The sequence below is a fragment of the Astyanax mexicanus genome, chromosome 8, assembly GCF_023375975.1.
Source record: "Astyanax mexicanus isolate ESR-SI-001 chromosome 8, AstMex3_surface, whole genome shotgun sequence".
NCBI classification, from domain to species: domain Eukaryota; kingdom Metazoa; phylum Chordata; class Actinopteri; order Characiformes; family Acestrorhamphidae; genus Astyanax; species Astyanax mexicanus.
Genome location: NC_064415.1, coordinates 44093371 through 44164356, shown reverse-complemented (window position 1 = coordinate 44164356; position 70986 = coordinate 44093371). Strand labels below are relative to the sequence as shown.

At 38.8% G+C, this 70986-nt stretch overlaps 4 protein-coding genes across 9 annotated transcripts in view; 3 read left to right on the top strand and 1 right to left on the bottom strand.

Moving 5' to 3' along the window:
* The window catches only part of LOC103041688 (NACHT, LRR and PYD domains-containing protein 3-like), a 17035-nt gene extending 23 nt beyond the window's left edge, over positions 1-17012 (bottom strand). The window contains exons 1-10 of one of the 3 annotated variants that reach the window (XM_049482506.1): positions 16962-17012; positions 14270-14359; positions 9421-10965; positions 6574-8523; positions 3214-3387; positions 2673-2846; positions 2290-2463; positions 1480-1650; positions 1143-1189; positions 1-1065 (exon numbers count right to left, since the gene is read on the bottom strand). The exon at positions 1-1065 is cut by the window's left edge and continues 23 nt beyond it. In XM_049482506.1, coding sequence (XP_049338463.1) covers positions 533-1065; positions 1143-1189; positions 1480-1650; positions 2290-2463; positions 2673-2846; positions 3214-3387; positions 6574-8523; positions 9421-10965; positions 14270-14310 — 4809 coding nt within the window. In that variant the 5' untranslated portion in view covers positions 14311-14359; positions 16962-17012 and the 3' untranslated portion in view covers positions 1-532. The remainder of the gene's footprint in view (positions 1066-1142; positions 1190-1479; positions 1651-2289; positions 2464-2672; positions 2847-3213; positions 3388-6573; positions 8524-9420; positions 10966-14269; positions 14360-16961) is intronic. The other 2 variants (XM_049482508.1, XM_049482507.1) reach the window with 2 other exon arrangements.
* Positions 17013-20933: 3921 nt separating this feature from the next.
* ing5b (inhibitor of growth family, member 5b) lies at positions 20934-31103 on the top strand. Of its 2 annotated transcripts, none has more exons than XM_049483031.1 (8): positions 20934-21039; positions 26116-26187; positions 27007-27173; positions 27583-27694; positions 28207-28300; positions 28420-28543; positions 30732-30793; positions 30887-31103. In XM_049483031.1, exons 1-8 carry the CDS (start codon positions 20967-20969, stop codon positions 30924-30926), a joined length of 744 nt encoding a protein of 247 aa, XP_049338988.1. In that variant the 5' UTR covers positions 20934-20966; the 3' UTR covers positions 30927-31103. The 2 variants fall into 2 exon arrangements, with proteins under 2 accessions (XP_049338988.1, XP_007234440.1); XM_007234378.4 differs by lacking the exon at positions 20934-21039 and adding an exon at positions 21048-21173.
* Positions 31104-32610: 1507 nt separating this feature from the next.
* Positions 32611-55804, top strand: pak2a (p21 protein (Cdc42/Rac)-activated kinase 2a). 3 transcript variants are annotated; one of them, XM_049482735.1, is made up of 14 exons: positions 32611-32981; positions 45096-45322; positions 45909-46015; positions 46178-46322; positions 46456-46583; positions 46742-46880; positions 46972-47035; positions 47282-47330; positions 50232-50344; positions 51308-51425; positions 51610-51709; positions 51936-52132; positions 52217-52354; positions 54635-55804. In XM_049482735.1, the coding sequence occupies exons 2-14, from the start codon at positions 45145-45147 to the stop codon at positions 54719-54721; spliced, it is 1563 nt and encodes a 520-aa protein (XP_049338692.1). In that variant the 5' UTR covers positions 32611-32981; positions 45096-45144; the 3' UTR covers positions 54722-55804. The 3 variants fall into 3 exon arrangements, with proteins under 3 accessions (XP_049338692.1, XP_022541380.2, XP_049338693.1); XM_022685659.2 differs by lacking the exon at positions 32611-32981 and adding an exon at positions 34506-34603; XM_049482736.1 differs by lacking the exon at positions 32611-32981 and adding an exon at positions 40178-40298.
* Positions 55805-58946: 3142 nt separating this feature from the next.
* On the top strand, positions 58947-67558 carry klhl6 (kelch-like family member 6). Its single transcript, XM_007234381.4, has 7 exons — positions 58947-59441; positions 59935-60100; positions 62599-63048; positions 65272-65509; positions 66058-66260; positions 66740-66953; positions 67104-67558. The coding sequence occupies exons 1-7, from the start codon at positions 59176-59178 to the stop codon at positions 67409-67411; spliced, it is 1845 nt and encodes a 614-aa protein (XP_007234443.2). The 5' UTR covers positions 58947-59175; the 3' UTR covers positions 67412-67558.
* The last annotated feature ends 3428 nt before the right edge of the window (positions 67559-70986 follow it).

Here is a 70986-nt window from a genome sequence, read left to right as displayed (position 1 = left end):
TTCATTGTTCTGTTTCAATACATTTAATATAGTGCTGATGCATCATGAAAAGATAACATGCAAGATTAACAGAGCTGGGAAGAGGGTCAGTGGTTAACAATAGTAAAGAAGATAATAACTATATTGATCAGATTCAGTACAGTGTTGTAACAGAGACTGTTAGCTACAGACATTTTAAATTAATATAATAAGTACTGATGAGGTTTATCCTAAATGTTTTATTTACTGTAGTGTATTATAAAATAATATATAAAATAATTCTGCTATAAATGTGTTCTTAATACTGTTAGAATTACATGTAACTACGACTGTATACAGACACTTAAATTCAGGGTTCGGAATACAGATTCTTATTACTTGTACTCAGTTACTCCCCAACCCTCAACACAAAGGCCACTACATACAGACTGTTTTATTCTGTTTACTCTTCTGATAAAGAAAAACTGGCTGCGCTTTTGTAGCACCACTGCTGATCAGTATCTCCTCACCCTCTCTGAGGAGTTATCTCCAGTCCAAAGCTCAGTGTAATACGTTATTCTATCTCACCCACTCTTACAGAGGATTTATCATCAAGCCAGAACCCAGCATAGAGGGGCTCAGTGAAAGTGGTGTGGAGGGTGTAGAAGTGAGTTAATGTGTGTGTGTTGGGTGAGATGTTGTAGAAGGACAGAGTGCCGGCTGGCCAGTCCAGATACACTCCTACTCTGCTTGAGGGACGAGCAGGTATCTCAGTGTTATTCATACCGTGTCTGATATAGGATTCATTGTTATGGACCACCAGACTCCAAGACTGATTAGTAAATCCAAACATGCAGAACTCTCGGGGACCGCTTCGTTCGTTCCCACTGTATGACACAGCTACTTGAACATCTCCACTTTGCTCAGCCTCCCAGTAACAGCGTCCAGTCAGAGGCTGTTTACACAGAACCTGTGGACAGTTCTCAAACCTGTCCGGGTGATCTGGATGCCGCTGAGGTTTCTTCACACTAGTCACTTTTCTGTTCTCCTCAGAGAGAGACAGAAAGCTGTTCACTGTGTTTGGGTCCAGAGTGAGATTACAGGTGTCTAAACAAAAAACAAATACACAGATTAAAGGAGATTACAGTGTGTGTGTGTGTTTACACACATTATACTGTACTTACATTTCTTAAGTCCTGGTTTCATCCTGATCTTGTCTCCATGCTCCACCCTAAAAAAGAACAAACACTACTACTAAGCAGAAAGAACAAAGCAACAAAACTTGGCAAAATACGGCACAAGGCTAACATTAAAAAATTAGTAGGTTTGTGTGGGATGTGTAGAAGTTTCAAATAAGCTACATTTATACAACTAAAATGTATACCATTTCACCATTTTATTTATTTTTTTCTCAATTACTTTAGAGTCTTGACCAAGTACCCACATCAAAATATGTTTTTAATGTTTGTGGACAGATCTGACAGTAGCTAAAGTGTTAACAAAAAGATTGGCACAACTTACTGCAGTTTTTCTAGGTTGCTGTTTGGATTCTCTACCAAATGAGAGAGAATCTCCACTATGGATTCTTCTAGCGCATTATACGTCAGATCCAGTTCTCTCAGGTGGGAAGGGTTTGATTTCAGAGCTGAAGCCAGAGAGCAGCTTTCACCAACAACCATACAACCAGACAACCTAAAGAAAAACAAAAGAGTAGTACAGAAAAAGTCCATTTCCATTTTTAAGGGACAAGAACCTCCAGGATGTTTCTATTATATCATATAAAGCCTGACAACCAAAAGTTGTCAAACTTTTTGCACTATACAATTTATCATCTGCTGACAACGCTCTCTGTCATTTTATGTTGAACAAGTTGCTTTTATTTTCAGTCACTTTCACTTTGTTATAATACCACTGACGGAGGCGTGACTGTTGAACTTTTAGTAGTGAGGAAACTTGTTGACTGGACTTGTTACTAACTAAACTCTTTATGAGGCACAGGCAACCACAGCTGAGAGTTAGCATGGTCTCTGTCCCAAACCTCTGTGCTCATGTCTTGCTTGAAGTATGCACTTCAAATTGTGTGTGATAATCTGGCTATTTAAGCGTTTAAGGATTTGAGAAGGAAATTTCGATCACACAATTCAATTCAAGAGTCCCTGCAATAACTTCATATTTTTCCTCAGATCCTGCACCACTGCTCTGCACACTTTTTTCCTGCTCCGAGCTCAGCTGATCATCTAATGAGCTCATTAAAAAACAAGTCATGTAGCAGGGGAGAATTAAAGCAGAGAAAGTCTGGAAAATGTGCAAAGCAGTTGACAGAAGCTTTACCTGAGTATCTCCAGTTTACAGAGTGAACTCTCCAGTCCAGCAGAGAGCAGCCTCACTCCTGAATCATACAGGTCATTGTTACTGAGATCCAGCTCTTTCAAACTGTTTTTTTCTGACTGTAGGACTGATCCCAGAATTTCACAGGTTTTCCCCCCTAGACTACAGAAAGCTAGTCTGCAAAGAGAAAGAAAGTATGGTAACAGAGCTTATATTTTTGGAAAAGACGAATTTCACAAAACAATTAAAGGTATACTACACATTGTTATAAAAAACTGCACGGATAGAAATACAAGATACAGTAGTAGTTTAAACAAGAAAATGTAAGTATTGTTAGTATCTCTAGTTTATAGATCACTTCTTCTTTATACTATAAGGAAATTTACCTCAGTATCTCCAGTTTACAATGCGAACTCTCCAGTCCAGCAGAGAGCAGCATTACTCCTGAATCCTGCAGCTCATTGTTACTGAGGTCCAGCTCCTTCAGACAGGAGTTTACTGACTGTAGAGCTGAGGACAGGTTCTTACATGAGTCTTCGGTGAGATTACAGCAGGCTAAACTGTGAATGCAGAATTGATCAATTAATCAATTAATTAAAAGGTATTATATTGAGAGTGGCTCTCATATACAATGTAGATGAGTATTAAACAGAGCACCGTTTAATTAGAGGAACTGGTTTAGTAAAAGATGATATTTTCCATCTGCTATTGCATCTACAAATTAGTACCTTTGCAGCCTGTCACAATTAATTGCCAACTAAAACCACACAGAGTTTATTAGTACTGGCCAATTTTTTGATACTGATGTGCACAAAGAGTCATGACAGAAGTAAGAGGTAGCATACCCATGAAATAAACATTAAAGTAACACCAAACTGTACTCTTTTCATTAGTTTACATTGAGAAATACATTTAGAGAAAGCTCACCTGAGCATCTCCAGGTTACACTGTGAACTCTTCAGTCCCAGAGAAAGGAGCTCCACTCCTGAATCCTGCAGGTCATTGTAACTGATGTCCAGCTGTTTCAGACATGAGTCTGACGATTGGAGGACTGATGATAGTTTCTCGCAGGAGTCTTTAGTGAGATTACAGCCAGAGAGTCTGTTTAAGGATATGAAAACAGGTGTTTTAAAAAGTACCCAAACAACTGAACCAGTTTTATTAACTTGGAACACAACTAGATCAGCTTTCTGATTTCACCACTTTAAACGGTTTGACTTGACTTATATGAATCACCTTAAATTAAAACCAAAGTACTAGTATTGATCTAATATCAATGTCAATACTTAAGTTCTTAATAACATCCAGATTTAACATTCCTCTCACACAGATTTCTAAAACGCATATCTAACAGTGGGTCATGACCCATCATGGTTTAGAAAGACCACATTACTATAAGAGAATTTACATATCACATAGTATAGCACCAATCTGACCGTCTCATTCTGAACAACTTGGTGGGGCTAATGAGAAAAATAGTTTACAGAAATGGCGTTTTTCCATTTTTACATCCCTAACATTACAAATGTGAAAGTACCAGTGACCTAAACAGAACAAAACTGAGACATGTTTAGAATACCCTACCCAGCCAGACCTGGTTATAACAGACTGCAATGACTCTAGAAAAAAACCTACTAATAATTAAATGATTATATTACACTGCACATGGTCCCTCCATTAGTGGGACAGTGGCTTGCAAAAGTATTCATACCCCTTGAACATTTCACATTTTGTCACCATACATGTACTAACTTAAATGTATTTTATTGAGATTTTAAGTGATAAACCAATACAAAGTAGTACGTAATTGTAACATGTAATGAAAATGATACATGGTTTTCAAAATCTGAATAAAATCTGAAAAGTATGACATGCAAAAGTATTCAGCCTCCCATATCAAAATTTTTCGCACTGTAAGGCGCACCAGATTATTAGGTTCATTATGCATCACTAGTAAGGAACAGGGATGTCACCATTGTTTTCCTTCTAATTCAGCAGACTGTAAAATTAACCTAAGTTAAGTAAACAAAACTGTAATTCTTAAAACTAAATTTCTTTTAAACTTAAATGAGCGCTGGATGTTATTCTACACATTTCTCTCCTAAAAAGTGTTTATTTTGGTGAGTAAAGCACTTCTGTTTATTTAAAGTAAGCTTAGATTTTCATATGTCCACTGGGTGCAGCAGCATTAGCATTTGCAGCTAACAGCTAGCGCTACTCTGAGGAACCCTGAGTGTTTTGGTAAGCCAGGGCAATATTAGCTAGCGGTGCATCCCATGTAGCTTGTTTTAATACGATAAACAAGCAGGCTACAATCCGATATACTCAGCCAATGCTAATACTGCACCAGCAGTGCTAGCTGGGGTTAGCAGTAGGCTACAGGCTGATAATACTCACCTCTGAACAGCAAAAGAGCAAGGTCTTAGCAGCTTCTGCGATGAAGAAACTTGTATAAAGTTGAAACTCCTGCATAAGGCTGCACTTTAGCGGAATGGCTTTACTGCTCCGTACAACCTGACTGATAAACTTCATACATAAGGTGCACTGAAAATTAGGAGAAAATTAAAGGATTTTAAGTGTCTTTTAGAACGAAAATAATTCACTGCAACTACAATTGCAAGTCTTTCGGAGTCAACATAGTTTCTTCCAGGATTGCCTTGTATTTGACTCCATCCATCCTCCCATCAACAATGACAAGCTTCCCTGTCCCTGCTGAAGTAAAGCATTCCAACAGCATGATGCTGCCACCACATGGTGTGTTCAGGTTGGTGAGCAGCATTACTTTTCTGGCACACAAAACACTTTGCATTTAAGCCAAAAGGTTTTGGTTTTATTTGACCACAGCACCTTCTTTTACACGTTTGCTGTGTCTCCTACATGGATTGTGGCAAACTGCAAATGGCACTTCTTATGTTTTTCTTTCAACAATGGTTTTCTTCTTGCCACTCTTACATAAAGGCCACATTTGTGGAGTGCACGACTAGTTAGTATAGTTTTCCTGCAGATAGACTCTTCCACCTAAGCTGTGGATTTCTGTTTAGGATATGTCTATATAATCTATCCCTGCTTTAAACTTCTCCACAACTTTAGCTCTTCATGATGCTGTTTGTTCACTAGTGTCATCTAACAAACCACTGAGGTCGATACAGAACAGCTGTATTTATACTGAGACTAAATTACACACAGCTACACATATTAACTTATTCAGTGACTTCTGAAGGCAATCAATTGGATTTCATTTAGGGTTGAGAGTAAAGGGGGCTGAATACGTTTGCACATCACATTTTTCAGATTTTTATTTTATAAAAAAAAAAAAATAAAGTATCATTTTCATTTCACTTCACAATTATGTGCTACTTTGCGTTAGTTTATCACTTAATATCTCTATTCTCTAAAATACATTTAGGTTTGTGGTTGTAAGGTGACAAAATGTAAAAAAAAAAAATCAAGGGGTATCAATACATTTCACTGTATATAAAAAGCTTTGTAGTCCAAAACTAGGGTTAAACCCTGTCCAGAAAAGTGCCCCATAGTGACTGCCTTTTCAACAGCAAGGTGACGCAAAAAGACAGAACCTTGCTGTAAGCATAACTAGTGTGGGAGGAGACTGTATGGAACTCCTGAGAACGAGGTTGGAGTTCAGGTAGCATCTGCTTTATTTACAATGTCAGACCCTTCTCTGCTAGGGAAAGCTAGGACTGAGGGATATGACAGAGCTAAAGAGTGAAGACAAATTGATGTTGAGGTAACTTCCTCATTAACATAGAAGGCCGAGATAGAGATTCCATTATATAGGACATTATACTGGGAGAAGAAAGGGCTTCATGCATGTTCCTCCTCCCAAAATTCAGTTGTTTTATAATACTTGAAGGACAGTAAATGTACAACTCTTAGTAATCAAAAATTTCATTTTGCTGTTCTGAAGTGTTTAGTCCAATCCAATCCAATCCACCTTTATTTATATAGCACTTTAACACTTTTGAAGAAAGAACAAAGTGCTGTACATAAAAATAAAAGAATATTCAGAATAGAAATAGGTACATACAACAATCAATACAATAAACACTCTAGGTATCAAAGGCTAAGGAGAAGAGGTAGGTTTTAAGAAGCGATTTAAAACTGGATAGTGTGGAGGCCTGTCTAATGTGCAGGGGCAAGCTATTCCATAACCTAGGTGCCACTACAGCGAAGGCACGGTCCCCTCTAAATTTGTATTTGGTTTTTGGGACACTAGTGGTTCATATTGACATATTAACACATGTTGTAAGGTGCAGCTTTAACACTCACATAGCCTTTCTGCAGGAAGACACAGCCAAGATAAACCTCCTATAACCCTCCGCAGATGTGTAGTATTTCTTTGGGTGCAACTCATCCACAACCTCTTCTGACATCAGAAGCATGTATGCCAGTGCTGAACACTGTCCAGGAGAGAGCTTTCTATATGGATAGTCCTGAGATTTTAGATAATCCTGAAGCTCTATGGAGAGAGACTGATCATTCATTTCAGACAGACAGAACAAAAGACTGCTGGATCTCTCTGTACAAAGAGATCGGTCCATTATGATATAAGATCGATCATTTTCATCTCCTTTGATTAGTTTCTTGATGTACTCTGTGGTTCTCTGTGTGCTTCTCTGTCTGTGGGTTAGTAGACCCTGTAGAAGTCTCTGATTGGTCTCCAGTGAGATACCCAACAGGAAACGGAGGAAAAGATCCAGACGTCCATTTTCACACTTTAAGGCTTTGGTCACCGCTCCCTTCAGCAGCTGATCCAGGGAAATAGTGTCAGACCACTTTCTAGACTCAGGATTTAAAAGCTGCAACACCTCCATGTTCTTGCTCTCATAGCAGTAAATTACATAGACAGCAGCCAGGAACTCCTGAAAGCTCAGATGAACAAAGCAGTATACCTTCTTCTGGCCAAGTACACATTCCTCCCTAAAGATCTCAGTTACAACCCCAGAATACACCGAGGCATTGGTTATGTCAATGTCGCACTGTTGAAGGTCTTCTTCATAGAACATCAAATTGCCATCTATTAGCTGCTTAAAGGCCAGTTCAGCCAGTTTCAGAAGCATGGGTCTGTTGGACTCCAGCAGTTCCTTTGGGTCTCTCTCATGTTCCTCCTCATACTTGACATTCTTCATGCTGATCTGAGTGAGCAGGAAGTGTAGGTACATTTCGGTCAGAGTTTTAGGAATTTCTGTGTTACACTGTCTGATCATTTGCTGAAGCACTGTGGCTGAGATCCAGCAGAAGACGGGAATGTGGCACATGATGTGGAGGCTCCTTACTGTCTTAATGTGTGAGATGATTTTCTTGGCTTCTTCTTGGTCACTGATTCTCTTTCTAAAATACTCCTCCTTCTGGGGGTCGTTGAATCCCTGGATTTCTGTCACACGACTAATGTACTGAGGAGGTATTTTACTGGCTGCTGCTGGTCTGGAGGTAATCCAGGTTTGAGCAGAAGGAAGTAGGACTCCTTGGATGAGATTTGTCATCAACACAGCCACGGATGATGTCATGGTTATGTCAGACACTTTCTCACAGTCTGAGAAGTTCAGTGAAATTCTGCTTTCATCCAGGCCATCGAATATGAACACAGCTTTGCACGCCTCATAGATCTTTGGGTCCAGATCTTTAAGTTCAGGATGGAACGCACAGAGAAGCCCATGAAGGCTGTACTGATCATCTTTAATCAAGTTCAGCTCCCGAAACGGCAGCATAAACATCAAATCTACATCCTGATTGGCTCTTCCCTCAGCCCAGTCCAGAATGAACTTCTGTACAGAGACAGTTTTTCCAATGCCAGCAATGCCTTTAGTCAGCACACTTCTGATCTTCAGAATGTTTGATCCTCCCTCTACTGGTCTTTCTTGTTGGGCTTCATGTGTGAGACTTTTAGCACCAGTAATTTGTTCTTCTGTTTCTCTTTTTGGACCTTGCAGAGGTTTAAATATATCCAAGTAATGAATTGGGGTGTCTTGTAGGTGTTTTCTTGGTGATTTCTCCATCTCCAAAACCTCATGTTCTTCATTTACTTGTTCACTCTCTCCCTCTATGATGTAGAGCTGTGTGTAAATCTTGTGTAGGAGAGTCTTATTTTCTTGGTTTTTAAGTCCCTCAAACAGGTTCTCGTACTTGTTCTTCATGCTTTTTTTGTGTCTTTCTGAGAATCTGTTTAGAACATTACCCACTGGTTGGTAGTAATCCTGCTGCTCATCTTCAACCTTCTGCCTATTGTAGTTCAAACACAACAAAACAAACATTATTAAGCCAATTGACCAGAATAAACTGTTAAAACAGTAACTAGTTAAAAATGTTTCATACATGACTATTAACTGGAAATATGAAGGACTCGAACTATAGGATTTGTGTCTTAATTTCAAACACTGTGCCTTTATAGACACAATTTGAACTGACACTGAACAAAGGTTTGTGTTTCTGTTAGATTGTACCATTTAATCTGTTAGTTTAGGGGCTTCACACTGCAGTTTAGTGAGCAGTTAAAAAAACATTGGTACCTCCTGTTTTCATCATCTATGTGAGCTGCATCTCTATAAATTCTTGACACTAATTGGTTTGTAAAATGTTCTCATTGAGTTGCGTTTCCAGTTATTGTGACGAAATCCTACTCTCTTTTGAGTGCACGCATGTCATGTAGCAATTTGAGTGTAACAGATTTCACCCAAATTCATTTTATTTTTTTTTATAAAAAGTGTTAACCTGCATAAGCAGTGTTACAAGCATAAACATTTGTGCTCATACAATTGCAAGACTTGGATTTTAGCACAAAACTGCTTCTTTTTCTTCTTCTGTTGTTAAATGGGTGAAGATGCCTGCCTCCACATCCTTTACTAGGTCCAAAAGTCTGGACCATCTAGAAAAGTGTTTTCACGCGGCAGAACCGGACCATGACCTAGATAATTTGGACTAATACAACCTGTTTTGGTCTAATCAAATTTTGGTCCTTTACCATAAATAAATGGGTCATTATTGCCAAGACTGTCTTAATTGGGACGAGTCTGTAGTGTCTTACCACTTCATGATAAATGAAGCTGTTTTTAATATGATTAATATTATTATTTGGGGTTTTATTTTAAAAATTACCTGTTGTTGGCTTCTTTTACTTACCCTGGTTCAGAAGAAACAGCTTCCCTGCTAAAATTTGGAGGGTTCCCAATGGACCGGTCACTCTTCATAGACACACAGCTGGGTTCTCCTCTCTCTCCACTGAAATTTGGAGGGTTCCCAATGGACCGGTCACTCTTCATGGACACACAGCTGGGTTCTCCTCTCTTTCCACTGAAGTTTGGAGGGTTCCCAATGGACCGGTCACTCTTCATGGACACACAGCTGGGTTCTCCTCTCTCTCCACTGAAGTTTGGAGGGTTTCCAATGGACCGGTCACTCTTCATAGACACACAGCTGGGTTCTCCTCTCTCTCCACTGAAATTTGGAGGGTTTCCAATGGACCGGTCACTCTTCATAGACACACAGCTGGGTTCTCCTCTCTCTCCACTGAAATTTGGAGAGTTCCCAATGGACCGGTCACTCTTCATAGACACACAGCTGGGTTCTCCTCTCTCTCCACTGAAATTTGGAGGGTTTCCAATGGACCGGTCACTCTTCATAGACACACAGCTGGGTTCTCCTCTCTCTCCACTGAAATTTGGAGGGTTCCCAATGGACCGGTCACTCTTCATAGACACACAGCTGGGTTCTCCTCTCTCTCCACTGAAATTTGGAGGGTTCCCAATGGACCGGTCACTCTTCATAGACACACAGCTGGGTTCTCCTCTCTCTCCACTGAAGTTTGGAGGGTTCCCAATGGACCGGTCACTCTTCATAGACACACAGCTGGGTTCTCCTCTCTCTCCACTGAAGTTTGGAGGGTTCCCAATGGACCGGTCACTCTTCATAGACACACAGCTGGGTTCTCCTCTCTTTCCACTGAAATTTGGAGGGTTCCCAATGGACCGGTCACTCTTCATAGACACACAGCTGGGTTCTCCTCTCTTTCCACTGAAGTTTGGAGGGTTCCCAATGGACCGGTCACTCTTCATAGACACACAGCTGGGTTCTCCTCTCTCTCCACTGAAATTTGGAGGGTTCCCAATGGACCGGTCACTCTTCATAGACACACAGCTGGGTTCTCCTCTCTCTCCACTGAAGTTTGGAGGGTTTCCAATGGACCGGTCACTCTTCATAGACACACAGCTGGGTTCTCCTCTCTCTCCACTGAAATTTGGAGGGTTTCCAATGGACCGGTCACTCTTCATAGACACACAGCTGGGTTCTCCTCTCTCTCCACTGAAATTTGGAGGGTTCCCAATGGACCGGTCACTCTTCATAGACACACAGCTGGGTTCTCCTCTCTCTCCACTGAAATTTGGAGGGTTCCCAATGGACCGGTCACTATTCATAGACACACAGCTGGGTTCTCCTCTCTCTCCACTGAAGTTTGGAGGGTTTCCAATGGACTGGTCACTCTTCATAGACACACAGCTGGGTTCTCCTCTCTCTCCACTGAAGTTTGGAGGGTTTCCAATGGACCGGTCACTCTTCATAGACACACAGCTGGGTTCTCCTCTCTCTCCACTGAAATTGGGAGGGTTTCCAATGGATCGGTCACTCTTCATAGACACACAGCTGAACATATCACTGTCAGTCTGCATCCTGGAAAAAAAACAGACAAACTCGAGACCTCTCTTAGTATTTTCAGGTAATGCTAGATGTTTTAATTTATAATGTACAGTTGCAAGAAAAAGTATGATACATAAATTGGTCATTAAATGTGTTTGGATCTTTATCTAAGTCACAACAATAGACAAACAGTCTTTTTAACTAATACCAAACAAAAAAAACATGTTTACATTGTTTTATTGAACACAACATGTTAACATTCACAGTGCAGGGTGGAAAATGTATGTAAACCATTGGATTTAATAACTGTTGACCCTCCTTTGGCAGTAATAACCTCAACCAAACATTTCCTGTAGTTGCAGATCAGACCTGCACAAGAGTCAGAAGGCATTTTGCACCATTCCTCTTCACAACATTGTTTCAGTTAAGCAATATTCTTGGGATATCTGGTGTGAATCACTTTCTTGAGGTTATGACACAGCTTAGAGCAGGGGTCCTCAAACTACGGCCCGCGGGCCGCACACAGCCCCCTGCGCTCATTTGACCAGCCCCTTTAGCTACAACAGCAGTACCTGCTCCCTGGCCCCTCGCGCAAGCAGCATTAGCTATACGGGGGGAAAAACAGTAAAAAAATGACAATTGGCCATCGAGAGCCTCCGTAGACGGATGAAAAAAAAACAGAAGGCTATTTCCCACGGTAATCAGACAACATACTACCACTCGCTCTGTGCTGTTCATATGAGCTCTGAGACTCACATCTGACGGAATGTCGAGGAAAAGAAAAATCGACTCTGAGTGCAGGGTATTTAATCAACAGTGGACCTCTGACTACCTTTTTGTGCAATGTAAAGAAAAAGCTGTTTGTCTCATATGCCACGAGTCAGTCGCCGTGTTTAAGGAATACAACCTGCGCCGCCATTATGAATCGCGCAAGTTCGGCTGTCTGACGGGGCTGGTGAGGACAGACAAAATAGCAAAACTGAAACATGTGTTGGAGACTCAGCAAAATTATTTTATAAAACAAAAACACCTAAATAGATCATCAGTTCGAGCTAGCTTTCAAGTAGCCAAGCTAATAGCTAGCAGTGGAAAGCCATTCACCGACGGAGAGTTTGTAAAACAGTGCCTGACGGCGGTTGTCAAGGAGATGTGCCCAGAGAAGGTGGACTTGTTCAGCACGGTGAGTCTATCCGCACCCACAGTTACACGGAGAGTAGAAGAAATGGGCGACAATTTGCACCTTCAACTGCAAACTCAGACAAAAAGTCTTTGCTCCTTTTCACTGGCTCTTGACGAAAGCAACAATGTGCGTGACACGGCGCAACTGTTGATTTTCATTCGCGGAACTAATGATAAGTTCGAAGTCACAGAGGAGCTTGCTGGACTACAAAGCATCAAGGGAACGACAACAGGAGAGGACATCTACAGGAAAGTTCACCAAACAGTGGCGGATTTAGATCTGGACTGGGCTAAATTAGTGAGTGTGACCACGGATGGTGCGCTGAGCATGGTGGGTTCTATGAAAGGAGTGATAGCGCGTATCAACAGAGAAATGAGTGAACACGTCCACCCTCGTCCGATCGCCATACACTGCCTGATCCATCAACAAGCACTCTGTTGCAAAGCAGTTAAGTGGAATTCTGTCATGAAAATTGTGGTGTCCTGTGTTAATTTCATCAGAGCTCATGCTCTTAACCACAGGCAGTTTCAGGAGCTAAATGCTGATTACGAAGATGTGCTGTACCACACTGAGGTCCGCTGGTTGAGTCGAGGGCGAGTTTTGAAACGTTTCAACGACCTGCTCCTCGAGATCAACGTGTTTATGCTGTGCCAGAACTCACAGATGAAGAATGGAAATGGCACCTTGCTTTCTTAACAGATGTAACCGACCTACTCAACAGTCTTAATGTGCAGCTCCAAGGCAAAGGAAGACTCATCAGTGACATGCAATCATATGTAAAGGCGTTTGAAGTAAAACTGGGTCTCCTCCTTAAACATGTGAAGGAGAAAAATTTCTGCCATTTTCCCACTACACAGAAACGGGCAGCTGAGGAACCTTCACTTGGATTCCCGACTGAAAAATGTGCGGAGGCCTTGGAAATTTTGCGACACGAATTTCAGGTGAGATTTCAAGAGCTTTATGCCCACGCCAAAGACATTGACTGCATCGATCCAATTAACCAGCTGGAACTGGCTGGATTACAAAATTTTGACAACCTTAAAGACGCATTCAAGTCCAGCACTTTGGTTGATTTCTATGCCTCTCTTCCCGGTGAGACGTACCCAAATCTAAAAAAACATGCACTCAAAATGACAAAAAATTTTCGAAGCACCTACATCTGTGAGCAGACTTTTTCCAGGATGAAACAGCTCAAGTGTCCAACGAGATCTAGACTCTCTGATGAACATTTGCATCACTTGTTACGACTGACAGTAACAAACATGGAACCTGACATTGACAGCCTTGTCAGCCAGAAGCAGGCTCACAGTTCACATTAAATTTATGGAAAAGCACTGTGGTAGGATAATGGAAATCATTACTTAATAAATCATTAAAATGTCTGCATTATGAATTACCCATATAGAAAATATTATGCAACCAGTATCACATGATAAATAGTTTTTAATATTTTTTTTTTTAGTCCAGCCCCCCAGAAGACTGAAGAACAGTGAGCTGGCCCTTTAGTTTAAAAGTTTGAGGACCCCTGACTTAGAGTCAAGACTATACAGAAGGCGTATTTTCTTCTGTTGAAGCCATTCAGTTGTTGATTTACTTCTGATGGTCTTAGGTTCTACTGCAAAATGTCTTGGTTAACTTGGGAATTCATTTTTCATGTATGATGGCAATCCGCCCAGGCCCTGAGGCAGCAAAGCAGCCCCAAACACTGATGCCCCTCCACCATGTTTCACAGTTGGGATGATTCACATCAAGCAATGCTTCTTAAGAACAGCAAACTCAAAACTGGTGTGTGTTTTTTATAGGGCAGGGCAGCTTTAACCAACACATCCAATCTCATCACATCCTGCCTCCAATTAGCTCTTAGAAAAGTCATTAGTCTAGGGGTTCACATACTTTTCCCCCTCACTGTGAATATTAACATGTTGTGTTTAATAAAACCCTGCAAACATATAATTTTTTGTGTGGTATTAGTTTAAGCAGACTGTATTTGGCTATTGTTGCGATTTACATAAAGATCAGAACACATATAATGGTCAATTTACGCAGAAATCCAAGTACTATTTTTTTTGCAACTGTATTTGTGTTGGCTGACATCTATCAAAATTAATTCTGTGTAACAAGTTCTAAAGCACTGACTGACAGATATTGTCTACTCACTCCGATTCAAAAGATCCACCTTCACTGTTGTTAAGCTCCATTCTGGAGACTTCTGGACAAACTTTAAGCTGCTCTCTGTAAACTATTCATCTGTAAAGAACAAATATAAATAAATGTACAACAAACTTGTAAAATTAAAAAAGACAATGAGAAGCATCACACTTGCGTGTTTGGGAACTAAGGACACTAATTGTTGAAACGTTGTAGGAGGAATTCTTTCCCATCCTTGCTGGATGTTCAACTTCAGTTACTCAACAGTTCGGTGTCTTGTGTCATATTTTATGCTTCATAATGCGCCACACGAGGTTTTGCAAATCATCATATTTTTTGTTTTACACAATATCCCAACTTCATTGAAATTGAGGTTGTAAATAAAACAATTTCAGTGTTTAATTTACTTTTTTCCTTAAACTGAACCAAAGATATTAAATTTTTATTTAATTTGATAATATACTTCCATTACAAAGAGTTTGTGTCAGGCCCGCCCAGCCAATCCAAGCACTCGATGCCCAAATAAGGACATCCCCTAATCAGGGCACGCACACGCAGCCACCCAGCCCTGATTAGAGATCAACTTCACCTGGGCAGAGTGGTTTATAAGCACGCAGCTCCTCTCTGCTGTCGCTGAGTATTGGTCGCGCCCATGGTCTGTGTTTCCAGCCGGTTTGCTACTTTACAAAGTGTTCTTATTCCCAAGTCTGTCCTCCCTAGATCCTGGTGTTTCCCTGGACTCCTCCCTGCCTAAGTATCCCTGTTTGATTTTTTTTTGTTTGTTTGTTTACCCAGTTTAATTTCTTAGTCTAACTGTTTTTTCATAAGCTCTGCTTAGCAGTTTTCTGTTTGCTTTTTTTAGTCTAGTGTTCCCTTTGTTTTTACCCATTCCCAGTGCTACTTCCCGGTTATTTTGTTTTGGCTACTTCCTGGTCCTATTGTTTTGGCAGTTTCTCTAATTTCAGGTTTTCTTGGTCCCTGTTTCTGTTGGCCCAGTCCAGTTTATTTAGCCAGTTTTTATATTTGTTTCACCCATAGTGTGTTGCATAATTACCTTGATTATTGTTTATTTTGTAGCTTTTGTGGTTTTATTTTAATAAAGTTTACTAAATTCTTTTATAAAATTATTTCGTTCATATACCCCATGCAGCAAATCCACACGAGCCTTGCCTGTGGAAAAAATAGGCAATTGACTAATACATTACAAATATAAATCCTGTCTGGGAGGATGTATATAATAATTAATATAATTTTAGAATTTGGTATATAACAGATTTATAACGTGGTGAAGGGAAACATGCAATAGTGTAGTTTAGAACTGTAGTTTCTCCACTGTGCCTTATCAAGATACATTCTGAGTGTATTATATATTAATTTAAAATAGATTGCGGTGTAATATATTATTTTAATACATTCAATTATCCAGACAGCAAAGTATGCTGCCATTTCGTTTTATCAGTTGTTTATTTCAACCTCAAATGTCACGTTAATGCACTGGAACAGTTTAAAAAGCTGTAAAAAAAAAAAAAAAAAAAAAAAAAAAAGGCCCCTCGTCCACTAAATACACAAAGCACTTTCAGGTTTTGGCCACCAGATGCCGCTAAATGTCCACTGTGTTATGAAGCCCCGAGTAATGAACCTTTTTTCGATACAGTTAGGAGTGCTTCAGAAAGCCTCGGTTTGCCATCACTAACTGAAAGTAACGGCAATGAGTTTTTAGCATAAAATTAGCAAAATCATGAAAAAAAGCTAAATGGCAGCTATGGTAATAGCACAAGGACATTGAGCCTATTTTATTTTTCCCCAAATGTGTATTTTAAAAATAAACAAATGAGATCCAAGAATTAATTTATGTAAAATAAATGAATGTTGACATTGACCTCCTCAGTCATCGTCATAAGAAAAACAAATGAGGGAACTTAATTGTGGTCTTCCCATGGTCTTCAGAAGAACCAACTGGTGTCATTTCCTGTTGTAGATGTGACTTGTAGAACTTGTACATTGTTCCAAATGTTTCAGATGGAGTAAATGTTTACGGTAACAGGAATGAGTGAAGCCCCAGGGATACAACTAAATTGTGTATTTTAACCTAAATATTATGGTTTTATTCTGAAAATATATTTAACGCATATATGGGATTTGGAGTCACACAACAATGCAACAAAATTAAATTTCTGAAGAATTTAATAATTATATTTTATGGTAAAGTTTATAGTTAGGAAGTGGGGGCGGGTAACAAATGCTATTTTCTTTTATTTATTTTAAGTAGTTTTTATTAACTTTTTGAATTACACAACTTACTTTAGCTATTAGGTCAATTTAGAAGACACTATGCCTAATAATAAAATGTATTTTACAGTTTTTTTCTGTGTACATTTATACATGCAATTTCCTGGGGACAGAAATATACCATGAGTTTTTTTACAGACTGTCCGTTTATAAACTCTCTATATACAGTGTAGATATCACACACTGCCTCAGGGCGGACTCTGTTTACTTCTCTTCACTTTCCGTTAGTCCGTGAGTTTTATCGAGTCAGCCATGTTCAGTATACCGGTCCAGAACATTAATCTAGACCAGGTTATCAAAATGCTGCTTAATTAAACCAGAAAACCGTTCCAAAGCTCTACATACAAACGCTCATTTCTCTCTCTCTAAGCTCCACAGCAGCAGAACCCTGTTCTGTAAGAACTGAACTCACCGTGCTAACGGCCTCTCCGTTAGGTCGCCGGCTGCGCGCGCACACAGGTCGCGTCCCAAACTGCGCCCTAGAGGCAACACTTATACTCAACACTCCCTTAAAAGCCTGCAGGGGCTATTGCTACTAATAGAGGAAGTTCAGTCTAACTTCTAATGAATAACACTTTATTTTACATTCTATCGTTTTTTTTAATACTGAGCTGTGAAAATAGTTTAGTATAAAGACAATTCTCTGACTTTTTTTTGTAAAATTCATTTACAAAAACTAAACATAGCACAAAAAGTAGTGAGATTTGTGTAACAGTATATACTATATATACTAGCCTGTTAATTTATCTTTTGAATTTTGCCACACATTTGAAAGGAACATGCATTTGTTGGATGAGCTGCAGAAATGTAGGGCTCACTGCAAATACAGTAATGCAGCAAACTGGTTTTGATGAACAGCAGCTTGAGGTTGCCCGGTAGCACAGACCCTATCCAGATCACTTAAACGTGGCATGCTGATTCTTGGAGCAGACACACTCACCACTGTAGCAGAGCCCATGCTCACAGGTGCTGCCAATCAGGTGCCAATCAGGCAGCCCCTGAGGTATGGAGAGCAACAGCAAAATAAGCTTTTTGAAAATGGAAGGAAGATTTTGGCTATTCTTTTATTGCCACAGAGTAATATGACTGGTGGGATGACTTTTTGAGCTTATTTCAAATTACTTAAAGTGAGATTGAGAATGTTCAGTTGCACCGAGCATGCTGAAAAATTCCTCCCTTAAAAGCCTACAGTGGACATTGCTAGTGACAGGGGGAGTTCAGCCTAACTATACATAACACTTTATTTTACATTCGGTTGTATTTTAAAGCTCTGCGCTGTGAAAAATAATTTAGTATAAAGACAGAAAAATACAGTTTAGGACCAGATTTAGCTGGTAGCTGGTTAGGAAAAAAACATTTACAAAAAAAAGTTAATTTATGTAATCTAAGGCCTGCAGGCACGTAACAGTTTTAGACATTATCCTGAGGTACAATGTTTGTCATCTGACGTCATGATCAACATTCAACCTAAAATTATTGACGTTGGCCAGCTGGTAGTCTTCTAAAATCTCAAAATCCTTGAAGTAAGACTTGAATCAAGTAAAAAATCCTGATTTAGTATATATCTAAAGTTTGGACACAAAAATTTAGAATAACTTCACTAGTGGCTTTTCAGGTATGATAGCAGAAGCACACTGATACTATTTATTATAACATTTTACCCTGTCTCCACTTAGGAACACTCCTAGTAGTAAAGGTAAAAAATGTGATAACTAATTATAACTGCATAAAACAGAAGGTTTAGAGATACAGCTCTTCATTTCAGCTGCCATGAGCAGAATGGATGGACTGTAGTATTGTTGGTTCTGAACTGTGGATCTGCTGATGATAGATCACTCTATCCTGCACATTCTGACCTAATAATTAACCCAGATGTCACACCCAGTGTTGAGCATGTTACTTTGAAAAAGTAATTAGTTATAGTTACTAGTTACTTCTCCAAAAAACTAACTGAGTTACTGACTGAGTTACTCCACTACAAAAGTAACTAGTTACCAGTAAAAGTAACTTTTTAAATAAAAAAAAATAAGGGAAATTTTCCGCAGCCTGCTTTGAGTCGTCCCACCAGCCCAACTGAGGTTCAGTATCCCTTACATTTTAAGACAGGTTGACAAGAAATCTAAAATAACCACCTGTGAATCACTAACAAACTACAATTAGATGTTTAGAATGATGTGTCGAATACACTGCTGGATTTACATAATGATTGAGTTATGGTCCACAGTGGGCTAAGGGATTTTAACAGGTAAACTCAATAAAAGATTATTTATTAGCTGGTGTTGTAGAAAAGAAAATGAAAGGTGGGTCAACACCCACCTCTCGACCGGGGTACAACTCCCCTGCGTGTTCGTTTGATAGAGAGAGTCAGACAGTGGAGTGAAGTTGAAAGCAAACCAAGTATTTATTACAAACTGAATATTCAGGAGAACCAATACATATAAGACAGTGTTACAGCCGTCTCAGTAAGAGTTCTGACCCCCCCTCTGATCTGACTCCATGTTTATACCCAAAATGACGTGAAACCTGCTGATGAGGCGTTGCTAAAATCATCTCATGTTAGCATGCGTAATTTCACGTGTTAGTAATCCATTTCACGTGTCTGACCGGACCACTAGTGTTTGGCCTTGACTGTGTTCTTCCAGAATGAAACATCGTGGCACTATCTGTGTGTGTGTGCGTCACCCCCCGCTTTGAGGCAGCTGCAGGTTTCAGGGAGGCACCCACACAGAGAAGGTCGCTTTGTCTAAGAGCCTCCTCTGTATCAATTTAGTTCATACAGTGTATCAGTCGAGTTCATACAGAGTGTACCAGTCAATGATTGATGGCCATTAATTAGGGTCATGCAGTGAACGAATGCTTCAAGAATAAATTTCATATGTTATATGTTAATGTGTTAATACGTGTGGTTAGTCCGCCATATACTAAATCCTATGTGTTAGTAAATGCCTTATGTATCATGTGGGTTAATTTGTCATAATAGATGTGTTAGTCACATGCCTGATCAAACAATGTTTATCTATATGTGTAAATAATATGTATTGTGAGTATTGGTTAATCTTCTATATAAATGTGTATAAAATACACTGTGAGTAATACAAATGATCAAATACAATGTGAGTATTGGTTATATAGAATACAAGGTTTCACACAATGATTATGTAAATACAGATACTAAGATAAGTAATCATAATTGAAAGATATTTGTCAATACACTTAAGGTAAAATAAACAGTTACTCTTCACTGGTCAGTTGGATCCGGTGGAAAACGCACAATTTAGAGGCAGTGAGCAGAGTTCCGAAACTGCTTTAAACTACAAACATAAAGTACTGTATTGAATTCTGGCTATCCTCAACATCCAGCTTCTAGCAAATTAGTTAGCTAAATGGATTTTGTTTATTATAGCTCACAGTAAGTCCTGCAATCCCCACACTGACCCTCCTCTGTGCTCCGCAAAACCAGCAAGCTGATTGGCTGTTTCTTCTGAAAGGCGGGACTTTCTCCTTAAACTGGCATCATAATTGGCGGTAAGAGATTTTATAATCTCTCATTAATACGTTTTTTTTTTAATACGGGAAATTTATGGGAAAATACAAATACGGGAGGATAGAGGGGTAAAATACGGTAGTTTCCGGGCCATACGGCGTTATAGTGACAGTCATAGTAATTAGTTAGATTACTGAAAAAGTAACGACGTTAATAACGCCGTTTATTTCAATGACGTTAATCCCCTAACTGGTCACACCAACGTTGTTTTATAGAGATATTGTAGAAAAAACATGATCACTTTCCTATACATTTTGTATTTATAATAAAGTCAAAGAAGTATATACAAAAAGAAATTGCACAATATGTAATAATGATCTCACTAAATTTACACATATAGATTAGAATTGTTAATTTTGCAATCTTTTTGGAAAAATCTAGTTAAACATTTTTTATCAATAAAACAAATTACAGGGTAGGTATAAAATGTAAAGATATTATTTTTTTTACTGTTTTAACTGTAAGGTCTAGAGTCTAGACTGTCAACGTCACTTTGGGAAATATTATCTACACAAATTAAAATCTGGTAAAGGTCATCCCTTTTTAAATGTACGTCTTGTTGAATTTTATTTATTTATGGAGTGTCTTAGCATTTATGGAGTGTCTTAGCAGCAAAAAAGCTGTGTCCACAATAAAGTAAATGAAGGAGTTAAGTTTGTCTGAAGAATGGAATGTGTTGTCAGAGTCAATGTTTTCATTAGTTTAAGATATTATTGTTGTTTGGTTTAATTTATCTGTGAATTTGATTATATCATGTTATTTTTGGAAATGAAAAATACTAAAATATACATGTGCTGATCAGTTTAAGTTAGCTAACGGTAAGGTTAATCTCTCCAGGACGGCAGGGGGAGTCAGTGAGCGCTGCTGTGAGCGATGTTCCCGGATGTACACGCGCATGATCAGATATGTAGACAGTGCGGATTGAGTCAGACCAGAGCTTGTGAAGGTAGGAGTCGGTCAATGTGATATGTGTATCAGGTAAACATCACTGAGCTCGCCTGTATGAACTCAGAGCGGGTAAAGTTAACGCGGGCAGAGCAGAAATGGCCACAGCCATGTATTTGGAGCATTATCTAGACAGTAAGTGTCTATAAATACTCTACAGGGTGGGGATGAACTGCTGAACTACTGAACAGAGTGTTTATTACAGCGGGCTGTTTAGTTTAGGGGCGTGTTTAGTTAGTTGGGCGCTTGTATGAAACTAAATACAGAATCAGGCGTGTTTCGCTTGATTACACACATTTCAGCAGTGTTCATATAACTTACAGTAGTTTAGTAATGTAGCGTTACAGTAGTTTAATAATGTAACCTACAGTAGTTTAACGTACAGTAGTTTAGTAGGTTAGAAATGTAACCTATGATAGATTAGTAATGTACAGTAGGTTAGTAATATACAGTAGTTTATTACTGTAACCTACAGTAGGTAAGTAATGTAAACTACAGTAGTTTAGTAATATACAGTAGTTTATTACTGTAACCTACAGTAGGTAAGTAATGTAAACTACAGTAGTTTAGTAATGTACAGTAGTTTAGTAATGTAACCTAAAGTAGTTTAGTAGGTTAGAAATGTAACCTACGATAGATTAGTAACCTACAGTAGTTTAGTAATGGACAACAGGTTAGTAATGCACTGTAGTTTAGTAATGGACTGCAGGTTAGTAATGTACAGTAGTTTAGTAATGTAACCTAAAGTAGTTTAGTAGGTTAGAAATGTAACCTACGATAGATTAGTAACCTACAGTAGTTTAGTAATGGACTGCAGGTTAGTAATGTACAGTAGTTTAGTAATGTAACCTAAAGTAGTTTAGTAGGTTAGAAATGTAACCTACGGTAGTTTAGCAATGGATAGTAGTTTAGTAATGCACTGTAGTTTAGTAATGTAACTGACAGTAGTTTAGTAATAGACAGTAGTTTAGTAATAGACAAACAGTAAGTTAGTAAAAGACCGAGTTTAGTATTGCACCCTACAGTAGGTTAGTAATTGACCGTAGTTTAGTAATGTAACCTACAGTAGTTTAGTAGGTTAGTAATGTAACCTACAGTAGTTTAGTAATGGACAGTGGGTTAGTAATTGATAGTAGTTTAGTAATGTACAGTAGTTTAGTAAAAGACAGTAGTTTAGTTATGTACAGTAGCTTAGTAATGTAACCTACAGTAGTTTAGTAAAGGACCGTAGTTTAGTAAAGGACAGTAGTTTAGTAATGTAACCTACAGTAGTTTAGTAAAGGACAGTAGCTTAGTAATGTAACCTACAGTAGTTTAGTAAAGGACAGTAGTTTAGTAATGTAACCTACAGTAGTTTAGTAAAGGACAGTAGTTTAGTAAAGGACAGTAGTTTAGTAATGTAACCTACAGTAGTTTAGTAAAGGACCGTAGTTTAGTAAAGGACAGTAGTATTGAACAGTGAGTTAGTAATGTACAGTAATAAAGGTTATCTGAGTTAATGTTATTTTGTTACTCTATTTAAGTTACTAGCTAGTTTTTAGTATACTATCAATATTTCATGGAAATAATTAGCATTAATAATATTTCGCTTGATTACACACATTTCAGCAGTGTTCATATAACTTACAGTAGTTTAGTAATGTAGCGTTACAGTAGTTTAATAATGTAACCTACAGTAGTTTAACATACAGTAGTTTAGTAGGTTAGAAATGTAACCTATGATAGATTAGTAATGTACAGTAGGTTAGTAATATACAGTAGTTTATTACTGTAACCTACAGTAGGTAAGTAATGTAAACTACAGTAGTTTAGTAATGGACTGCAGGTTAGTAATGTACAGTAGTTTAGTAATGTAACCTAAAGTAGTTTAGTAGGTTAGAAATGTAACCTACGGTAGTTTAGCAATGGATAGTAGTTTAGTAATGCACTGTAGTTTAGTAATGTAACTGACAATAGTTTAGTAATAGACAGTAGTTTAGTAATAGACAAACAGTAAGTTAGTAAAAGACCGAGTTTAGTATTGCACCCTACAGTAGGTTAGTAATTGACAGTAGTTTAGTAATGTAACCTACAGTAGTTTAGTAGGTTAGTAATGTAACCTACAGTAGTTTAGTAATGGACAGTGGGTTAGTAATTGATAGTAGTTTAGTAATGTACAGTAGTTTAGTAAAAGACAGTAGTTTAGTTATGTACAGTAGCTTAGTAATGTAACCTACAGTAGTTTAGTAAAGGACAGTAGTTTAGTAAAGGACAGTAGTTTAGTAATGTAACCTACAGTAGTTTAGTAAAGGACAGTAGTTTAGTAATGTAACCTACAGTAGTTTAGTAAAGGACAGTAGTTTAGTAAAGGACAGTAGTTTAGTAAAGGACCGTAGTTTAGTAAAGGACAGTAGTTTAGTAATGTAACCTACAGTAGTTTAGTAAAGGACAGTAGTTTAGTAAAGGACAGTAGTTTAGTAAAGGACCGTAGTTTAGTAAAGGACAGTAGTTTAGTAATGTAACCTACAGTAGTTTAGTAAAGGACCGTAGTTTAGTAAAGGACAGTAGTTTAGTAATGTAACCTACAGTAGTTTAGTAAAGGACCGTAGTTTAGTAAAGGACAGTAGTTTAGTAATGTAACCTACAGTAGTTTAGTAAAGGACAGTAGTTTAGTAAAGGACAGTAGTTTAGTAATGTAACCTACAGTAGTTTAGTAATGGATAGTAGGTTAGTAAAGGACAGTAGTATTGAACAGTGAGTTAGTAATGTACAGTAATAAAGGTTATCTGAGTTAATGTTATTTTGTTACTCTATTTAAGTTACTAGCTAGTTTTTAGTATACTATCAATATATCTTGGAAATAATTAGCATTAATAATATAAATGTCTTTTTAGGACTATTTAATGTAGGGATGGTAATCTCTAAGCACCTTATGATTCGATTACGATTCAGGTCTGCGATGTGATAAAACGATTATCGATACATCTCGATGCATCTTTTTCTTATATACGGGATTTATGTTTCCTTATTGCATGACTACTTGGTACTTTTAAAGTAAACTATCTGTAATGATCCATAATGAATTCCTCTGTTTATCAGGGTGTTTGACACTATTTCTATTTACTCGGAAAATGCGTTAGTTATTTAATTAAATTATTAATACAAAAATGTAGGATTAATGATGTTAGGGTAATATTAAAACCAGACACAGAAAGGCAGAAACCAGAAGGGGATTATAATGTTATGACTGGCCAGTTTAAATGTATATACTGAGCTGCTTTTACAGTTTTTCACAATTGTTTACACACATATACTGGTACTTGAGACACAATGACCACAACATGTAATTTAGGCACCAACCCCCTGAACCAATTCTGCTCAACTACAAGCACAATTCCTGCTTTACACTCAAATTGCAGTTCTAAAACACACTTTGTGTTTGATCTGGGTAAGAATAAATTCTTATGCTTTTTGTTTATCTTAGGGTAGTTTTAATGCTTTTTAAATGAGAATATTGTAATGCGCTGAGATTCTGAGTGTAACTGAGAACTTTAACAGAGGAAATAAACAAAATAGTTAGTTATGTCCAGTCCAGAGTTGCATAAATGGCCAATTAATGTATAAAAATTATGACTCATGCTCTCTTTCACAATTCAAGCCTAATGAATCCCCACATTGTCATCTTGGAATATGCCCGTGCCATCAGGGAAGAAAAAAAAATGATGGAATAACCTGGTCATTTAATAAAATCAGGTAGTCAGCTGACCCAAGATGATAGCACTGTCCCTACAAAGTACATAATTTCAGCCACTTCTCTTCTTACCCTGATGCTCCATCACTCTGGAAAAAGAGTATATTCTTCAATCAATATGCTCCCTAGCAAATTGAAGCTGATTTTCCAGTTAGCCTCACTGATAAGTGATAAGTAGTTAAGGCTACACAGCTGTTTAGTCCCAGTCCCTTGAGTTCACTTGTCATTGTTCCTGTGGAAATGCTCTATGCTGCTATTGCACTATTAAACATGTCCCTGTGTTTCTAGTATTGTTTGTATATGATCACATTACTTGCAATAGTGCATTTAAAGGCAAAGGATTTTGTATGTTTAGTGGAGTGGAGATCCACTCCACTTTTTCCCTTTTTTTCCAGCTTTTTCCCTCAGGCGACCAGGCTGTGGAACAGCCAGTAGAACAGTGTTCCTCCCAACCCACCCCACTGACAATCAAACAAACTCTGCACCCTGCACTTTACTTTACACTGCATCTATCAGACTTTCCCATATTATACAGCATTCTTCCCCTTATACTTTTCACTCAACTCATTCCTTACCTGCACTTACTCATAGTTATTCTGTCACCTACTGTACTATTTACTTCCACACACACACACACACACACACACACTCTAGATATCTGGTAATCTACATAGCATCATATATTTCTTATTCAGTCTTACTTAACATATTTCTGTGCAATATTTGTCTATAGTTTAAGTTATTACATGTTGTTATTGAGTGTATTGTGTATAGTGTTATACTGTAAAGGTATCAGTATGTCTTATTTTATATTATACTTTATTTTATTATTCTTCTTGTAAATATTATTCTCTTCACATTGGTGGGAATCTGCACCCAAGTTTTTCACTCGCATGTACACCTGTACTCTGTGACGTGACAATAAAAATCTTAAATCTTGAATCTAAAGGGAAGACTTTTAATATTTTACTATGCGTCTCTCTACTTTAACTCAAGTACATGGTTTGGGTACTTTGTGCACCACTGGTTGACTGAAAGTTACAACTGTGATATAAAATGGAAAAAAAAAATTGTCCGGATGTGCCAGAGTGTAACTACTTGCAGCACAATTTATGGTGGAACAAAAAATATAATTAAGACACTGTAACATCAAGCTTCTTTATGTGTATTCTGCATTTTTTCATCCTATAAGAGCATATAAATTAGATGTTTAGATATATTAAACAAGCAAAACTAAATATTTATAGGTTTTCCATTTGCAAATATTGTTTTAATATATGGAGGACTATAAGTTTACATACTGTTATTGCAGCGTATTTTACTGTTTTTTATATTCTAATCCTTTAGGTATCGAGGGTCTTCCCTTTGAGCTGCAGAGAAACTTCTCACTGATGACCGATCTGGACAACAGGACTGAATGTATGCCTAGAATTTCTGTTTGTATTAAAGAAGATTACCTCCTTATACTAAAATTCCCTGCATAACACTTTAAATCTGAGTTCACATTCAACGTTCATGATAAGATTGATAAGGATTACTTTACAGTGATGTTGAATAGAACCAGTTGTTGGTGGCCTTGACTACAACACACATTTACCCATTTTATTCACTATCCAAACCCACCAGTGATCTTGCGCATGTCTTCTGAGGTGTAAATGGCTTGTTGATGAAGGTAAAATAATAACAAATGGTGGGGAACTTTTTTAAGGAACTTCTTTTTGGCCCACAAAACTCTGTTTATTCTTCCACCATTTTAATAATCTGTGATGTTAAAAATAGTTTCTAGGTGCTAAATCTTCTCAAAACTAACAGTTAACCACAACTTTGAAGGGGTGGTACAATATACCTAGCTTATTGCATCATATCGAATCGATATGTAGCATCAAATATTGATAGATTTTTTTTTTTTAAATAGGCACTCTCTTACTCATTCCCTAATTTGATTGCTAAAGTTACTGCTTTATTACTTAACAAAGTGGCACTAATCAAATTAACAGGGTAATCCTCTTCAGTAACACATATGCTGTGAAGTACTGTATAGAATTGTCTTTCGATACATCACAGAATCACAGTATCTTGGGCAACATATCGTGACATAATGTGACAATATCATGTTGTATATATTAATAATAATTCTATTAATAATCAGAAAGTTAATGTATGTATACCTGTATCAAAGTGCAGAAGTGCTGCATGAAGAGTGTGTTTTAATATCTGTCTTTTCTTTGTTCTCTCTAGTGAAGAAGGTGGAGATTGATAACCTAGCTGCTGAATACACTGCAAAAGTGAAGAACCTGTCCTCTGAGGAGCGAATGGAACACCTGAAGAGAATTGAGAACGCCTACGATCAGTGCAGAGAGTTTAGCGATGATAAAGTGCTGCTCGCAATGCAGATTTATGAGATGGTAAGAAAGAGAATGTACTGTTTAGTCTGTGTGTGTGCTTTTGTTTGGATTGAATACTTTCTAAAAAATAATTGCAATATTATTATATAATATTATATAAGATGACTGATATAATAAAATCTAACACAAAACCATATTAATAATACAGTCACACTCTTGCAGAATGCAATTAACGGATAATTAGACATAAGAAATGGAAATCCTGAAGCAATAAAAACACTAAATGAAACAATTAAAACTAAATCAATTAAACACTCAACATGCCAGCTCATTTGTGTTAATAGGTAAGTAAACATCATTAACAATATTAGGGTCATATTCATTTATTGTACGATAAACTGATAATGTAATTATTGTGACAGGCCTAGTGTTTGTTTTTGTTGGGTGACTGTAATTCATGTACACACAGGTAGACAAACACATCCGCCGGCTAGATGCCGATCTTGCACGTTTTGAGAGTGAGCTGAAGGATAAACTGGACTCCAGTGGTCTGGAGAGCTCAGATGAAAAGAAAAGCAGAAGTAAGAGAACTCACTCATTTAAGAAAATTAACATTCAGCAGGAGAACAATTTGAGTATTGTAATTTTTTAAGAGATACTGATGTGTGGTGATGTCATAGTATGTACCAAATACTAAAATCCAAAATACGTTGTGTCTCATACGAATAAAAATCACAGGCTGAAATGGTCACATGGCTACATTATGGGATATTGGAAATCCTTCAGAAAAATATGTAACTATACTATAACTGTTACTGACATGCAAAATAGAATAAGAGACTAAACTAATCAGTGACTTTAATGTTGAATGTTTGTGCTGAAATCATGAAAAGAAGCATGTCTTAATGAACTAGTAATCAAATTTTAATTTAACAAACAATAAATGTAAAATAATTCTCTAATTCATACTGACCCTGAAAGATTGTCCCTGTTTGTGACCTTAATCTATAGTGGTTAAATAACTCTGACAGTAGGGGGTGCTGCAGCCCAGTACTGTAAATACTTTGTGTGTAATGTGTGTTTTGTTTTTCAGAGGATAAAAATGTCAGGGAGAAGAAGAGATGCAGTGGGCGAGGTCAGAAAACATCTAATAACAACTCTCCTAAACACACGGCACAGAAGACCAGGTACAGTCTGTGTGAAAGAGAGAGAGAGAGGGAGGGAGTGAGTGTCTGTTTGTCTGTCTGTCGCTGGTAGTATTGTCAATAATGTAGAGTGTGTTTGTCCTTCTGTTGCTTTCTCCTAGCCCTGCCCTGCTAGCTGTGCAGCCTTCAGATGTTCTGGACATGCCAGTGGATCCAAACGAGCCGACATACTGCCTGTGCAGCCAGGTGTCATATGGAGAGATGATTGGCTGTGATAACGCTGATGTAAGTGAACACCTTACTTTAACATTAAGCTTGGTTTACCTTCAGTCATTAGATTTTTTCACAGGACTGTAATTAATTACATTTAGATTTAACTAATATTTGATGGGTCTGAGTCTGACCTGTGTTAGTTTATATTGAAAAAAACAAACAGAAAATAATTAAAAGAATTCAGAAACATTTTAAGTAATCTTGTTTGCAATATAGTATTATACAACAGTTAGTTCCGACCTCACAACCTGATTGGACAAGAAGTATTCTAACCATGCTGATATTTGTGATAACAGCACGGCCTTCTCACACTAAATCTGTATCACTCCACGGACCCGTTGCTGCGTTAGGGCATATACACACAGGACCGTTTTGAATCGCCTCCACCAGCAGCAGCAGCAGCATTAGCTTAGCACAAGCTAGCACCCACCCAAGGCACACTTGCCCGCAGCCTGCAGCGCTGGCTCATCTTTTGTGGAAAAAAGAGAAAGAAAATTCATCAGTCACCTTCTCCGCAGTCTTAGCACTGCTTGGCAGCCAGAACGGTAACCAGCCAAGCTAGGCTAGGCTAAACTAATGCTAAGCTAAAGCAAGCTACACTAACCTAACCATAGTCCAGCTGGCTAGCTAACCAACACCATCAAGCAAACAGACATAAATTCTCTTAAATGCGCAGATTTCACATGAAGAAGACTCTGGAGAGCAGGAGAGGAGAGTTTTAGCATTATTTCACGATCCAAATGTTTGCTAACCCCCGTACTCCCCAATTTTGATTTGTAAACCATTGATGTGTAAACCATCAGCTGTTTTGTATTTACAGTTCTGTTACAGTTTACTTGTTGTGGAACTACTTTTTGGCGGAAGGTACAATCCGTATTAAAGCATATTCATTATACATTCATTCATTATACATTTTATTATCATTTTATTATCTTTATTCATTATGTGAAAAAAACTGTTGTATAAAAGCATTAGAACCCTCGAGGTTGTGTGTTATTGCAAATAACATCACAGCCATGATGTTATTTGAGATAACACACTCCCTCTCGTGTTCTATTGCTTAAGTATAGTGCTTTAAGAATGTAGCTGTTTCAGGAAGAACTGATTAAGAATATCCATAATCTGGCTAAGATTATTCATTATTTAGAGTAAAGTGGTGTCAGCACAAGAATCTACTGGTTTCAGAACTATAATTAAAGTGGGTTTAAGGTAGAGGTCTGCTCCTGCCTGCTACCGCTTGTTTTAGTCCCGTTACTGCCTGCTCCCGCCCGCCCACCACATACGCATTTCTGTCGCTCCCTCCTGCAGTCCTAATATGAATTGAATTAATTAAATGTAGAGCTTAAAATGTTTTATTATTTATTAAAACAACAATATAGTGCTGGATAGTGCTGTCCCATTCTTTCCTACAGTCCAAACACATGCTGTGCAGTGAAATTTATCGGTAATATCTATTTTTGTTTTCTAGCATTGGCTATTAACTTGAAACTGCTTTATTTTTTCCTTGCAGCTTTCCTTAAGTGCCAGTCGTGCATCTGTTATACTCATGAAGTTCATTTCAAGTTCATTTATTCTCAGTGCTGAATGCATTGATCAAGATCTAAACATTCATTAGTTGTTTTCCTTCTGTTCGTTATGCATGGAAGTCATTGCGTGATTATTATAATTTGTTAGACTATTTATTAATTTGCGGGATTTTACTACATATACAGTGGCTTGCAAAAGTATTCATACCCCTTGAACCTTTCCACATTTTGTCATCTTACAACCACAAACTTAAATGTATATATTTTTTTATTTTAAGTGATAAACAAAGTATTGCATAAGTGTAAAGTGGAACATAAATGATGCATGGTTTTAAATTTTTTTACTAGACTGTGTTAACTGGTTAAGTGACTTCTGAAGGCAGTTGATTGCACTGGATTTTATTTAGGGGTTCATACATTTAAGTTTGTGGTTGAAAGGTGACAAAATGTAAAAAAGTTCAAGGGGTATGAATACTTTTCCCCCATCACCTGGAATGATTAAACACCCACTCCTGCCAAAAACAATTATATTTTGTCCTGAGCCACGAAAGAGTCCCGCGGGAGACCTCTGAAGCTGTTTTTAAAACAAACTGTTTGGTGTAGACTGTCTCAGTGTGTTACGAAAAAGAAAAATGGGATTATGAGAAATAATTTTCTTCACTTTTCCTTTTCAGTGTCCGATTGAATGGTTCCACTTTGCCTGTGTGGATCTGACAACTAAACCAAAGGGAGAATGGTGAGAATATTCCGACTCCTCTTTAATGTTTGCAGATGTTTACAGGTGTTTGCTGGTGTTTAACTATGTGAGTGTTCTGTTGCTGTTCCTCAGGTTCTGTCCGCGGTGCGTTCTGGACATGAGGAAGAAGTAAAGCTGCTCCAGTTTGAGCTGACACAGCTATGAGTTCACACTGTAATGTGTGATGTCACCAAAGACGTATTTATACTGAATCAGACTGTACTAAAGAACAGCCTCCAGCACTGCTGCCGCCATATGGAGAAGCTGTTTCTCTAATGCTTATTTTATTAATAAAGTTTTGATTAAATGATTTATCTTCAGTTGTTTGATGTTCTCGTCCCAGTGCTGTATCAAATTCATCATTGTTCTGTTGTGGTAGTACTTGCACTTCATTACATTTAAAAAATAAAATAAACATAAACGCTCTACATTGAAAAAAAATATATATATGATGCCTCATTAATTATTTTACATCCCTGGTCCCTTCAGAAATCCTCACAGAAGCTCCAACTTGCTTTTCAGCAAAAGTATAATGTGTATTAGCTCCCTCTAGCTCTTCAGGTAGGGTTGACTTAGCTCTTCAGGTAGGGTTGACTTCTTACCGTAGAGCTTCTCTTGTCCAGATAGCTTGAATGGTGGACCAGTTCTCACCCTGACAGCCCAGCAACAGTCATACTAGCACCACCCACACACTATCATGTTAGTGACACTGCAGTGCCGAGAATCCACCATCAATCCACAAAGAGCTGGACAACACGTTATCGGAGCACAAGCTAGTTGTTTCTAATAAAGTGGCCAGTAGACGCACGAGGTAGGTGTTTCCAATAAAGTGGCCAGTCGATGCAAAAGGTAGGTGTTTCCAATAAAGTGGCCAGTAAATGCATAAGGTAAGGATTTTTTTTTAAAATAAAGTGGCCAGAAGATGCTCAAGGTATGTTTCCGATAAAGTGGCTGGTAGCTGCATGAGGTAGGGGTTTCTAATAAAGTGGCCAGTAGATGCATAAAGTAGGGGGTTTCTAAAAAAGGGGTCATAAGGTAGGGGGTTTCCAGTAAACTGTCCAGAAGATGCACAAGGTTTTTTTTTTTGTTTTTTTTTAAATAAAGTGGCCAGTACATGCAATAGGTAGGTGTTTCCAGTAAACTGTCCAGTAGATGCACATGTTAGGTGTTTCCAATAAAGTGTGAAGTGGCTGCAAAAGGTAGATGTTTCCAATAAAGTGGCCAGTACATGCACATGGTAAGCGTTTCCAATAAAGTGGCCAGTAGATGCACATGTTAGATGTTTCCAATAAAGTGGCCAGTAAATGCACATGGTAGGTGTTTCCAATAAACTAGCCAGTAAATACACATGGTAGGTGTTTCCAATAAACTGGCCAGTAAATGCACAAGGTAGATGTTTCTAGTAAAATGGCCGGTAAATGCACAAGGTAGATGTCTCCAATAAAGTGGCCAGTAGAGGCACAAGATATGTGTTTCCAATAAACTGGCCAGTGGATGCATAATTTAGCTGTTTCCCATAAAGTGGCCAGTAGATGCACAAGGTAGGTGTTTCCAATAATCTGGTCATTTAAATGCACAAGATAGATGTTTCCAACAAAGTGGCCAATAGATGCATAAGGGAGGTGTTTCAAATGAAGTGTGAGTGTGCAATCTGGTGTTTCCGTTTTTCTGTCCACCCAGTGTGGCAGTGAATGGAAAGTCCAGCCCTCTGCTTTCCTTTCGGTAAGTTTTAGCGGGTGTTGTTGGGAGTTGTAGTTCTTTTTCTGCACCTCACCACGGCTTCCGCGATCTTCCCGCACTACAATTCCCATCATGCTCGAGGACTCGGCGGAGCGTATGGCCGGAGCCCGTTAGCAGAGTTTAGGTAGTTAGTTGGAAGTTTTGTTGGTGGGTGAGTGTGAGTGCAGCAGTGAGTGTGAGGGAGTGTGAGGGAGTGTGTGGGCTGTGATTGTCAGTGCGGGGGGTTAAGAAGCTGCTGTGAGGCGGGTTGTAGCTGTAGCTCACTGGGCGGGTCGCTAGTTCCGCTCCGCCATCGCAGCGCAGTCCGAGCCGCAGAACTTCACCAGAAAACAAACTTCACACCTCTACAACCAGCTTCAGCTGGAAACACCGACCCCCTGACCCCTGCCCCGACAGCCCCCGAGACCCCCAGACGCAGAAGCTGAAGACCCCTGCCGAGGATCTGCTGGTGAGTTCAGAAATGCTAATGCTAGTTACTGCTAATGCTAAACTTTAGCAAAAACTAATCAGATTCACACTGAGACTGGATCAGATTCAAATCTGATCATACTTGGTACTGGATCAGACTCAGGACTGGAAAAGTCAGGATAAGATTTACACTGACCAAATCTGAATTAGACTTCATGTCAGAGACCAGATTCATACTGAGACTGGATAAGATTTAGGACTGGGAAAGCCTGGATCAGATTTATACTGACCAAAACTGAATTAGACTTAAGATCAGAGATTAGATTCAGATTTATTTCGATTTATACACATTTAGGACTGGAAACAAATGACTGGAAAAGACAAGAACAGGTTACACTGACAAAACTGAATCAGACTTCAGACTGGATCAGATTTAGGATTGAATACAAACTCAGACTAGAATGACCGGGTCAGATTTACACGGAACAAATCTGAATCAGACCTCAGATAAGAGATCTGATTCAGATTGTATCACATTTAGAGTGGATCAGGTTTGGACAGTATAGGATTTAGACTTAGAATTTTATTTATGCTGAGAATTCTGCACAGAATCAGAATTAGGACGAGACTAGATCAGATTCAGATTCTACAGGGTCTAGTGTGATCAGACTTAAGACTGGATACAAAGTGAATCTGAATTTGAATCAGACTGAATCTAAATGAACTGGATCAGGTTTCCTGCACTTTGCAGTGTAAACACTGCTTAAATTATGTGTTTCCCAGTTTGTCAATGTTGTTAGGATCATGAACAGTTTCTGATTGTCATGTTTACTGACTTCCATCTTCACACCTGTTCATTTGTTTTGATACATTTTTACCTTAAAAACACAGAAACAGGGTTTGAGTAAAGTCAGATTTGCATGATGAGCTCTTATTAGCATGGGGGTGTGTCTTAACTTACAGGGACAGGTCAACAAATTAATCAGTAGGTAAATAGATAAAGAGGTGGATGGGTAATTGAACAGGCAGGTAGATGGAGTGGTACACATGTAGACAGACAGAAAGCTGGATGAACTGATGAATTGATCAGTCAGAGCAGTGCATAATATACACACAAAATAGATCTATTTACACATTATACATCTGTATATGTTTAGTTAAACAATATTTGATACTCATGTGACAGTGTTGGACGTTTTGTGATGGTTTTAATTGTGTTTTTGGGACAGTGTTTTATTGTAGAGTGTTTACCACTCTTATGAGCCAGTTTTGATGATTTGAGATGGTAATTGACGGGATGTGAAGTTGTTAAATAAAGTGCTCTGTTTAGTATTCAAATCACTTTCTCTCCAGGCCTCCTGTGTTTTGCTTTCTGTCTAAGATTTGCTGCTGTGAATGGCGCTCCCCGGTGGTGGAGGAGGGAATAGACGGCTGTTCTCTCTTCAGGAAGTCTTGTAGAGAATTTCCTTTTATAGAGGCTGAAACACAAAAGCGAGTTGCTCTCTCTTCCTGTAAACAGTTCCTCACATCTGCTAGAGAAAGAGGCGTAAGCTCTGCGCTGCTCGGCTTGATCGGTCAGGCCGAGTCGAAGCGGTCAGAAGAGCTCTCTCAGGAACAGGAAATGCTTCTGTTATCCAACTGCCAATCAGATGTGGACAGGAAGTGAGTGATGGGAAATGGAGGCTCAGTTTTTCAGCTCTGTGTGTGTGTAAGAGAGAGAGAGAGTGAGTGAGAGTATTGTATGTGTGGATTAGAAGAATCTAACCTCTGACAGACTGTCTACAGTGAGTTGAGAGGTGAGAGAGCCACAGTGCATAGTGTTAAAACACTTCCATATCAAAAACATATAAATAATATCATAATCTACAGTATAGATAATCAGAACCATACAACCTCTGTAAACAACAGCAATGTTATTAGTATTTATGTGTATTGTATTTGAGATGTTTAACGTTTAAAAGTAATGCTGTTGTTAGTACTTTTTTGTTCTATTTTGTGTTTAGTAGCTGTATTAGCAATATTACACACGTCATTGTGTATGTGTTTGTTTGTGTGTGTGTGTGTGTGCGTGTGTTGGAGAGAAAACGCATCTCTAAGTTGCGGATTGTAACTAAACAAGTTCAGACTTGATGTCACTCACTGGAATATGCTGAGCTGGCTATGTGTGTGTGTGTGTATGTATGTATGTTCATATTCTGTATGCATGAACATCCTGATTCTTCACTTCTCTAAAAGGTTCAGAAACGTTACTGTCACAATTCCCCATTAAACTTAAAGTTAAAGTTAATTTCATTAGGTGGGGCTTATTGACACACCCACTCTCAGAATCATCTCTGAGAATTGCACCGGAGACTGGGGCATGGAGGTGGGAATGGGTAAGGGGAGTGTAGATTTGGAGACTGGGGTTTTTGGTCAGGTTCATTGCTAGGTTTTTTAAATACTGTATTAGTAGCAGGTCTGTGAGGAGTCAGGAATAGAGGGTGGTTGTCGGTGGCAAATTAGTAATAGGAAGTAGTCCACCGATATTAGATGGAGGTGGATCAGACATAGACAGTGGAGGATTAAACGTAGATAGTGGTCGTGGTAAATGTAGATAGTTGTGGATCAGTGGTGCATCTGGGGTGGATCAGTAGTAGATGGTTGTAAATCAGATGTAGATAGAAGTGGACCAGACATAGATAGAAGTGGATCAGACTTAGATAGTAGTGGATCAGTGGTAGATAGTAGTGGATCAGATGTAGATAGTAGTGGATCAGATGTAGATAGTAGTGGATCAGATGTAGATAGTAGTGGATCAGATGTAGATAGTAGTGGATCAGATGTAGATAGTAGTGGATCAGATGTAGATAGTAGTGGATCACGTGTAGATAGTAGTGGATCAGATGTAGATAGTAGTGGATCAGATGTAGATAGTAGTGGATCAGATGTAGATAGTAGTGGATCACGTGTAGATAGTAGTGGATCACGTGTAGATAGTAGTGGATCAGATATAGATAGTAGTGAATTACATGTAGATAGTGGATTAAATGATCAAATGTAGATAGTAGTGGATCAGACGTAGATAGTAGTGGATCAGACGTAGATAGTAGTGGATCAGACGTAGATAGTAGTGGATCAGACGTAGATAGTAGTGGATCAGATGTAGATAGTAGTGAATCAGTGGTAGATAGTAGTGGATCAGATGTAGATAGTAGTGGATCAGATGTAGATAGTAGTGAATCAGTGGTAGATAGTAGTGAATCAGTGGTAGATAGTAGTGGATCAGATGTAGATAGTAGTGGATCAGATGTAGATAGTAGTGGATCAGATGTAGATAGTAGTGGATCAGATATAGATAGTAGTGAATTACATGTAGATAGTGGATTAAATGATCAAATGTAGATAGTAGTGGATCAGACGTAGATAGTAGTGGATCAGACGTAGATAGTAGTGGATCAGACGTAGATAGTAGTGGATCAGACGTAGATAGTAGTGGATCAGACGTAGATAGTAGTGGATCAGACGTAGATAGTAGTGGATCAGACGTAGATAGTAGTGGATCAGACGTAGATAGTAGTGGTTCAGACATAGATAGTAGTGGATCAAATGTAGATAGTTTTGACTAGGCCACTTCAAAGTCTTCATTTTGTTTTTCTTCAGCCATTCAGGGGTGCACTTGCTGGTATGTTTTGGATTATTGTCCTGCTGCAGAACCCAAGTTCGTTTCAGCTTGAGGTCACAAACAGATCAGGGCTCCAGACTGCGACTAAAATGGTCGCAAATGCGACCAAAAATATTTTTTTGCGATTTATAAAATTAATTAAGTCGCCAGTGGCGACAGGTGGCAAAGTAGGGTTTTTTGCGTTTATTTATTATTATTTTTATTTTTTTTTTCCTTTTTTTTGGTTGTGTTTATCGTCGTAACTATACTACGGCGCCCAATCATATGGACGTTTTTGCCTACCTAAAAAAAAAAAGCCTTGCTTTACCTAAAACGTAACTACCACAGCAGCGTAGCTAAGCTGAGCTTTTATCCATTGGCGCGCAGTTTGCACTGGAAAATGCAGACGAAGATGAACATCCAAGAAAAGTACAACCACAGACATTTCAAAACTTCTTGGCTGCAGGAGTTTGCGTGGCTCAGGTATGACAACGTAAAGCAGACAATGTACTGCGAATTCAGTTCAAAAGTAAGCGAAGATATCGCTGGAAACACGGATTTTTAACCAGGAACGCATCGTTTAAAAAAAAAGAAAAAACACGGAGAGAGTCGAAAGCATAAAAATGCACGCGACGTTTTTTAGTGTGCTCCGACAAAACCTCCCTTAGCTCGCACATGTGATAAAACTGAAAAATTAAATTTAATAGAGCCTACATGCACGTGAGAAACTACCCCGTCTTGTTAATAAGAAAAAAATGGACTGGATGTGTCGAAAACATATGATAATGACTCAGCTTGTGCCGAGTTTGTAGGATGTAACGTTATAGCAGACAACGTCAAAGCGCAGATCGTGACAGAAGCCCAGAAAGCTAAGTATATCTCTGTAATCACTGACTGTGGGACTGATGTGCCCGGCAGTTTTACGTAATCGCTTATTGAAGACACGTTTCTGGTGGTCTACCGGTGTACCGGTGTTTTGTCAAGTTATGCTACCCATCAATACATGCTTCCTAAAGGCACTGCGCAAGTGCAAACCTACACGTTTTGATAATTTCTCGTGTTTTTTTTTATAACAAATCTATTTTTTGTGCATAAAACAACCTGGACTCACTGTCATTGCACAAGAGTGTAAATACAAATTAATAATAATAATAATAATAATAAATACAATAATTTCTTAATTATAATTTAAATACAAAAAAGCAAAAGCAGTTTGTAACGAACTCTCATTGCCTTAAATTTACCGTGATACAGTGATATATGTTATAAAAATATACTAACACTACATCTACTGGGGACTTCTACTGCAAACATGCTCTAACATTGAGCTTCTTTTGAGTTTTTATCGTTAAATATACACTAGGGTAGCACGGTTTGACAAGGTAGCACAACTCGACAGAACAAGGGGCACTCTTTAGAAGTGAGATAGGAAAACATATTCTCTCATTTCATTGTTTGCCTCAAAGACTGGAACTGGCAATCCTGAACACTCAAAAATCCCTTCCAATTAGCCCCAAAAGCAAGCCTAAGCTGAAAGCAATTGGTGTGGAGTTGGAGTGTACCATAAGCACACCTTCTGCAGTAAAGACTCAGCATTATTGTTTGGCACTTGGAAAAAAAATATTGGCGCCCAAATTATTTATTTTAGGAGCCACTGGCTCCTTAAACATTTTTTTTTGTCTGGAGCCCTGCAGATGGTCAGACATTCTCCTTCAGGATCTTTTGGTTGACAGCAGAATTCATAGTTCCATTTATTACAGCAAGTCTTCCAGGCCCTGATGCAGCAAATCAGCCCCAGACCATCACACTACCACCACCATGTTTTACTGTTGGTATAGTGTTCTTTTTCTGGAATGCAGTGTTTCTTTTACGCCAGATGTACTGGGATACACACCTTCCAAAGAGTTCAACTTTTGTCTCATCGGTCCACAGAATGTTTTCCCAAAAGTCTGGGGATCATCAAGATGTGTTCTGGAAAAATTGAGACGAGCTTTAATGTTCAGCTCAGCAGTGGTTTTCGTATAGGAACTCTTCCATGTAGGCCATTTTTGCCCAGTCTTTTTCTGATGGTGGAGGCATGAACACTCCCTTATCTGAGGCAAGTGAGGCCTGCAGTTCTTTGGATGTTGTTGTGGGGTCTTTTGTGACCTCTTGGATAAGTCGTCGCTGCGCTCTTGCGGTAATTTTGGGCGGCCGGTCACTCCTGGGAAGGTTTACCACTGTTCCATGTCTTCACCATTTGTGGACAATGGCTTTCACTGTGGTTCACTGGATTCCCAAGGCTTTGGAAATGGCTTTAGGATCCTTTACAGACTGATAGATCTCAATTACCTTCTTTCTCAATTGTTCCTGAATTTCTTTGGATCTCGGCATGATGTGTAGCTTTTAAGGATATTTTGTTGGACTTCACTTTGTCAGGCAGGTCCTATTTAAGTGATGTCTTGATTGAGAACAGGTGTGGTATATATCAGGCCTGGGTGTGGCTAGAGACAGTGTACTCAGGTGTCTGAAACCGCAGTGATGGTATGTTTTAACAAGGGGGCAATCACTTTTTCACACAGGGCCACACACCTTCATTTAAAAATAGCATTTTGTGTTTACCTGTGTTGTCTTTGACTAATATTTAAATTGGTTTGATGTTCCAAAACATTTAAGTGTGAAAAACATGAAAGAAATCAGCAAGGGGGCAAACACTTTTTCACACCACTGTAGATAGTAGTAGTGGATTACATGTAGATAGTAGTGGGTCGGAGGTGGATCAGCAGTAGATTGTGGCGGAACAATGGTAGGTTGGTGTGGATCAGTGGTAGATAGTAGTGGATCAGTGATGGGTCTCAGGTGGACCAGTAGTAAATCCGCTAGATCAGTAGTTATTGGTAACGCATCAGTGGTAGATTAGCGCTAGTTTATTGGTAGATAGTAGTGGATAAATGATAGATTGAGGGGTAATAGATGATAATGGTGTAGCAGTAGTAAATAGAGACAGATCAGGGATGGATCAGTGGTGGAGGTGGTAGGATACTAGTAGATTGTAGTGCATCAATGGTAGGTTGGTGGTGGATCAATGGTAAATCAGTGATGGTTCATTGTTAGATAGTAGTGGATCAACAGTGGTTTGAGGGTGGATCAGTAGTAGATAATGGTGTATCAGAAGTAAATGCTAATGGATGAAGGATGGATCAGTGGTGGATTTTGGTGGATCATTGGTAGATGGAGATGTCGGTGGTTGAAGGTGTGATGTAGTGTGGTCACTCTTTTGTAACTGAAGGTTTAGTCCAGATTCAGAACTGTGGAACTGTGTTTTCTGTGAAGTCACGTCTCTGTTAAGGTGCTGTAGCAGTGAGTTTGAACAGGCTACAGGCTGATTTTTACCTGGTCGAATACGACAGTATGGGCGTGTGTGAGCATAACATCAAGCCCAGTTAAGTTTCTTTAGCCTCAGGGCGCTGGGCGGGGTGTGTGTTATCACAGCAATGTGGACATGACTGCACTCGCTGTGTGAGTGTGTGGAATGAAGCTGCCTGTGCAAACTCGTGTGTGTGTGTGTGTGTGTGTGTGTGTGTGTGTGTGTGTGTGTGTGTGTGTGTGTGTTTGAGCAAACTCTTCAGTGGGTTTTACTTAGAGTTGAACATACTGTGAGTGGACCACACTCCGTGCCCACCCCGACGCCAGCCTGGACCAGTGGGCACCTCACCGCACCTGGCACGGGTTCAAGGGGTGAGCTGTCTTCATGGAGCTGGACCTTTACTCTTTTGGTGTAATAATCTTTATTTGTGGATTTATGCTGCAGTTTTAACAGTGAGTGTTGTGTTGTAGGTTGTGTTGGTGTAGTTTTTTTAATACTGTGGATAAAAAACACAATTCTTTAGATACAGCTCTTAGTCAAGGTGATTTTGAGTGTTTGAGTGTTAAGTTAAGGTGTTTATTCACAGATGTTTAAAGTCGCAGTGTTTTTATAGTCACAGTAATTTTTTTATTCATGGATTTGTATAGGTTAGTTTAGGGATAATGTTGAAGAACAGTGTTAAGTTAAGGTGTTTAGTCATAGTATTGTTCAGTCACATTGTTTTGCTCAGTGTTTAGCCGAGGTGTTGTTCAGTCACGTTATTCAGGCACGCTGTTTAGTCATGTTGAAGTGCTGGTTTTAGTTAGTTAAGGTGTTGTTTAGCTATTGGGTCAGTTTTACAGACAGAATTTAAGCATAGTCTGGGAGTACACAACGTTTTTTATGCAGATTTTCCTTTGAAAGGAATGGTTAGTCAAAGTGTTTTGTTAAGGTGCTTATTTTTTTTTTACTCACAACTTAAAAAAAATTTAAGACGCAGTGAAGTTTAGTCACATTGTTTAGGCGTGTTGTCTTAGTCAAGGTAATGTTGAAGTAATGTTAAGTCAAGGTGTTATTTCATCTAGGTATTGTGTAGTAATAGCATTTGGTCACAGTTTAGGTAAAGTATTTAAAAACTGTTCCACACTAGTCTAGGTGTAGCTTAGTCACAGTATTTAGGCACTGTTTTGTGAATGTGTGGTTTAGTCAAAGTATTTATGCACTGTTAGATTATGTGTTTTTTAGTCACAGTATTTAGGCACTACTAATTTAGGTTTTGTTTAGTCGCAATATTTATGCACCGCTAGTTTAGGTGTTGTTTAGGCACAGTATTTAGGCACAGCTAGTTTAGGTGTTGTTTAGGCACAGTATTTATGCACCGCTAGTTTAGGTGTTTAGGCACAGTATTTATGCACCGCTAGTTTAGGTGTTTAGGCACAGTATTTAGGCACTGCTAGTTTAGGTGTTGTTTAGTCGCAATATTTAGGCACTGCTAGTTTCTGTTCTTTAGTCACAGTATTTAGGCACTATTTAGTCAAGGTGATATTTAGTCACTGTATTTATGCACCGCTAGTTTAGGTGTTGTTTAGGCACAGTATTTAGGCACTGCTAGTTTAGGTGTTGCTTAGGCACAGTATCTAGGCACTGCTAGTTTAGGTGTTGTTTAGGCACAGTATTTAGGCACTGCTAGTTTAGGTGTTGCTTAGGCACAGTATCTAGGCACTGCTAGTTTAGGTGTTGTTTAGGCACAGTATTTAGGCACTGCTAGTTTAGGTGTTGCTTAGGCACAGTATTTAGACATTGCTAGTTTAGGTGTTGTTTAGGCACTGCTAGTTTAGGTGTTGTTTAGTCGCAATATTTAGGCACTGCTAGTTTAGGTGTTGTTTAGGCACAGTATTTAGGCACTGATAGTTTCTGTTCTTTAGTCACAGTATTTAGGCACTATTTAGTCAAGGTGATATCCTTCACGCACCATGTGGCCTCAGTTGCTCGGTCCTGCCGCTTTGCGCTCTATAACATCCGAAAAATTAGACCGTTCCTGACGCAACAGGCCACCCAACTCCTGGTGCAAGCGGTCGTCATCTCACGCCTCGACTACTGCAATGCCCTGCTAACTGGCCTCCCGGCCTGTGTAGTAAAACCACTCCAGATGATCCAGAACGCAGCAGCACGTCTGGTCTTCAACCAGCCAAAACGGGCACATGTCACCCCGCTGCTCATTGATCTCCATTGGCTACCAGTTGATGCTCGCATCAAATTCAAAACTCTTACAATCGCCTACAAGGTGATGACAGAACAGGCTCCTTCCTACCTGCACTCGCTCCTGAAGGCTTACGCTACCTCCCGGCCGCTGCGCTCCTCCAATGAACGTCGCCTCGCTTTGCCAAACATTCACACAAAGCAATCCAGACTGTTCTCATACAGAGTTCCCCAATGGTGGAACAAACTACCTTCCACTACCAGATCAGGAGAATCTCTCGCTATCTTTAATAAACTCCTGAAGACAGATCTCTTCAAAGAGCACTTACTCTCTTAACACCTCTAACACACTAACTACTTCTAACCTCATTTCCTTCTTCCTCTCCTTCACTCCTCTATCCTATTATTCCCCTTTGTCCTCCTTTTATCCCTATCCAAAGATGTTTTTCCTTTAAACTTATTTTACATTGTACTTGACTATTGTAAGTCGCTTTGGACAAAAGCGTCTGCCAAATGTAATGTAATGTAATGTAATATTTAGTCACTGTATTTGTGCACCGCTAGTTTAGGTGTTGTTTAGGCACAGTATTTAGGCACTGCTAGTTTAGGTGTTGTTTAGGCACAGTATTTAGGCACTGCTAGTTTAGGTGTTGCTTAAGCACAGTATTTAGGCACTACTAATTTAGGTGTTGCTTAAGCACAGTATTTAGGCACTGCTAGTTTAGGTGTTGTTTAGGCACAGTATTTATGCACCGCTAGTTTAGGTGTTTAGGCACAGTATTTAGGCACTGCTAGTTTAGGTGTTGTTTAGTCGCAATATTTAGGCACTGCTAGTTTAGGTGTTGTTTAGGCACAGTATTTAGGAACTGATAGTTTCTGTTCTTTAGTCAAAGTATTTAGCCACTATTTAGTCAAGGTGATATTTAGTCACTGTATTTATGCACCGCTAGTTTAGGTGTTTAGGCACAGTATTTATGCACCGCTAGTTTAGGTGTTTAGGCACAGTATTTAGGCACTGCTAGTTTAGGTGTTGTTTAGGCACAGTATTTAGGCACTGCTAGTTTAGGTGTTGTTTAGGCACAGTATTTAGGCACTGCTAGTTTAGGTGTTGTTTAGGCACAGTATTTATGCACCGCTAGTTTAGGTGTTCTTTAGGCACAGTATTTATGCACTGCTAGTTTAGGTGTTGTTTAATCACAGTATTTAGGCACTGCTAGTTTAGGTGTTGTTTAGGCACAGTATTTATGCACTGCTAGTTTAGGTGTTGTTTAATCACAGTATTTAGGTAGTTAGTTATGATTTTGTTTATAGACAGTATTTAGGCACTGTGTAGTCTGTGATATTTAGTCAAGGTATTGTTTAGTTGTTTAGTGTTTAGGCACTGTTTAGTTCAGGTGTTGTTTAGTCACAGTATTTAGGCACTGTTAGTTATGTTGTTGTTTATGGACTGTATTTAGTGAAGGTGATGTTTTGTCATGACATTATCTAGTCACATTGTTTAAGCCCACTGGTTAATTAAGGAGATGATGAAGTGCACTGTTTTGTCAAGGTGTTGTTTATTCAGATTTTAGACAAGGTTATATTTTTCATGCTGAGTTTAGAGGTCGTATTAAAGCAAGGTGTTTAATTGTGGTGTTTAGACTGGCATGTTTCTCTGTTTATCAGATTTCTTAAACTCAGTGTTTTTCTTATTGATTGTGCTATGTGTGTATGTAAAACGATGAGTTTTATCAGTGAAACAGGAAGTAGTTGTGGTAGTGTTGAGGTCACAGCGTGTCTCAGTTCAGTTGAGCTCTGAGGTGAAACAGGATTTAACCTTATTTGGTTAAAAAGCTGCTTTCAGGGAGAACCGTAAGAACCGGCTCATCTTCTGGCTCTTTAAAGCCGCGGTGATCAGAGTGGTCAATGGCCATGTCTGATCAGAGTGATGATTGTGCAGTCAGTGAGGGTTGCTTCTCCTTCTGCTTCAGTGTTCTTTTTATCGCCTCTTCATTACAGACCAGTGTTGTTTGTGGCAGTTATGAGATTTAGTTTTAATATTAACTAAATACAGTTTTGTCTGTTGTGCACAGCTCTGTTTATGTTATGTTTTTCTGCAGCCCTACAGTTTAGACCCACCTCGCTCTGATTGGCTGCATGATGATGTCTAGTGTTGTTTGTTGATGTTTTTACTAGGGGTGTAAAGGAATGTGTATTCTTTACATACTGTAGCGGGAGGGGTTCACATTTGTTACGTGCAAACGCATGCAGAATACCCGGTACAGGCAGTCTATTGGAGACTTGTGAAACCAGTGAATGTAACCCGGAAAGTGTAGCTCTAGCACTGTTGCTATTAGCCACTTGCTACTGACAGCCCATAGCATGCACTGATACATTTAGCTCTGACTGAAAACAGTGCACCAGAGAGTGGAGCACAGGAGCAGAGAGTGCACGCAGAAACACAGATCATTCACGCATACTGTCTCCCTCTCTCTCTCTCTCTCTCTCTCTCTCTCTCTCTCTCTCTCTCTCTCTCAGTCACTCACACCGTCTGTCTCTCTCTCGCCTGCTCTTTCTCTCTCCTTAACTCATGCCGTCTGTCTCTCTCTCTTTCACGCCATGTGTCTCTCTCTCTCAAACTGTGGGGTTTATACCTAGGTGTGAACCGAACTGTGAATTTTAAAGTCACACTCCTAGTTTTTACTAATCCAAGATCATTGGATTCACATCATCACAGCAATGGTGTCAATTTGATGTGGTATAAATTGGTCTTTTTAGTCTCTGCATTAACACTTGGTCCTCCCCTGTTGGACAATGCGTTTAATAAACGTTCTCTATGTCTCCCCCTGCAGGACGATGGGTTAATAAATGGTCTCTCTGTCTCCCCCTGCAGGATGGCGAGATAAATTAACACACTCTGTCTCCCCCTGCAGGACGATGGATGAAACACTCTCTGTTCTTCCCCTCTAGAACAGTGTGATGATAAACGCTATCTCTGTCTCCCCCTGCAGGTCGGTGCGTGAAGCGCGGTAGCTCCGTGGGTGTGTGTGTTTATCTGTCATGTCCGATAACGGTGAGCTGGAGGACAAACCCCCCGCCCCCCCAGTCAGGATGAGCAGCACAGGCAGTAAAGATGGAGCTCCAACCAATCACAGCTCCAAACCCCTTCCCTCCGTCCCCGAGGAGAAGAAGCCCTCTCGCAACAAAATCATCTCCATCATCTTTCCTGCAGAGAAAGGTCAGAGCTTACACTCATCCACCATACCCCAAATCCTTCCTGATATTACGATGTTTTTCTCCTTTCCTTAATTTTCTAAACCTGAAATGGCCAGCTTTACTTCAGCATCCATTCTGTAATGATTTCCTAATGCATTTATCAAACAATTTTTAGGTTGAAACTAAAGCCATATTGAGTAAAGAAAAAAAACACACCCACACAAGGCTCATGAGTAGATCACACATGACTTGTACATAGAAATTTACATAGAGATAGGCAGCCAGACTTATGGTAAACAAGATAATGTGAGAGCTAATTTACCTCAGGTAATGTTACTACTCTAGCCCTGTACATCTCATTTCTTTCAGGTGGAAAACAGGCAGTTTATGTAGAGGTAGTAAACTGATACCAAGCCAATAACCTACCAGTATTCTAATAAGTATCTGATGCTGAAAAAAACCCATTGTGGTCTTTGTGCTGTTTTTTAGAGTAGTTTAGGTGTGCAAACCTCTTTTAAAACTGCCTGAAATTACAAACGAATCTAAAATGCTTCTATTTAAATTGACACTGCTTATATCGACCCCTTCCCTTTCTCTCTCTTTTTTAGGAGGAAGAAAGAAAGATAAAGATAAGGAGAGGCCTGAGATTTCTCCTCCCTCTGACTTTGAACACACTATTCATGTGGGTTTTGATGCCGTTACAGGAGAATTCACAGTAAGTCAGATGCATGTGCTGTTTAATTTGTCTTCATTTAATTGTGAGCTTATTTAAGTGTTTTTGGTTCTACACAACTACTGTTACTCCACCTTTAAAAAATAACACAACGTAACCTTTTGATGTAGTGTCTTGTGTTTCTTGTGTGTTTGTGATGTGCAGGGCATGCCAGAGCAGTGGGCTCGACTCTTGCAGACCTCCAACATCACCAAATCTGAGCAGAAAAAGAATCCTCAGGCAGTGCTGGACGTCCTCAAATTTTACGATTCAACGGGCAACGGCAAACAGAAATACCTCAGCTTTACAGGTAAATAGTTTAAAGTATTACAGGTTTTCTGAATATGGTATATTTGTCTAGAAATCAGAAGAACTCAATGTGTAAACAGTTGAAATCTGTACAGGGTGGTCACACCAGTATAATTTCTCTAACACTTGTGCAGATAAAGATGCTCCACCAGCAATGAAGGGTTCAGAGCCGTCGCCCGGAGGTGCCAAGGAGTTTGATGATCAAGATGATGACGATGCACCCCCACCTATAGTTGCACCCCGCCCTGAACACACCAAATCTGTGAGTGACACTTTATCTTCAAATAAAACATTATTTTCCATTAACATTAAATACCAAATACATAATACTACAAAATACCAGATCTTTAATGATGAAGGTGGTGAAAATGTTTGTATTCTTGTGATTACCATAATAAAGTTTATTCTGAACCGTTCCAGGTTCTGACCCGACCCTCTATGATCGACCCACTACCCCTGCCTGCAGCCAGTGCTGACTCCGACGCCTCCAGAGCTGCAGACCGGCAGAAGAAGAACCCCAAAGGAAAGATGACTGATGAGGAGATCATGGAAAAACTGAGTAAGAATATGTTACTACAGAACCAGTAAAGAACTTGTTCTGCTCTAATTACAGTTTTGATCATCTGTCTATATATTTGGTTTGTTTTTAGGAACAATAGTGAGCATTGGAGACCCCAAGAAGAAGTACACTCGATATGAGAAGATTGGACAGGGGTGAGTGAGTGAGTGTGTGTGTGTCAGTAGCGTGGCTGTGTGTTCAGCTGAATGTGTTAGAGGTGTTCTGGGAATGAATACACGAGAGAAAAGTGGGGAAAAAATAGATCAGATCAGATGATAAGAAAAGTGTGTGACTGATTTGTTTAGAAGATATTTAACATTAGCATTGGAGTTAAAGCAGTAGATGTTGTGAGAGTGTGTGTGGTCAGTGTGTAACTGTGTTTGTGTGTATGGTCTTTGCAGGGCGTCAGGAACTGTTTTTACTGCAATAGATGTTGCAACAGGACAAGAGGTGAGCAGAACAAACTCTACACCGAGGGTCACTAATAGGCGGACTGCGGTCCGGGTCCGGAACCAGACGTTGTCCGATCCGGACCCAAACCGATAAACTACTGAGAAGGATTTAATTCAGACAGGGTTCATTTAAAGCGGCGGAACGTTTATTGTCTTTATGGTTTACGTGCTTTACAGCGCAGTAAACTTCCAGATCAATCACGTGTGTTGTAGGATCACCAAACGCTCTCCTCGGCCAATCAGATCTGTGCAGACGCGAGAGCGTGGAGCCACACAGGGGGTGAGAAGTCAGAGAATAAAGCGAGAAAAGCTAATACAGATGGTGCGCACCAGAAAAAAAAGAGAAGCAACCGAGACAAGAGTGCAACTCCCTCAAACTCCCTCGCTCGCAGGCGCGCTCTCTCTACTCCCAAAACAACCCTACCTCGAAACTACGGCAACCCCCAGGGGACAAAAAGCACTGCCAACTTCCCCCATCAGTTTTACCCACAACATAATAAAGTCTGATACAGTAATAATATTAAATAAAATAAAACGACTGTTTAAAAAAAAAGCTGATATTTTGGCCAAGCAAACATTTCTCCATATATTGTACGATTTATCATTCATGTAGTTATTATTATGACAGGCAGGCCTAAATCTAATATAAATAAAATCAAATAGAATAAAAATAGCATTTTGAAACAAAGTGAACATACTGATTCACATTATTAGACTCGATATGTTAAATTATTGAGGGTGTTTCCATTTATTTTATGATAGGTTGATAATGTAATTATTGTGACAGGTCTATTTAAAACAATACATATTGTTGAAATATACTAGTGTGTGTAATTTGTTTTGTCTTTCAGTTGTTGATAAAACACTGACAGAACTACTATAGGCTTCTTCAGTAAACAGAATTAAACACCCCTGCTCTACACTGTCACTAATCACAGCACTTTTTACACCAGTAAGGACACACTGCTAATAATCACAGCAATGATAATAATCACAGTAACATTAATCTAATCCAATTAATGCAATAAATGTCAAAGCAATGTTAATTACAAAATTTTGCCACTATTAAAAGTGCAATTACTTGTAATTATTTTATTATTCTTCACAGTTATACACAATTATAATTACCATATTTTTCGGACCATAATGTGTTGCATCAGAAAATGGCCTATTTTACAAAATATAATTTTGTAAAAATAATAACAGAAAAATAAATATGAAATTGGAAAACAACCAACTAAACTAAACTTAAAAAAACTAACAAAATTTAATCTTAATTTTTTTTAAAGATAAAAACTAAAAACTCAACACATTAGAAAAACAAAATATAATTAATATAAATATTGTAAAATATAACACAAATATCTGAAATAGCAGCATAGATCCACATTAGTTTCAAATCATGGAAACAGCACACTAAAACCTCAGCCTCTCCTTTATCTTTGACAATATTTGATGAACTTTACTCATCTTAAGTTTATTTAACTGAACTGAGTTTTATATGGTGAAGAGGCGCGAGAGCATGCTGACAATGTGCTTTGATGTTTTTCAAATATAAAAAAATCAAGTTTCAGTTAAATAATAAAGAAGTGAAATAAAATAAATTCATGTTTAGTGGAAGTGCTTTTTTCTTTTCGTTTTTTTTATTTGCAAAACTGCACTTGCACGATGAGAGAGAGAGAGAGAGAATGAGTAAGAATGAGCTTCAGGTGCATCTGTCGTTGTTCGGACACGACAAACCATTCAAACGTGCAGCAGTGTGAGATCTCCACAACACACCCCAAAAAAAATCACTCAGGGTACGCCTGGCTTAATACTTGGGTACAGCTATTAAATTAATAAATCAACATTCATTAAAAAGATCTGTGAGAAGTTCTGTATGCTAAGTAACAAAGAAGCTAGCAAAAAGCTACACGCTAGCAGCCACCAAAATTAACAAGGAAAACAAGACAAATCCCAACAGAAAAAATAATATTTAACCAAAACAAATAAATAATGCAAATTCCCGCACAAAATAATATCAAAAGAAACTTCACCAATTAGGACCACAATTATATATATATATATATATATATATATATATATATATATATATATATATATATATATATATATATATATATATATATATATATATATATATATAAGCAAACCAATAAACAAAAAACTGATAAGCCTAGTACACACACTTAAAGAAACCAAACCCAAACGAATAAACATCACAAGTAAAGCAAATACAATGAAGAGCCAATCAAAGAATGAAAAATTATTCACAAAATTTGATAGTAACTAATAATAATAATATTACGTTGGAAAATGGCCAACTAAACTAAACCCAAAATATAATCTAATGAATTTAAAAATATAAAAAAGAAAGGTTGTTTTACAACAGTAGAAAAACAATAATATTACAAAAATAATGCAAATATCTCAAAATTAAATAAACTGTGTCAGCAGATTGACAGCCAGAATATGCAGCTTCACCAAGGTGTGGTGAAAAACACATACAATCGGTTCAGATTACTAAGGACAGCCAGAATTCAAACATAAGATGCAACGGATTAAGATGCACTGTCAATTTTTGAGAAAATTACGGTACATCAATTCCATCAGCTGATTTGATGCTATCATTAAATGGAACACTGAAATTTGTAGTTCTACTGTAATTAATTACACATTGATGATTTACAGATGAGATCAGACACATGTAAATGTCAGTTTGAAAAGTTAAATGTATTTGTTACATTTTTAACATCATTTATTTATTATTTAGGTTTTCTTATATCATATCCTAAGAAGAGCACACTGAATCTCGTTGTACATGTGCAATGACAATAAAGGAATTTGTATTGTTTGTGTGTGTGTGTGTGTGTGTGTGCGTGTGCGTGTGCGCGTGCAGGTGGCCATAAAGCAGATAAACCTACAGAAACAGCCGAAGAAGGAGCTGATTATTAACGAGATTTTAGTGATGAAAGAGCTGAAGAACCCGAACATCGTGAACTTCTTAGACAGGTGGGTTTAGACTTTGAACCTTCAGCCTGATCAGCCTCCACCCCAGTCCTCTCCCACCCTGATCAGCCTCCACCCCAGTCCTCTCCCACCCTGATCAGCCTCCACCCCAGTCCTCTCCCACCCTGATCAGCCTCCACCCCAGTCCTCTCCCACCCTGATCAGCCTCCACCCCAGTCCTCTCCCACCCTGATCAGCCTTCACACTTTTTCACCCTTATCTTTCCCCATCATGTTCTTATGTGTTAGATTCTATCACAGTGTACTACTGTTAGTTTTTGTTGCTGGTGTTATTTTTACTATTTATTATTATCACTTCTCTGATGGATTTCTTTAGCTCACTTTTATAATATCTAGCTAAACTTGGGAGAAAAGTGGGATGAAAAATATAATATAATATAATATAATATAATTTAATGTAATATAATAAGCTGGAAAGAACAACAATTGAGTAAACTGGTTATGAATAAAAGAAAACATTGTGACACAAGGACACCTGCACACTTGATATTCTTCGACTATATAAAAACCTCAGGTATATACCCCACGGTTCGGTACATTAGAGAGCTTAGACACGGACCCTACACTGTAATCTGATGTGCACCTCTACAAAAATGTGAGCTGTGATTGTTCCCTGAGCTTCGTGTTTTTGCCCACACATTCCCACAGTATGACCGCTCACACAGGCTACATCTTTGAAAACCTGCTGATTCAAAGCAGAAGTATAAATTGGCCTCAATAGTTCCATACTGTGGTCATGTTACTGTCTTCAGTCAAGCCTCATCTAATGGTGGACATTTGCATCAGTAACTGAATCATGGTATCTGTGCTCTCTGTTGCTGATACTGAGATACTGGGTGTGCAAGTTCCAGTATCTTTGTTTCACTATGCGACACTGGTAATAATGAATGATCAGGTTTGGAAAGTGCTTTTATTCTGATGTTGAAGTGTGTGTGTGTGTGTGTAGTTTCCTGGTAGGTGAGGAGTTGTTTGTGGTGATGGAGTATTTAGCTGGAGGTTCCCTCACAGACGTGGTGACAGAAACCTGCATGGACGAGGCTCAGATTGCTGCAGTATGCAGAGAGGTACTGCACCTTTAATGCAACATTTTAGCTCCTGTAATACCTGTTAAACCGTCAGTTTAGTAGCATTCTATAACTGGCACACAGTTAACATATGGGGCATCATGAGCTGAGCCCAGGTAGCCAAGAGTAGATATTTTAAGGCCTTGCTCTAGATTTTCATGTCTTGTCTCGGATTCTTCCTCAGTGTCTTCAGGCTCTGGAGTTCCTGCACGCTAACCAGGTGATTCACAGAGACATCAAGAGTGACAACGTGCTGTTGGGCATGGATGGCTCTGTCAAACTGAGTGAGTTTATCTTCTACTTTAAACCTTCTTTACAGCAAATCTGTTCATCTCCTAAAAGGTTTAAGGTATTGAAATCGCCAGTAGTGATTTGGCATCACTATTCTCATTGTATTAATAATATTCAGCTCTGTTACAGTTCCTAATTATACTCAGCTGCTCTGGAGGTGTTTTATGACACACTGAGTGTAACCATGTGTTCTGTGTTTTATTTTTTTGTGCTGTGTAGCGGATTTTGGCTTCTGCGCTCAGATCACTCCAGAGCAGAGTAAACGCAGTACCATGGTGGGCACCCCCTACTGGATGGCCCCTGAAGTGGTCACTCGTAAAGCTTACGGCCCCAAAGTGGACATCTGGTCCCTGGGAATCATGGCCATAGAGATGGTGGAGGGAGAACCTCCGTACCTCAATGAGAATCCTCTGAGGGTAAGATTTGTGATTTCAGATTGTAGAAAAAAATAAATAAATAAAAAATCAAGACCTAAACATGATTCCTCACTCATTCTCCAGGCATTATATCTTATTGCCACTAACGGCACCCCTGAGCTGCAGAACCCAGAGAAACTTTCCCCTATTTTCCGGGACTTCCTGAACCGCTGCCTGGAGATGGATGTGGAGAAAAGGGGTGGAGGCAAAGAGCTCCTTCAGGTGAGCCTCTTATAGAACTTATAGAACCTTAGAACTTTAGGTCAAGCTTAATGTGAATGTCTACATGTATATAAAAATGTGTATTTGTATAGCAACTGAAAAAACGAATGAGTTTTTACCTTGACTTTACTTTGACTTTTATTTCATTGCTCAACGGTATAAACCAAAGATATTTCATGTTTTGTCTGGTCAACTTTATTTTATTTATTGACATACAGTGGTTACAGAAAGTATTCAGACCCCGTTGAATTTTTCACTCTTTGTTTCATTGCAGCCGTTTGCCAAAATAAAAAAAAAAATCATTTTGTTTCTCATTAATGGACACTCAGCACTCTTCTATTGACAGGAAAAAACAGAAAGGTAGACATTTTTGAAAATTTATTACAAAAAGAAAAACTGAAATATCACATGATCATAAGTATTCAGACCCTTTGCTCAGTGTTGAGTGGAAGCACCCTTTTGAGCAGTACAGTACAGTCTTCTTGGGAACGATGCAACAATTTTTTGGGGGATCCTCTGCCATTCTTCCTTGCAGATCCTCTCCAGTTCCGTCAGGTTGGATGGTAAACGTTGGTGGACAGCCATTTTCAGATCTCATTAGAGATGCTCAACAGGGTTTAGGTCAGGGCTCTGGCTGGGCCAGTCAAGAATGGTCAAAGAGTTGGGATTGTATTGGGCAGGGGATGAGCAGTGCCTGGTTTTCTCCAGACACACGCTTAGAATTAACGTCAAATAGCTGGACTCTAGTGAAGGAATAAAACCATCTCAATTAGGATCAGAAGAGTTAATATGAGCGTCACAGCAAAGGGTCTGAATACTTATGACCACGTGATATTTTAGTTTTTCTTTTTTAATAAATGTGCCAAAAATTCTACCTTTCTGTTTTATTTCTGTCAAGGTGCTGAGTGTACATTAATAAAAAATAAATAACTTTTTTTATTTTAGCAAATAGCTGCAATGAAACAAAGAGTAAAAAATGTAAAGGGGTCTGAATACTTTCCGTACCCACTGTATATCCATGCATATAAATTATATATATATATTCCTGCATTTTAGGCCTAAATTCCCCCCTCACATTTTCTGTTCTCTTCAGAGGACGGTTTGGACGGCAGGCAGGCCATGTCTTTGAAATGTGTGCAGCATGTGATTGTGTGCATTGTCTTGTTGAAAACATCTCAATGTACTTTTCTGCTACTTTTAATGCTACCATCACAAGAGGGGTACAGATTCAACCCCATGACAGACACTGGCTGTTGGCCATGTTGCTGATAGTCTTTTTCATTGACTAATATTATTTCTTCTGAAGATATATGTTGTAACCGATCATTATAAATTGTAAATTTACCCACATTACTTCTTTAAATATGTTGCAGGCTGTAAATGCAGGAATGGATGTATGTTAGCTAGGAGTGGGGGACTATTTTTAGATTCTTAGATGCATCTTAATTTGGAAGTGGCGATTCTGAATTGATTCACAAATTCGATTTTCTAAACATTAGCTTTAGCTGAAAACGCAACACGGAGACAAACAGATGCAAAATATCGGCACAAGCTAAGCTCTACCTGGTTCAGTCCAGACCAATCGCTGCCTGGTTCACTACTATTAATGTGTCTCAGTCAGATATGCTGTTATAGCCTTCCAAGTGCAAGGTTACTCCCAACTGTGGGGCTTGAGAAGTAAAACAGACCTAAGAGAAGAGATTTAGATGTTGAGTGGAAAATATTATTATTGTTATTATTATTATTATTATTCTAAGGGGAAATATTAAAATTTACTTGCGCTTAAATATCAGGTAAGCCACTCTGGGGAACCCATTCCTGTGTGTAAATATATAAATATATAAAGCATTGGGAAGTCTATTAAAATGTATAGCTAAATATTAAATATTGTATATTATATGTAAATCAAAGACAAATCAGCCACAACATTAAAACCAGCTACATTACATGACACCGGTCAGTCATAACATTTTAATGACCTTATTGTTTCTGCTTTCCATGTAACTGGTAAGATGTAGTGTCAAAGGGCCTATTAAAAAGCAGGATTTATTATGATCATTACAGGTATTTTACTTTAGGTAGTCAGGCAATAAGCAAAAATTAGACCTCAATTAGACCTAGACATCCCACCCCTAATAGACTTTTTGCATGAAATGAAGCACTTTTATTCCATTTTCTCTACTGTCCATACTTTTTTCTGATTTGGGTTTGCGTTTGAAGTTCTGATACAATGTAAAGATCATTTGCTATTCCTGTTCTAACATCTCCATTCTTCTGCAGCATCCTTTCCTGAAACTGGCCAAACCTCTGTCCAGCCTCACTCCACTCATACTTGCTGCCAAGGATGCCATGAAAAACAGCCGCTAGCGGTGGAAACGGCCACGGTGCCAATGCCTCGCCCATTTCTGCTGCCAGTCCTTTTGTGGACCTTTCCCTATCCAGCCTTCTGAATGGAACCCCACCGCCCGGCTCAGAGGATATCAGCGCCTGGGCCCAGAGCGGCTGATCTGCACAATCATGACTCCCAGACCCCACCCAAAAGCCTTTTACCCAAACCTCCTTTTCCACACTCCACCCCCAAAACTCCACCCTAACCTTCACCCTACAGTCTGCCCCAAAACTCCACTATATAACCCACTCGAACTTCGCCCCTTGTCCACATCAGTGTTCGGTGTTCCAAGAAGCACCAACTCGAGCCCTAAAACACACCAGAGCTGCAAACAAACCCAAAAACTGAACTGTTTATATCTGGACTTTTCTGTGGTCTGTCAGTTTGTTCTGTAATCAGCTGTGATCACGATTGCCTTGGTTTCATCAATTTACCTGATTGATTGGTTAGTGGGATTCTGTTTCTATGCTGATCAGTCTTCACGTCACCCTTTATTAAATTAGCATCGATACTTGAAATCTGGCCCCTGCACCCCTAAAAGACCATTGACTCGTGCCTATGACCCGCCTGCCTTATCCTCCCCAAACACGAAAACGTATTTTGCTGTATGAAATGAAATCTGATTTTCTGTTTGATTAGAGGTTGTTTTAGGAAGAACCTAATAAGTTTAAAGTATTAAATTGTTTTGTATATTATGTACTTTCGTAGCAAACCGTAAATGCAAACAAACAAACCTGAATCTGGACCTTTTTTCACTAGCTGTTTTATATTTGTTTATGTATTTTATATTTGAACTAACAATCTGACAAAATCCTGCATATTAAACTATTTTCCACTGTTGTGTTAGTAATAATAATTGCTGTATTTCTGTTAATGTGACATCTAATGAGTTTTACAGGGGAAGCTACATTTTAGTCAAAAATGACTTTGTAGTAAAAACAAAACATTCCAGATACATCAGCATTACACTTCCGGTCTTCCCACTCGACCAGGTGGCTTTTTAAAGGATGAAACCAGTTTAAAACATATTCTTTGTAAGTTATTAAAAAAGACTTTGGTCAGTTTGTGTTGTGTGAAGATTCTTTTCTGCTTTTACATTTTAAAGTTTTTTTTTTGTTTTTTTTTTAAATATATGTTTATGTGTGTGTGTGTGTGTGTGTGTGTGTTATAATTAACATATGTGTTTTGACCTCTAGTAGTTTTAGCAAGTATGAGCTCACTCAGTTTTTTTCTCATCAGCAAAGCATTACAAATATGTAGGTGGCTAAAGTATGTAAACCTTTAGGATTCTGAAAAAATTCAAGTTAGTCAGGTGTTTTCAAACAATAACTTAATTTAAAGACCAGATTACTGGTTCACGAAGCGAGTTTAAAAAAGTGGCGCTTATTTGAGTTAGCCAAACAATTCACTTCCAGCTAGTTCAGTTACACTAACGAAATCCAGACGCAACCTGTTCCCATTAATTCAAGCCAGGCTTTTCTATTCAAGCTGCCTGGCAGAAAATTGCAGAGCAATTAAATGTGTAATCATATTATTTAATGCATTCATTGGCATTCCAACATGCTATAATAAATAAAGAAAATTAATAATTATATCCTGATTTACAAGCAACATGGTGGTAGTTAAAAAACATGGCAGCAGGTAAAGGTTAAATATAAAAATATACCGGAATGGTGAGTGAAGTTCCAATTGGTTAGTCTAACGTGCAGGAAAATGTTAAATTACATATTTTAGTGTGTATTATGATATAAATGAACTGCAAGAAATATTGTAGCAGCCAGAAAGAAAAGAGCTATTGCTGCTACTGGTGGTGGGCCTCCTCTAGCAACCCTCACTCCTGCAGAAGACCGAGCTTTAGAACTAAACCTTAGACCTCCCATCATTGCAGGAATTGAGGGAGGGACATCAGCTGATCCTGTCTGTCCCCATGCAACTGAATCTTATGTTCAGGGCAGGTTCAGTTGTTTTTCATATATTACATTTTATTATTATATAATTAATTAGAATATTTATTGTATATTTGATGGCTTTATATTTCACAGTGGATCTGTTCTGTCCCGGAATGACTTTGAAACTGGTAGCCTGAAAGCTCTGCGCACTACACACGCTCTCTCATCTACTGGATTGTCTTTAAATGGGCGCCATTATCAATCACTGCCTACAGCCTTCAGTGTTGGCTGCTCTTTTTATAGCCTACATTTTTGCTAATTTATATCATCTGTATGCAAATATTGGAATGGTAGTTTTCTATATCCATTCCCTTTTTGGATCATTAAGTTAAACATACATTTATATTATTTATATAGAACAAATATGATCACATATATGAATTGATATCATTTGTATAAATACTGGATGAATCTGAACAAGAATTATGGGATTACAAATATACTTAAAAGTACTTCATCTGAAGTACCTGGGCATCATTAATACTAATAAATGTGTTTTTGTGATATAGAGTTTATGCAAATATATCTTTGTGGAAAATAACTGCGATTAAATACTGTATTTCATTTTACACTGGCCTGAATTTGTAAAGATTGAACCAATAAATTGCAATGTGCAGACACATTTCCAATACAGTGCAATACTTAATTAAATGTATATAAATATTATATGATCTGCTGCATCCACTGAAATTTGTTGGATAAAACCGTGTCGGAATCTTGTTCCTTGATTTTGTTTCCCACCCGCAAGGCTATGGCATCACACGGCTCATCCAATAGAAGCGCTGCAGCTAAGCTAAGCATCAACTCTAGCCTGGTTTGGACAAACGTATATGTTGCTATAGTAACTGAACGAGGCTTAAGTCTAGCCTCTTTCGCGGAACTGAAATTTGAGACTTGTCTTAAAAAGCCTGGCTTACTGAGTCAGCTCGCTTCGTGGAACAGCCCCTAGAGATCTATTGAAATAAATCTTCAAAACACATTTGTGAAAGTGTATTATCTTACAAACAAAGGAGATGCATGAGGAGATCAGAAGAAAGATTTGTTGATGCTCTTCAGACTGGAAAAAAGTTTCAGATTCATCTCTCCACCAATCCACAATCAGACTGTGTACAAATGGCAGAAATACAATTATCCTCCTCAAGAGTGGTTGACCAATATAAATCACTCAAAGACCAAGACCTGGAATGGTGGGTGTGGCAGGGTAAAAAGGAGAAAGCTGCTGCTTATGTAAAATAATATTTCTGCTTTAATGAGCGTTAAATTGATCTTTCTGCATTAAATAAGACACTTTATGTTAGGAGAAAACAAATATAAAAACCTTACCCCACATGTAACAAACAATGAAGATTGTTTGTTTTTGCATCTGGGCCAGGTCAGATTGTCATCACAGATATACAGGGGTTGGATAATGAAACTGAAACACCTGTCATTTTAGTGTGGGAGGTTTCGTGGCTAAATTGGAGCAGCCTGGTGGCCAATCTTCATTAATTGCACATTGCACCAGTAAGAGCAGAGTGTGAAGGTTCAATTAGCAGGGTAAGAGCACAGTTTTGCTCAAAATACTGCAATGCACACAACATTATGGATGACATACCAGAGTTCAAAAGAGGATAAATTGTTGGTGCACGTCTTTCTGGCGCATCTGTGACCAAGACAGCAAGTCTTTGTGATGTATCAAGAAGGACCAACCACATCCAACAGGATTAACTGTGGACGCTGTAAGAGGAAGCTGTCTGAAAGGGATGTTCGGGTGCTAACCCGGATTGTATACAAAAAAAATAAAATCACGGCTGCTCAAATCACGGCAGAATTCAATGTGCACCTCAACTCCTGTTTCCACCAGAACTGTCCTTTGAGAATATAAATTATTGTGGTCTAAAACCAGGTGTTTTAGTTTCATTGTCCAACCCTTGTGTATGTATATTCTCTTTTATAAACAAATAACCTAGGCTTTTCAATTACTTCAATTAATAATGTAACGTTAAGTTTTATCTTAATATCAAAGACTACGTTTCCCTCTAACCCCAGTTGTAATGCCAGATATAAAATCTATCAGAAACCAGAAATGAATTAAGCAGCTGTTGATGTAGAAACCCTGCAGTCTGAGTGTGAACACTGATTCCAGACGGTCCAGCAGTGAGAGAAGGGAAGTTCCAGATGAAGAAAAAGAAGAACAACACAGGCCAACATGCCTCTCATTGTTTCAGCTGCGTTTTTTTTGAGAAGTTTCAAAACTTCCTGTTTTTGCACCTGACTTCAACGAAGTGTGAGTGTCAGACTCAGAAGAACAGGAAGCTGTTTCTGTGGCTGTTAGAAATTTCCTGATAAAAACATCTACTACGCCTGTTAGCAAACAACAGCAGCCCTGTGCTGAGAGAACTACAGTATTTCTACTCTGAGCTGAACTCGGGGTGGACTCTTCATGGTGTGAGTCTCTGGATGAAGTTTCTAGTTGTTCTAGTCGCTCGTTTCAGGAATGACACATGGGAGACTCTGTAGAGAAGAGCTCAGACGACCCCCAGCCTGTAGAAGGGCCAGGGGGGCACATGGACCTGCTGGAGACAATGGGTAAGGGCAGGCTGGAGGATGGCAGTGTAAACTTTGAGGATTCAGGACTTTCTCAGCAGCTACAGGATGGTCTGCAGAGTCTCCGGCTGGACGGTGTTCTCACGGACGTCACTCTCAATGTCCAGGGCCACCTTTTCCCCTGCCACAGGGCTGTCCTTGCAGCTGCCAGTTTATATTTCAGGTGAGAAAACCACCCACTTTTACAGGTGAGCTTGATAGATTTTTACTTATTGGCTTTAAGAAAACCTGCTCTGATAGATGACCATCACACCAGCCTTTACCATCCCACTTCCTTGGAGGTTAAAGCTAATCGAATAAACACAATGCAGTGCATGTAGACATGTTTACAATGAACAGTACTGAATTATAGATTTTGTTTACCAACTGGAATGCAAAAAAACAAATTTCAAAATACAAACAGTAAAACAGCAGATCTACAATAATGCAAAATAAAAATGTCAGTAAATGTATCATTCAGTAGATGAAAGCAAATAAGTTATTCAAATATCATACAATCTGCTGAAACCAGCTGCTTACACAACAGCAATCTCATATGTCTTAGGTAGGACATGTGATGATAGTTTAATGGCATGTTTCTTGGGGTTCTTTTTTATTAACTGTTTGAAATCTTGTTCATTTTAGAGTTTCTATATTTATGTGTTTGATGTTTTCAGAGCTATGTTCTGTAATGACCTGCGAGAGAAATATGAGGAGTGTGTGAATATTAAAGGAATTGACGTGGAAAACATGAAGATCCTACTGGACTACACCTACACTAGCAAAGTGCACATAACCAGGGAGAATGTGCAGAAAACTCTGGAAGCTGCCAGCCTGTTCCAGGTTACATAAAACACTGAATAGCTTCACCCATGCAGCTTACAGTAGTTCAGCCTCATCCATTCATCTTACAGCAGTTTAGCCCCACCCATTCAGCCTACAGCAGTTTAGCCCTGTACATTTAGCCTACATCAGTTTAACCCCGTCCATTCAACCTACTGCTGATAAGCCCCACCCATTCAGCCTGCAGGAGTTTAGCCTCATCCATTCATCTCACAGCAGTTTAGCCCCACTCATTTAGCCTACAGCAGTTTAGCCCTGCCAAACCACATTAATGTTAGTTTATACTTCTGCGCTAAATCAGTGCAGTGCAGAGTCTAGAGACTAGCCTGTGCAAGTGGCTTACGCTTTTGTGTGTGTTTATATTTGTGTGTTCATGTTTCTACGAAAATGTGTAGGCAAGAAAATAAGAATAGTCAGACCAATCAGTGTTGCTGCCTCTGCATTGCCACTGTGCATAGTTGCATTTTGTAGCATGTCAGCCTAGGTTAGGCTTAGGGTAGGTAGCTATGTGTAGGGTATGTGTAGATTTGACACAGAATTTTAGCCTCTAGCTGTTTATCCCTGCCCAACCATACTAATGTTATATGTCACGTTCCCCATCCAGGCTAAGCTTTTTCCTGATTGGTATGGATGGTAAAAACGCACTATCATTTCTGCTTAGAGAATTAAGTAATAAACACTTGTGAAACTGAACTAAACACTGCCATGAAACAAAACCAGCTGCAGACAAGGAACTGAAACAAACCAGCACAGGAAAATTTCCATTCTAGGAGCATTTAGGAAATAGCTGAGCAGGGTGGATCACACAAGGGATTAAACACTAAACACAAAAACACAGATATTAAATAAACGCCCAGTAAATATTCAAAAGTAAACGATCAAATAACAAATGATTGCTGATTTCCAATCATCTGCTATAACAGACAATACAAAACACAAAACTCTTTGCAGCTGACGCATATCTGTATTTTTTCCTCTTATTATTATTATTATTATTATTATTATTATTATTATTATTATTATCAAAGTTCAAATTATGTTATACTTATAGTGAGAAAAACAAGTATTTGAACACCCTGCGACTTTGTAAGTTCTCCCACATCATCTTCCAAATCATGGAGGGGTCTGACATTTTCATCTTAGATGCATGTCCACTGTGAGAGACACAATCTAAAAAAAAATCTGTAAACCACAATGTATGATTTTTTTTTATTTATTTATTTGTGTGTTAATGCTGCAAATAAGTATTTGAACACCTGCCAATCAGCAAAAATTCTGGCCCTTAAAGATCTGTTAGTCCGCCTCTAAAAAAGTATATCTCCACTCCACTTATTATTCTAAATTAGAAGCACCTGTTTGAGGTTGTTAGCTGCATAATGACAGCTGTCCACCCCACACAATCAGTAAAACTCCAACTACTGACATGGCTAAGACCAAAGAACTGTCTAAAGACACCAGAGACAAAATTGTAGACCTTAACATGGCTGGAAAGGGCTACAGGACAAAAAAGGATGAACTGTTGGAGCAATTATTAGAAAATGGAAGAAGCTTAACATGACTGTCAATCTCACCTCGTGGCGAATCAATGATCCTAAGAAAGGTGGGGAATCATCCCAGAACTACCAAGGAGGAGCTGCTCAATGACTTGAAGAAAGCTGGCACCACTGTTTCCAAGGTTACTGTGGGTAATACACTAAAACGTTATAGTTTAAAGTCATGCATGGCACGGAAGATTCCCCTGCTTAAATCAGCACACGTCCAGTCCGTCTTAAGTTTGCCCATGACCGTTTGGATGATCCAGAGGAGTCATGGGAGAAAGTTCTGTGTTCAGATGAGACCAAAATAGAACTTTTTGGTCTTAATTTCACTCTCTGTGTTTGGAGGACTTAGAATGACGACAGCAGTGTATTAAAGAGAGGATGACCAGGGCCAGTTATTGCGAGATTTTGAAGAACAACCTCCTTCCTTCAGTTAGAGCTTTGAAGATGGGTTGGGTCTTCCAACATGACAATAACCCAAAACACCCAGCTAGGATAACCAAGGAGTGGCTTTGTAAGAAGCATATAAAGGTTCTGAAGTAGCCTGGACAGTCTCCAGACCTTAACCCTGTAGAAAATCTTTAGAGTCAGCTCAAACTCTGTGTTTCTCAGTGACAGCCTAGAAACCTGTCTAATCTGGAGAAGATCTGTGTGGAGGAATAAACCAAAATCCCTTCTGCAGTTTGTGCAAACCCGGTGAAAAACTGGGGGAAACGTTTGACCTCTGTAATTGCAGCAATAACATCCGAATAAATTATTTTAAAAATTACACTTTGTGATTTCCGGATTATGTCTCTCACTGTAGACATGACCTAAGATGAAAATTTTAGACCCCTCCATGATTTCTAAGTGGGAGAACATGCAAAGTTGCAGGGTGTTTAAAAACTTATTTTCCTCACTGCATTATGTGATATACCAGAATTATAGTGAATTGTAATATTGGTATTTTTTCATGTGTAGTTCCCGCGGGTGGTGGAAGCATGTTCAGCGTACATGTCGGAGGCACTGCAGCCGGAGAACTGTGTTGGGATCCTGCGCCTGGCAGACGCTCACGCCCTGACAGGGCTGCGGACACAGGCACAGGCATACCTGGTGCAGAATTTTGGACAGGTGTGTGCAGGGGAGGAGCTGACAGAGCTGCCAGCGGCCAATCTCATTGCACTTCTGCAGAGAGATGAGCTGGGAGTCAGTCAGGAGGAGCAGGTGTTTGAGGCGGTGATGCGCTGGGTTCGAGCAGACCAGTCTGACAGGCTGCCCCTGCTGCCCCAAATCCTCGCCCATGTACGACTCCCCCTGCTGGACCCGTGGTACTTCGTAGAGAAGGCAGAGGGGGATGACCTGATCCGTGGCTGTCCTGAACTGTTCCCACTGCTGCAAGAGGCACGCACCTACCACCTGACTGGAAGTGAGGTAACAACAACAACAATAACAACAACAGCAGCAGCAGAAGATTTAGGAACAATACTTACTTAAAAACACAGTTTCTTCAGTTTGATCTTTTAATACTGCAAGTACAGTTAGTTAGCCACAGTTTGCATCATACTTCTTTATTATACTGGAACTACAAGAATAATTAAGCCAATAGACTGAATAGTATCTTATACCCAACCAATTAGAGGCTAATTAAGCTAATAGACTAAATAACAGTACCTTATATCCCACAAATTAGAGGCTAATTAAGCTAATAGACTAAACCATAGCTTATACCCAACCAATTACAGCCTAATTTATCTAATAGACTAGTGATATGGTAGCTTATAACCCACCAATTTGCGTCTAATTTAGCTAATTGACAAAAAAGTAGCTTATTCCCCACCAATTAGAGGCTAACATAGCTAACAGGCAAACTAGAAGCTTACACTAGGGTGACCATATTTTTATTTGGTTAAACAGGACACCTGGCTAAATGACGTCAACACCTAGTTTGCATAATACATGTTTTTTGAAGCTGTAAAGGATTAAGGTTGTGGGAGTGAAAAAAGTGAGTAAAAAACACCCTAAATATGTTAAAAATGATACAAATGAACAACTTCTGTTGCTTTTTAAATAGGCCGTCACTTTTTTACAATAACTTAATTTTTACGTGAATTACATAAATGAGTTTTTTGCCATGTTCTTAAATGTTATTATAAGAGCAGCAGTTAGACTGAACTGTTATTCCACGTTTTTTTTAGGTTTTTTGTTTATTTAATTTTTTACGTTTTCTTAAGTTTTCTTTATTTTTAAAGCTGTCATAGACAGATTGTCTCACTGACGCGACTCAGGGATTATGTCACACGCAGCGCCATGCACAGTGCCCTAGTGCCTGTAAATTTTATGATCCAATGAAGGTAATTTAAAAATCAGGACATTTCCTCACTTTTTGAAAAAAACCCGGGACGCCCGGGACAGGACGTGAAATACGGACATGTCCCGGGAAATACGGACGTTTGGTCACCCTAGCTTACACCCCACAAATTAAATGCTTATTTAGCTAACAGACAGAAAAGTAGTGTATACTCCAACAATTAGACGCTAATGTAGCTAATATACTAGTTTAATGGTAGCTTGTACTATTCAGATTAGAGGCTAATGTAGCTAACAGTCAAAATGGAAGTTCATACTCCACCAATTAGAAGCTGATTTAGCTAACAGACTAAACTGTAGCTTAAACCCCACCAATTAGAAGCTAATGTAGCTAATAGACTAAATGGTAGTTTATACTACACCAATTAGAAGCTAATGTAGCTAATAGACTAAATGGTAGTTTATACTACACCAATTAGAAGCTAATGTAGCTAATAGACTAAATGGTAGTTTATACTACACCAATTAGAAGCTGATGTAGCTAATAGACTAAATGGTAGTTTATACTACACCAATTAGAAGCTAATGTAGCTAATAGACTATATGGTAGTTTATACTACACCAGTTTGTAGCTAATGTAGCTAATAGACTAGTTAAATGGTAGCTTATACCACACTAATTATAGGCTATTTTAGCTTACCGACTAAACAATAGCTTATACCCCACGAAATAGAAGCTAAATATAGAAGCTTAATAATAGACTTGTTACATGGTAGCTTAAACTACCTAGCTAATATACTAGCTTAGGTAGAAGCTAACAGCTACCATACTAAATGGTAACTTATACACCACCAATAAGAGGGTAATTTAGATAATAGGCTAGTGTAGCTAATTGGCTAAATGGTTGCTTATACCCCATCAATTAGAGGCTAATGTAGCTAATAGAGTAAATGGTAGCTTATATAACACCAATTAGAGGCATATTTAGCTAATAGACCCAAAATCGGAAAATGAAAAAACAATTCAAATCCACGTATAGTTCGTTCTTTTGGAGTCTCAATTAAAAATCAAAAGAATGAAAGATACATGGATTTAAATGGTTGTTTAGACCCCACTAATTAGAGGCTAACATAGCTAAGAAGTAATGGACATACCAATTAGCACTGGAGCCAAGAGGATAATGTAGCCTCTAATTAATTAAAGCTAATACCTCACCAGTTAGCACTGCTACAAGGAGAATGTAGCTAAAATAGCTAAAAGTTGACCTGTTTCTGATTTAAAGTTGATTTATGTGTTGGTTTTTGAGTTAAAGTTGATTTGTTTTCATTTGTGGATTTCGTTGTGAAGGTGATTTCTGAGCGTACCAAGCCAAGACTGCAGCAGTTCCAGTCGGAGGTGTTTATGATTATTGGCGGTTGCACCAAAGATGAGAAGTTTGTGTCAGAGGTAACCTGTTTAGACCCACTGCGGAGAAGCCGGTTGGAGGTAGCCAAATTGCCAAACACAGAGATGGAGACGGAGACAGACAACAGAAAGTGGGTGGAGTTTGCATGTGTCACCTTTCGGAATGAAGTGTACCTGTCGGGTGAGTAGCAGATGATGTTTAGAGCTTTGCATCCAGAACATAAATTATCCATTGCAACACCAAAAGAAGTAAAAGTACAATATTATTCTGTAAAGTAAGATAGATGGTATAGTCTTAGATTAATCAATAATACTAGTTTAGTGTACTGTAATAAGCTGTAATAATCGACAATACAAGTGTAGTGTTCTGTAGTTTGTAGGTTTTTTTTTTATTCTGTTAAGCTTACTTGGGTTAGGAAGGACTTATGTATGTGTGACTTATTGTATAAATGTAATTTATAACACTGGTTTAGTATCCTGAAGCGAACAAATGTAATCTATAATGGTGCTGTGTCCTGTAGTAACCCATAGTTGTCTATAATTCCAGTGTAGTGTATGGCTATTAATCATAGGGATCCTTAATAGTTGTATTGCATCCTGTCTTATGTTGTGTATTATACTATTTTCCTGCCATAGGCATATATAATATTAGTGTGTATTAGTATGCAGCACTTTGTTGTAGTTTATTGTTTATTTTAGTGTTTGTATTTGGGTCTGGGTGGTGATCAGGTGGTAAAGAGACTCAGCACGATGTGTGGAAATACAACGCTTCCCTGAATAAATGGATCCAGATCGAGTTCATGAACACTGGCCGCTGGAGGCACAAGATGGCTGTAGTTGGGGGGAAGGTGTACGTGATTGGGGGGTTCAATGGGGCTGAGAGACTCAGCAGTGTGGAGGCGTATGACCCCTTCCACAACTCCTGGACTGAGGTGAGTCCTGACACAGTGCAAATTCATACTGGGCTAAAGATACTGTTTAACACTGCAGATTTATACTGACTTAAAAATACTGTTTAACACTACAGATTATTACGGGGTTTAAGATACTGTTTAGCACTGCAGATTTATACTGACTTAAAAATACTGTTTAACACTGCAGTTTAATATTGGGCTAAAGATACTGTTTAACACAGCAGATTATTACTGGGTTAAAGTTACTGTTTAACATTGCAGACTCATACTGCACGTCACACTTTTCAGATTTTTTATTTGATTAAAATTTTAAAAAACATATATGAACATATATGACACACTGCAGTTTCTTTAATATTTAATTTCTATTTGACACAGTGCAGATTCACATAGGGTAAAGTTACTACTTGGCATAGTGAAGATTCATACTGGGTTAAAGTTACTATGAGACACAAGGAAGATTCATACTGTGTGTGTGTGTGTGTGTGTATGTACAGGCTGCACCACTGTTGTTCAGTGTGAGCTCCTTCTCTGCAGCCAGTTATGGGAAGTGCATCTACGTGATTGGAGGCGGCCCAAATGGGAAACTGGCCACAAACAGCCTGCAGTGTTTTGACCCGGCAGTGAACAAGTGGACCCTGAGGAGCCCGATGCCTGTCGAAGCTAAATGCACCAATGCAGTGACCTTCAGAGACTCCATCTATGTAGTCGGTGGGTATATTAAAACCTGTGCATTTAATGAACACACCACAGCCCTGAACACCACAGTTCTGAACACATTACTTTCCTTAATGCACCACAGCCCTGAACACACCACCACAGTCACAGTTAGCACACTCTCCCTGTGTCTCTGTCCTGCAGGAGGAGCGATGAAGGCAGTGTTCAGCTACAGGCCGGATGTAGATGAGTGGACGCTGGTGGTGGAGCTGGGTGGGGAGCGGGCGAGCTGTGGGATCGCAGCCTGCAGTAATAAACTCTTTATCACAGGGGGACGAGATGAGAGAAACGAGGTGATCGCCACGGTGCTGTGCTGGGACCCAGAGGCCCGGCGTCTGACTGAGGAGTGTGTGCTGCCCCGCGGGGTGTCCCACCACGGCAGCGTGACTCTGCGGAAATCCTACACACACATCCGCAGGATCACCCCCGGGACCGCCAGTGCTGGACTGTAGCATGTAGCCTGGGACGCCCTGTTCCCATACCACTGCTGAGCAATTGTGGCGGGGTGCAGAACTCTAAAACTGAAATTCACACAGCTCCCTCAGTGTCACCTGTCAGACTAACTCTGTGCTGCATCTGCATATTTTAATAAATGTTTTTTTTATAACAACTTTACACAAACTGCTCAATCTGCAGTGTAAATTACACAAACTGCTCTGCTATGTATGTCATATTTGTATATTCCTTCTACTCACAAATCTCTATATTTATATTGCTGAAAAAATGCTGACTTACTCCTCCTGCTGGATGAAGTAGGAATTACTTTATATACAGATACTCATACAGTATACTGTATACGCTATAGCAGGGCCATGCAGAGACCTTTAGAGGGGCAGGTGCTCAAAGTCAAATGGGGGCACATCGTGCATGAATTTAAAACACTATACAAAAACATACCTTATAATGGTTGACGGTTGATTTGATTTAATACACTGCTGGATAAACATAATGATTGATTTATGATCCATAGGGGGCTAAGGGATTTTAACAGGTAAACTCAATAAAGGATTATTAATTAGCTGATCAGGTGGAAAATACACAATTTTAGGGCAGAGACCAAGGTTAAGAAACTGCTTTAAACTACCAACATTACCCAGTGATGTACTAAATTCTGCCTATCCTTTACATCCGGCTTCCAGCAAACTAGTAAGCTAAATGGATTTTCATTCATTATAGCTTACAAGTCAATCCTAAATGAACAAACCCAATCTGAACATGAAATAGTTGTTGGCTGATCAGGCACATCAGGACAAGTTAAACATCATTTTTTTACTACCTATCTATCTATAATTCCACAGTCAAGCTAACTGACTAGACTCAAGCTGCATTTTATTGAGCACACAGTGGGTCTGATCTGTGTGTTTTGATTCAGACGTGTATTTTTAATAAGCTATCCTTAGTGTTTTAACGCCTGCTGCTGCAGCCCGCTGTTAACATAATACTCACAGCTCATTTAATATAATACGGTAAATTTACGGGAAAATAACTAATAAGTGAAGACGGTGGGAAAGAGGGGTGAAATACGGTAGTTTCCTGGCCAAAACGGGTATGAATTTCACACATACACTTACAAAAAAAAAATACATTGACAAAAAGGCAGTAAGAGCCAAAGGGGCAGATGCTCCAGCCCCCTCCGCCCCCCACCTCCCTCTGAACACGCTTGTGCTATAGAGTATATACACACATTTCCCATGTAAAAAAGATGTTGTTGTCCTGATCCTCCTCAGTGGGAGTTAATCTGATCTCTGTAGTGGTCAGCTGGGGGACAGTGTTAGCAGGAGTCCAGGCTCCTGTTTTAGCCCACAGGAAGTGGAGGTTCTGCCAGGTGTCACTGATACCTGTTCTTACCCACCATACTCACCCTTGGCCTTCTATAAAGCTCTCCTCATATAAGCTCCTCATCCTCCTCCTGCAGACCCTGTGGAGGGAGGGGGGTGGGGCAGAGGGTGGAATGAAGATTGGTGACCTGATCTTCATGCCAGATTTAGAACCACTGCTGTTTATGAAGATGAGGGTGAATAATTACCTGTTTAAAATGTAATTTTAGCATAAATTGATTTAACATATTCAAAAATATTCAAAAAGTATTAAAGAATTGTGGTCTGGGTATTTCTGGGTATCCTTTTTAACTGAAATTCAAATTCAGGATAATATGTATAGAATATGGTTAATGGTATAAAATGTATAAAAATCAAACTGTCTTGTCTCATGTCCACATGGCATGGTGAATTTCAAGTCTAATACACCCTCTGAACAACTAAGGGCCCATTAAGTCAATGTAAAAAAAAAAATCAAGATTTACAGGAAAAGGGACATAAATAGGGATGTCCTGATTCAATGCAGTGAAGGCCTGATCCAGGTACATTTAAATGTATAGGATGTCAGCTATTTAAATACCAGTCCAGTTCCGAGTCTTAATTTTAACCAGAATATTAAGAGCACACTTTGGTATTTTCAAGGTGCCATTAAAAGACATTATTGCCCATCCCGCAGCACTGAGGAGAGTTCTCAGAAGGTAAAGAAAATAATTTAATTAAAGTTACAATGTAACAAGAAAGCATAAAATAATATCTGAACTTATCAAATGAACAACTGGCACAGAAATTTGCTGACTTACCAGCATATAATTATATCATCGCTATTGTGGTAATATTATGGTTCACACCACTATTATTTTCAATACTAGTATCAGTGTGGATAAGTGCTGAGTATGAATGGTTGTGTATAAAATGTGTAAATTGTAAAGCGTTCTAGAAAAGCGAAACTTTAATAGTCACATGGACACACCTTTTCATTCACTGTTTTTACTGTCTTTTTACTGTTTTTACAGTTGCAAGACAAAGTATGTGAACCTTTTGGGATTTACTTGGATTTCTGCATAAATTAGTCATTAAATGTGTTCTGATCTTCATCTGAGTCACAAACTTATGCAAACTTATCCTTGTTTTGTGTGGTATTAGTTTAAGCAGACTGTGTTTGAACACAGTCTGCTTAAACTAATACCACACAAAACAAGGATAAGTTTGCATGATTTTATTGAACACAACATGTTAACATTCATAGTGAGGGCGGAAAGTATGTGAACCCCCAGGCTAATGACTTTTTTAAGAGCTAATTGAAGGCACGATGTGATGAGATTGGATATGTTGGTTAAAGCTGCCCTGTCCTATAAAAAACAGTTTTGAGTTTGCTGTACTTAAGAAGCATTGCTTGATGTGAATCATGCCTCCCACAAAAGAGAAAGAGCTCTCAGAAGACCTACGTTCAAGAATTGTTGACTTGCATGAAGCTGGAAAGAGTTACAAAAGTAGCTCTAAAAGCCTTGATCAATGTGTGTTCAATAAACCCATGAAAACATACTTTTTTGTGTGGTATTAGTTTAAGCAGACTGTGTTTGTCTATTGTTGTGACTTAGATGAAGATCAGAACACATTTAATGACCAAATTATGTAGAAATTCAAGTAATTCCAAAGGGTTCACATACTTTTTCTTGCAACTGTAGTTGTGGAAATGACAGTATTCTACTGATCTATATATATAATCAGTGCTATAGCTGTATTTCAGTGTCTGGGTGTTAACATGTTTGTGGGTAACCAAATATTTAAAACTATAAATCACACACACACACACACAGAAATTTGTTTGTTCCTAAAAGTGCTTAATTGAAGCCCATTTCTGGATCCACCACAAACTGTGACCTCTGCCCGAGCGTACATATTGCAGATGTGTGTGTTTTGGGTTTTAATGACATTGTCAGTGTCAGTCAGGTGTTGCCTTACGGCGTGCTTACCCTCACCTTGATGGACAGCTAAGATAAATCAGAGTGTGTTTACCCTGAAGAGTGTTTACAGGTGTGTCTATAAAACACTGCAGGTTCTACAGTTTTTTAACTGAAGCCCGTGTTCAGGGTGGGCCTGTATGTGTGTGGAGGGAGGGTAGGGCTTTTGTGGGGCCACTAAAAGGAGCAGCAGTAGTTGTTAGAGGTGGTTGTGGAAACACTGGTGGAAAGGTCTGTAGTCGTTTGTGG

Bases quoted from the DNA above. Each gene is read 5' to 3' on its own strand.
- ing5b (XM_049483031.1), top strand. From the start codon at position 20,967: ATGTTCCCGGATGTACACGCGCATGATCAGATATGTAGACAGTGCGGA. The intron at 26,188-27,006 runs GTATGCCTAGAA...TGTTCTCTCTAG, and splicing joins TCTGGACAACAGGACTGAAT to TGAAGAAGGTGGAGATTGAT. The intron at 27,174-27,582 runs GTAAGAAAGAGA...ATGTACACACAG, and splicing joins CAATGCAGATTTATGAGATG to GTAGACAAACACATCCGCCG.
- pak2a (XM_049482735.1), top strand. From the start codon at position 45,145: ATGTCCGATAACGGTGAGCTGGAGGACAAACCCCCCGCCCCCCCAGTC. The intron at 50,345-51,307 runs GTGGGTTTAGAC...GTGTGTGTGTAG, and splicing joins ATCGTGAACTTCTTAGACAG to TTTCCTGGTAGGTGAGGAGT. The intron at 51,710-51,935 runs GTGAGTTTATCT...TGTGCTGTGTAG, and splicing joins GGATGGCTCTGTCAAACTGA to CGGATTTTGGCTTCTGCGCT.
- klhl6 (XM_007234381.4), top strand. From the start codon at position 59,176: ATGGGAGACTCTGTAGAGAAGAGCTCAGACGACCCCCAGCCTGTAGAA. The intron at 66,261-66,739 runs GTGAGTCCTGAC...GTGTATGTACAG, and splicing joins TCCACAACTCCTGGACTGAG to GCTGCACCACTGTTGTTCAG. The intron at 66,954-67,103 runs GTGGGTATATTA...TCTGTCCTGCAG, and splicing joins AGACTCCATCTATGTAGTCG to GAGGAGCGATGAAGGCAGTG.